Source organism: Peromyscus californicus, unplaced genomic scaffold, assembly GCF_007827085.1.
Source record: "Peromyscus californicus insignis strain IS unplaced genomic scaffold, ASM782708v3 Scaffold_8__1_contigs__length_139910024, whole genome shotgun sequence".
Lineage (NCBI taxonomy): Eukaryota > Metazoa > Chordata > Mammalia > Rodentia > Cricetidae > Peromyscus > Peromyscus californicus.
Genome location: NW_026294606.1, coordinates 23,007,987 through 23,080,075, shown reverse-complemented (window position 1 = coordinate 23,080,075; position 72,089 = coordinate 23,007,987).

The following is a 72,089-nucleotide window of genomic DNA, read 5'->3' as shown; positions in this document are numbered from 1 at the left end:
ACTCACCGATATCAACGGTATACACAGCTCTGGTTCGCATCTCCCGTATGGGTGATCTCAAGGGCTCTGCATTCTCGCTAGATTCCTGTGGAGTCCTCAGAATTTATAGACAGGCATGGATAGTGAACACACCTTCTGCTGGGTCATTTGTGTGAGCAGTAAGTGACTCCTATTGTGGGACAGCTCGTGACACTCCAGGGAAATATCTGATGGTCAGGTTCTAAATGCTACGAATTCATTCAGATAGTCGATGCAGCAAATGTTTATCATATAGCTAATAACTGCCATGTAATATAGAAATGTCAGTAGTGAGGGGAAGGGAAGGGCAGAGTCCACCAGCAGTCTGAGGAGTTCTCTTTCCCTCTAGGGACCTCCATTCAGGTAAGGCCAGATTCTTGATTATGCCACAGAAAAGAATTTCAAGGGGCTAAAGAGATGGTTGGGAAGGCTTGCCACTCTTGAAAACAAGAGTTCAATCCCCAGCACCTATATCAGGTGATTCACAGCAGCCTATAGCTCCAGCTCCAGGAGCTCTAAGACCCTCTTCTGGCCTTGTCAAGGACCTGCACTTGTGTACACATAGATACCCTCCCCGATGTGTAAACAAAAAGACACATTTTAGGACGAGGCAGAGTGATCAAAGTCGGTGAGTTCATCAAGCATTTAGACAGAGTCATGTAAAAAGAGGACAGTACACAGTCCTTAGATATGAGTATGACTTCTCCAGAGAACTGTGCTTGAATGTCTCTACAGTGGGTATGTATATGATCCTGTGGATTTCTACATTACATTCCTCATAGAATATAATTTACAACAAGGTTTAGAGATTAAGCAAAGCTTAAAATGAAGTAAAATCTTAAAATTAAACAAAAACATATGAATTGATTTACTTATTTTTCTTATCTAAGAATTCTCTTTTGAAAATAAAATTGAAAGGCAGTTTTATGAGGTGTCTTGTTTAGATTTAGGAATGAGACAAGAGTGTTGATATGGTAACAGTCAAGGTCGCGGACATCCTGGCCCTGCGTGACAACAGGTCATTTGTTGCTTGTGACATCTTTGTCTGAGGTGCCTCAAGGGAAACACACATCTCTGCGAGCAGTTTCAGCTCTTGGCTCCCAACATCAGGCTAGGAGAACTAGATTGGAGGGCAAGAGGCTTCTTTTTCTTGGCCCCTTGATTTCCCCTCTCTTTATTGTACCTCAGAGAGAAAAAAGCAAGTAGTTTTGCATAGTCAAAGTGCTGTAATTTCTTTAGGGCAAGAACTGCTTCTGCCTTTAAACAATGCACCTCATAAAACAACCTTACAATTTGTGAAGAAGGGAATAGACTCATATTGTGGCAGAAAAGATCTATAATGAGGCCAGCAAAATGGCTCAGTGGATAAAAGAGCTTGCTGCACATGCCCAGTGATCCGAGTTTGATCCCTGGAACCCAGGTAAGGGTGGAAAGAGAACAGATTCCACAAGGATGTCCTATGATTTCCACACATATGGCATGCACACCCATGTGTGCACATCATACATACAAAACAATACACACACACACACATACACACGAATCTATAATGAAGTGGGATTACCACTCATTCAGTAAAACCTGGCTGAGCATTTACAAAGTGTCATGCACTGTGTCAAATGGAACTGATGCAGCCCTTGCTCTTTATGATCTGCACAGGAAAATATTTGCATGTTCTGATGAGTGCTGAGATTTGATGAACTCTAGCAGAGTTCACAACAAGATGTGTTTGCCTGACTCTTGGGAAGAGCTAGTGCCTTGCTATTTCTTTATCTGTTCATCTCTTGGTGGCCACCTCGGCTGATTCTGAATCTTAGATATTGTGAATAGTGCTGCAATAAACATGAGCATGCATGCATCTCTTCAATATCTTGATTTCATTGCCTTTGAATATACACCCAGAGAAGCAGGATGGGAGGATTATATGTTGGGTCTACTTGAAATATTTTAAGGAAACTTCAGAGTACTCTCCAGCATGACTATGTAAATTCTCATTCCCATCAACATCCTCGCCTGCATTTGCTCTACTTTACACAATTGAATATACCAATTCTACTTGGGGTGAGATGTGGTTTTGATTTGCATTTTCTTGTGTCTTTTAGGGAAAATATCACTGGCTCCATTCTAGACATGTGTCTGAAATTGAGATCATGAGAGTGCTACGTGGGAATGTTCAAGATAGAGCAGAAACCTGTTGGATGACCTTACATAGCCCAACATTATTCCTCTGTAATTACAAGAAAGGTATGTGAATGTCCCAGTCTGACCAATCACAACATCTGACTCACAGGCTGCAATGGCTGCTTCGTGGCGAAGATGTGGAAACCTCACTGGACCAATCTAAGTCTTTCTCTTAACCTGAGTGGAGAGAAAAAGATGTTAATACTCTGTCTACAGAGCTATGAGCCCATAAATTCAGAGCTGCTGATGAGTACCACCCCTCTGTGGGGAATATATTTTGTTTGAAGAAAATATATAGAGAGAAGGAGTTGAAAGAAGAGTTGAGGACACCCGATTCCTTTCTTCTGTTCCTGTTTAGTTAAATTAACTTTGTCAGGATGTCTCTTTGTCTCTGTCTCTGTCTCTTCTGTGTCTTCTTTTGGGAAGCTAAAGCAGGAGGATTTTTGTTTTTAGTGAGATTTTAGCACACCAATGGCAGTGCTAACAATATAGGTAGACATTCAGATTTATAATCTAGACTCCATGGAGAAAGAGAGAGATGGAGAGAAAGGAGGAGGGAGAGAGGGAAGGAGAGAAAGTGTGAGTCCTCACCATATTGCTGATGTAGATAAAGAACTCAGGCAAGGAGTGGATCAGATCACCAAAGACAATAGAGAACCAGTGAAGGTCTAGGTCTAGGAAGCTATGTGAGAGGAAGATAATCTTCCTAGGAGATTGAGAAAAATGCCTCCAAGCCACCGGAGTGTGGGAATCCAGCTCCCACTTTTACCCAGGGTACTCTTTAGGAGAGAGGGATGAGAAACTTGTAGATAGAAAGATAGCAGAGGTTAAGACAGACAGAAACACAGGATAGCTTTGGGAAGAACTGGATCAATATCTACTGGCCACTTCTGGCTCTTCAAATGGGCTTTTTATAACAATGCCAAGGGGCAGGGCAAAAGACCACCCCCTTGTTACATCAAAGCACACCGTACAGCCAAGTGTAGAGCTTTCCAAACACCTGGTAAACACACACATGGTTAAGTCATCCCCTTATGTAGCCCGGCTGGGTAAAGCAAGCTCAGATCTCACTAGAAAACCTCTGTGGGCCCCCACACTAGAGAAAACACCATCTTGATTGGAGGATATCTTGTAGATGGCTGTTTCCAGACTTTCTCTCTCTCTCTTTCTCTCTCTCTCTCTCTCTTTCTGTGTGTGTGTGTGTGTGTGTTTGTACATGCTGTGAATCGAAACTTAGTGCCTTACATGTGTTAGGCAGGCACTCTACCACTGAGCTGTATTCCCAGCCCCATTTTGCTCTTTTTGACCCAGGGCTTTCCTATGTAGCCTAGGCTGTCTTGGAACTGAGCTTCAAATTCACAGCCATTCTGGTTAGCCTCACAAGAATGGAATCATATGAGTATGCCACCACACCCAGCTGCTAAGTGTATTTTAAAGAGGTGATAGTCAAGGCATAGGATGTTCAAGAGAGGAAAAGTACAATGGGAATTAGAAATCAACCAGTGGGTGGCCACCATGGAAGGCACAGCTACTATCGTCACAAAGAATTCAATGACTAGAAAGGACAAAAGCCAGTTGGAGTGAGCAGACAAGGAAACAGGCAAGGAAACAAAGCCAGAAAAAGAAAATGATTCTTCTTAGAATTGTACCCATAGAGGGAAAAACTAGAAAACACAAAGCTGCAGAGGTTGCATGTGATTGTCTGCTTTGCTGTTTTGCTTGGCCATACAGGGGCTCAAACAAAATAATATCAAAAAACCTACCACAGGAGAGAGAAAGGAAGAAGCAGCTAGCTGCCTGGAGGGATACAGTGTTCCTCAAGAAGATGTTCTTGATGGTTAACCAAGCCTTTTGCAGCAGAAGGTGTCCCACACCAAAGGAAGAATGTCAGCAGAGAAGCAATGGCGTGTTCAGTCGATAGATAGCACCACGGTTCTGTTCCAGAGAACGGAACCCCCATGCAAGACCTTGCTGCGGGTTGTCTGCACTGATCCATATGTAGTAGTTGGAGCAAATGACTTCTCTGGCTCATTGTGATATTAGGATCCATAGCTAATGGCGCTGAGGGTTTTGTTGGATAATACTTTCCTAAATGAACAGTCAGAGATGGTCCCTGAAATGTTGGTTTGTAATGTGTAATAATGTTTATTTTCATTTCTTATCAGAAGCTTCTGAGTCTTAGCCCAAGCTAGCCTGAATAGAAAAGGAGCAGCAGAGTCTTGGAAGTGTTCTGTTTTCAAAATCCATGGCATCCAGTGTATGTATTTAATAGGATTTTTATCATGTAAGTAGTAGTATTAGTAAAGTGTTGGTGCCCTTCCAAGGCCACTTCTCATATTTAATATTTCTTAGTAGCTGTCTGCAGACACTCTGAGCAAGGATGAAGTCCAAGCCAGGGCCAATCTCTGTGTCTCTTTATTTGCCCCTTCGCTGCCCTCTTCCCAGGTACAGCAAAACACCAGCATTCTGCAGAAGTGAGCCCTGGGGGGAGCTGAGAGAGGGGGGGAGGGGGGAGGGCAAGGGAGAGAGGAGGGGAGGAGAGGGGAAGGGAGAGAGGAGGGAAGGGGAGGGGAAGGGAGAGAGGAGGGAAGGGGAGGGGAAGAGAGAGGAGGACAGGGGAGAGGAGAGGAGAGGAGAGGAGAGGAGAGGAGAGGAGAGGAGAGGAGAGGAGAGGAGAGGAGAGGAGAGGAGAGGAGAGGAGAGGAGAGAGGAGAGGGACCAGGGTGGGGTGGGGTGGTGGTGACTTGCAGAACAGTTTAAATGAATTAATCGGTCTTTCTGAGCATCCCAAATCTCTGGGAATTAGTAGCGGCGTTGGTACCAAGGATCCCACAGTTATTTTTCAGACACACTTGGCTGTGTGGACTTTCTTTATAAAAAGTAAAAGATATCAAGACCCCATAAAACTTCCTGGAAGAAAAAAAAAGCCACACACATTAATTGAATTCTTGGCAAAAGACTGAAAAAATGTCCCAGAACTGATGAAACAAGTTATTTTTAGACAATTCAGCTCTGAAATATGTCGGTTCCTCTCTGAATGAGTTCACAGAGCATGCCACAAACTGCTTTGGCCTGGTCCATTTGGGGGAGGGGGGATTAAAAACTCTTCATTTTTCCTTTTTATTGTGCAATAAAATAAAATGAGCTTTCTCTCAGCGCCGTCTGGGGAGCGTTCCTCCACGGAAGGCTTTCTTTCGTCAGCTTCCCCTGCACTGGCAAGCCTTCATTGTCCTTTTACAACTTAAGACACCAGCAGACAGGAGTTCTCTCTACCGCTCATTTAGCTTTCAGTGGTCCCCACTTTAACCCATAAGCTCACCCTAATGATCCACCAGGTTTATTTCCTACACTACAGCTCTCCACCATTTGGGTCTTTCTTTCTTTTCTTTCTTTCAGTGCTTTATGTAGCATTAGTAGAAAGAAGAATCCTGTGGGTGGGTAGAGATCCGACCATGTGATAAGAGATCCGCCAGAGATTAGCAGGCCTCACCTTCCTAGTCTTAAAATGGCATTAGTGAAGGAAGTCCAGATGGTGCTGTCGGGAATTAGCTGACTGCATGGTCCCAGAGCAAACACAATACCTGCCTCTTGGATGCCCTTAATCTCAGGGGCAAATGAGGGAAATGGGGCTTTGGGAGGCCTTGCTTCACATTCCCCAGTGATTATAGGACCAAATGCTAGCGACTTAAAGTGATTTTTTTTTAAAATCAGATACGAGAAGTCTTCTAAATCACCAAGGGATTAGAAAGGTCTCTTTAAAAATCCCTTGTCATTAACATTAACAAGAGTCCAAAGTTTACATGTGTTTCTGTGTCTTTACCTGCTGAAATTTTAAGTGTACCCTGTAGTTATATACTTAGGCACATATATAATGTGCACCAATATATATATATATATATATATATATATATATATATATATATATATATATATATATATACAGTGTATTGTGCATATGGGGGGAAAAGCAAGTTTAGTTTTTCGGGAAAGAGGTGTCTCCTGTGACTTTGTTGACAGGACTTCTCCTGTGCACATCCTGGACAAGCTTTGGAATCTGCTGCAAACAGGAATCCCAAGTATTTACTTCTTCCATGTTTCCAGGAGCCTTGAATTTGGCACCAGAGTTAAAATAGTCTCGGTAAATATATATATATATATGACTTGCAATTGTTTTATTACATGTATCTGTTGTAGGGTGGGGGAAGTAAGTGTGCATGCCATGAGCATGTGCGGAGAGCAGCAGACAACTTTCAGGAGTCGTTTTTTTTTTTTTCCTCTACCATGTGGGTTACAGGGATCAAACTCAGGTCATCAGGCTTGCCAGCACGTGTCCCCACTTGCTGGGCCATCATGTGATCCCCAAACATCCTGTTTTTTTTTTTTTTTTCAGGTCAGGAAAATCTGGAGGCCTTCTGCACACATCCCTAACTCATTCTCTATAAAACTGTGACATAAATGATCAGTTGAGTCTGGTGTTGAGCTTTCAGCTCGAATCTGGTAAAAGGCACACACCTTACTGAAACATTTTTAGACTGTGATCATTTGCTAGACCCTAACATGAAGGAAGAGTGCAGACTTTTCTTCCATTTACTCAATGGGTATGTGTCTGTGTCTGTGTTCACCCATCCTAGCCCGCAGTGTAGAGGTCAGAGGATAACTTGCTTACAAGTGTCTCTACTTGGACCATGCGGGTTCCAGAGATGAAACAGAGCTCAGGAGGCTTGGTGGTAAACACCTTTAACTGCTGAGTCCTCTTGAGGCTCTGGCCCAGTTCTCAGAGGTTTTTGACATGGAGTGGCGAAGAGTTCAGGGTCCTGGGTTGGTGACAGATAATGAAGGAAGGTCTTATACAAGTGTAAATAAATAATCCTGACCCTGCTGAATCTGACAATGCACATATCTGGAAAAAAAGGGGGGAGAGATGCTTCTAAATCTTGGTGTACTGCTTCTCTGAGTGGGAATGGGGCTCTAAAACCATCTCCCACTTCTGGAGGCTTCTTGTGGCCATTCCCTGATCTGTGCAGATGTCGGGGTTCAAACTGCTGCAGCTAGGAGACCCTAGCGGTGTGTCCCTATCACATACTCCTTGTGACTTCCTTCTGTAGGTTTGGGCTATGACTCTTAGGATGGAGTGATGCAAACACTTGGTCTCACATCACATAGTTTGCAGTAGTTTTCTTTCCTTGTGATATTTTTGTCTGGTTTGATATCAGATAAATCTAGTCCCATGGAGCAAATCACCTTTATCTGTTATGTTCAAAAAGTTAATAAAGGACTGATGCCTTTTTTTCAGTGAGGCTACAATTGGCAGCAAAGTGGTTTGGATCTGGACTTCTCATTATGGAATTTTTTTCTCGTTACTGCCTGTGAATAGAGAAAAGAAGAGATATGTGATTGACTAGTGACCTCTAAGAAGTGACTGCTTGTCTTGTCTTTGCCAAGGGTCACACGGTTTCTTTGGGGGGAGGAGTTAATGTATCATGGCGATAATTATACAAAGACAAGAATCTGCTGCACACCACTGGCTTGTTCCCTCTAGGTAGCTGCCTGTGATGTCTGGCCCTCTTGGTCTGAACCTGCTTAGCTCAGTTTACCTAATTATTTTTTTGCCTGCCATTATTGATCTTAATTTGAATGAGAAAAGGCTAGGCAGCAGGAGTCTTACTTAAATCAAACTTGCAGATTGCTTTAGAATTTCTTTGAGATCAGTTGAATACAACCTGTTCTTTATTGGGAAAACAGAATAGGACACTCCAGGGCTTTTCTCTCACAGAAACATCACTCTGAGCAACTATCCAGGCGTGAAAGCATCTCCCCAAGCACTAAGATAAGATTCAGCATTGAAAATAACAAAGGACACATGAGAAAGGACAGGGAGGAGGTTTTGCATCATCTGCATCACTCCATCCTCTAGCCCTAGGGAGCACGTAGAGAGATACTCTTCATTTGGGGAAAGGAGCAGCTGAACATAGGACTTTGCTCCAAAGTCCAACATAGGGTTTGGCCCAGTCAAACTTAAGCTGGGAAGGCCACCACAGTATCAGATTCCAAGCTGGTACCTAAGGAATGAGCCTCCCTGCCTACCCCAGTGTCAAGTCAGGTCATAATCCAGTCCTGCCTAATAGACTCAAAAACTCTGGCTCAGTCCCAGCACCAGCCCCAATGCTGGTGGCCTCAGTGGCCTTGGGCTTTGAGCCTACACCAGATCTAGGGCAGCCTTTGTGGACTGTCCCCAGACTCTCCTAAAGGGCCATCTAGTCCAGCAGCCCCAAAGAAAAGCTTGGCCCCTATGTTCCCTGGCTTCATATGTGTCTCAGTATAAGGCGGGAATCCTCAGCCCTAATCATCAGATTGAAACCTGCATACTAAGTCTCCAGGTTGTACCTGTGGACATATGCTCCAGGCCTGTCCAGCACCAGGAGAGCCCCGGTTCCAGACTAACTTATAGACAAGTTGACCTGGAGAGCCCAGACTTCAGGCTACCCAGAAGCCAAATTGATATCTCTAGTACCAATTACCAGGCCAGTCTGAATGGACATGGTCCCGACAGATGTAGGATCACTGTGACTTGTTCTTGCATGAGACCAGAATTTGTGGATATAAGTCTGGTGGGCTTAGGCACTAAGTCTATTTCTGCACCCGAGTGGCCACACAACACTCAACATAAAGACCTACCCAATACCAATTCAGCCCCATGTGGCTACAGGCTGAAGGCTGACTGTTGCAGACATAGGTTCTAAGCCCACTCCTTTTCAAATTGACAGGATCTATTGTAGTAGATCCAGGGGTTCCACGCCCAACTCCATGTTCTAGGGCACTGGGTTCATGGTTCATAGTCAGACTTTGTGCTGGTCACACTGACTTGGTGCCAGTGGACGTCGGCATCTTTCTTCCTCACCTCCCTCTCACCCCACCCCTCAATGAGATAATGAGTGAATGCCTTTGTGCACAGCTGTTTTATGTGAGAGCTGGGGCTCAGACTCAGTTCTTCTTGCTTGTGTGGCAAGTATGTTAGCATCTATGACTTCCCCAACCCAGTTTTTCTTTTTGAATCAAGGAGAAATTGTAAGAAAGTGATATATGTACAAACTTATAATAAAATTAAAACCATCTGTATTAACAGTTCTAAGTAATCAAAGTTCTTATTTCTCTCAAGAGATATAAAATGAATTTGTATAAGATTTAATAAAATGATCATTATGTCAATTGTTACTTTAATTAATTATGGAGTTGAGCTTTATTTGTTAACAAAAGCAGTATAGAACCTGGGAAGTGTTACAAGGGAGTCAGTCCGAAGTATAAAATGTGATAGTGTTAAGATTTTTGTGTGAAATTAATTTCTGCATTAGTTAAGTTTTAATTTCCTCTAGACTAAAGACATTCAGTTTTATTAACTGTTCTAACAATGGCTCTCATACATTGTCTGAATTTCCAGGTATCTCAGAAAACTAGGTAGAACTGTTTAGATGAGAGGATTGCCCATCCTCCATCAAATGAAATATTAGCAAACCTTGCAACTTCTGGGGCACATAATCCTCTCAAAGGACACTGTTCTGTTATTAAATTACTTATTTTCCAAGGGGTGGACCACCCTCTCAGTTAGATCCCTAAATCAAGCTACTTACAGCAGCGCCTATTTACACAGCTTAGACAGATTGGTAGTCCATCAGCCTCCTGATGTTGTGGCCAATCTCTAGACATGCTAATTTGTCACATCTTTGGAAACTCATTTGCTCATTGGTAATGGGTTTTCCCAGTAATTCCCAGTCATGTCGTAGTAAATGAAATCAACACCAATAATCACTTTACTACATAGCTCTTTCCTCATGGGAATCTCCAAATGGCTTCCAGATTGGGAGGAATCAGTTTTCAAAACCCCTTTGTAAGGAAAGAAGGGGAAGGGGCCATTTCTAATCAAGGTGGGAGTAATTACGGCTCTCAGGGTCACGTCACCACCCCGAGCCATCCAGTCCATCTGTGTTGTAGCATTCCCACTTTGACAGCGTTTTCCCACGAGCTCCCAAACACCTCTCTGGCAGAGGAGTCTCTTCTGCTGCCTGTAGAAGCGCCACACTGTCATCACAGCTGCCGTGACAGTTTCCAGGGCTCTCGAGATTGCTCTTGACATGACGGGAAGCATTTTTATGTTCTGTCATCAGGAATGTATCATTTCCTTGTTTTATTTTTTCCTTTAGCACTTGCTATAATTTGGATGCTGGATGTTCCTCAAGGTGCACATGTTAAAAGCTCGGTTCCTCCTGTAACTATTTGGAAGGTAGAACCTAGGGGGAGAAGGTCTTTAGGTCATTGGTTGTTATGCACTTGAAGGGATTCTGACACTCTGGCCACTTCCTCTTTCACTTCCTGTCCATGGAGGGAGCTGTTTGATTTGCCTCATGCTCCCTTGTCATTGACACACTCACCAGGCATCTAAAAGTAACACACCTACTTGATCACCGACCAGAACTTCTGAAACCATGAGACGAAATGAAGTTTCTCTGTATAAGCTAATTAATTATTCTCAGGCACTTTGTTGCAATGACAGAAAGCAGACCACATAGCACATGATCTGTGAATTGTCTTTCTAGCAAGCAGTATTTAAAAGAGCCCTCACTTGTCTTATCCAGGGCTGAGCTTCCAGAACCAGGTGTGCAGTCGGAGCTCATTAAAGACCAATCTATGGAAAGAAAGAATTGACATATGGATCACCATGTTGTGGAATATTATTTTAACTAGAAAACGTTGTGTTACATTTGTTTCTGCTGTGGAAAATTACTTTAACTGTGTAAAGGTGTGTTACATTTGTTTCTGCTGCCTTTGTTAATGATGTACAGATGTGTTACTTTTGTTTATGCTGCATTTGTTTAATGATGTAAAGATGTATTGCATTTGTTTCACCTTGCCTGCCTAAGGCACCTGATTGGTCTAATAAAGAGCTGAACAGCCAATAGCTAGGCAGCAGAGGGATAGGCGGGGCTGGTGGGTGGAGAGGAGAGAGAGTAGGAGGAGAAAGCTAGGCTTGGGAGGAGAGAGGATTAAGAGAACGAGGGACAGGCCAGGCAGCCACCAGCCAGACATGAGAAGCAGTGAAAGTAAGGTCTACAGAAGGAAAGAAAGGTAAAAAGTCCTGAGGCAAAACATAGAAGAAGAGAAACAAATTAAAATAAGAGCTCGAATAAGGTCGAGCATTCATAACTAATAATAAGTCTCCATGTCATGATTTGGGAGCTGGTTGGCCTAAAGGAAAAGGCCTGGTACATCACTCCTTCCTTCCATAAGGAGGAGGAGGAGATGAAAATTACTGTAGTTTATGAGCTGCCACATCTCAAGCAAGCTGTCTAACTTCACTGACATATTGTATTGAAATACAATAACACATATCTTATAGGTGACCTGGGATTAGGTGATGTCCCATTGTCAGCTCATGATAGGTCCCAACTCATGTTAGAAGGGTTGCGGGGGGGGGGGGGGGGTGATTTTGACCATTCACTGTTTTAGTGGCTCCCCACACAGAAGTTTTGAACTCAGAACTCTTTTTTTTTTTTTTTTTTTTTTTTTTGCCACAGTGGTTGAAATCCCAAAGCTAAGTCACATTCCTTCAACAGTCAAGGACACAGACTTCAGCAAAGATGCCAGGGCTTCAGGGATAACGAGTATGTCTAGCAAGTATGAACACACTACTTGAGAATTCCTTGTTCCCCACACATGGGCCACAGGGCTGCATAACACAGAACCCCACTGGGGAAAGGTTCTGAGAAAGGTATGGCAGGTTCAGAGCATCCCACAGTGTTTGGCATTCACTAAAAGGAAGAAGAAGAAGAAAAAAGCATTGGCTGAGCCGCCTGAAGCTGGGGGTTGGCTTTGCTGAACGGTGCTTTTCCTTTATGTGGGCAGAGCAGGAAGCCAAAGGAACCACTTGCATTCCTAGACTCCTGATCAACAGTTCCTCCCCCACCCTTCCTGTTGAAATAGCAGGTCCAGGGTAGAGACAGCTAAGTAACCCAGCATACCCCAGGCTTTATAGAAAGATGCTTCGAAAAACAAGTGAGTGTTAAGTGCAGAATCTTCTCAGCTTCTCAGAGCACTGAGGGTATGTTTGAGTAGTTACTTTAAGTAAACAATACTTTTTAAATGCAATAATAAAGTTGCCACGATAGGCATTCTTAATACCTCAGGAAGTGGGAGCGTACAGAGTGTTTCAGAGACTGCATGCTACAGATACAGGGATACTTCTTTTAAGCTGTTTGCACTTTCCATGCGTGGGATACTTCTATCATTACTAATACTCAGACTATGCTTTTCAGATTGAGGAGAGAGTGTGAAAGGATTGCAGAGGCAGAATGTGCAAATAAAGATTGCTGTTCAAGCAGCTGTGTGTGCGTATATACACTGGCATGCATGCGCACATAATGCATGAACACATGCTACCTTTGCAGGACTCCTATGTCCTAAATTTCCTCTGCATTTCTGGACAGAGTGGCCTTGTAGGAGCCCTGACACCCTTTGCTATTACTTTACCCAGGAATACCCCATTCCCTCAACTCCAATCTTACCCATTCTTCTGGCTCTACCGTTGGATTTGGAGAATCCTTTGCAAAGCATTGCACAATGGTCTACATTCTGCTTTCTCTAAATGTCTATGATGTATGTATGCAACAGGAAGTTTGTCATGGTAACTGGAAGAGTAAGTCAACGCCCTTTACAAATACTTGGCCCACTGCCTCCGTCTCAAACAAAGTAAGGAATGTGTGTGTCTGTCTCACAAAAAGCTAATAAATCCTGACTTCTCCCTCTAAAGCAAGAAAAACCTCTGAAAAATGCTCCCTCAGGAATGTGATGTACCCAACACATAGAAAACAGCATTAGAGCAGTGGTTCTTTTTTTTTTTTTTTTTTTGGATTTTCAAGACAAGATTTCTCTGTGTAGTGTGTAGTTTTGGTGTCTATCCTGGAACTCACTCTGTAGACCAGGCTGGCCTCAAACTCACAGAGATTCGCCTGGCTCTGCCTCCCGAGTGCTGGGATTAAAGGCTGCACCACCACTGCCCAGTGAACAGTGATTCTTAACCTGCAGGTCGTGATCCCTTTGGGGTCAAGCGACCTTTTCACAGGGATCACCTAAGAGCATCAGAAAACACAGATATTTACATTACCATTCATACAGTAGCAAAATTACAGTTATGAAGTAACAATGAAATAATTTTATGGTTTGAGGTCACCACAACATGAGGAACTGTATTATAGGGTCACAGCATTAGGAAGGTTGAGAATCACTGCCACAGAGGCATCTGCAAGGCTTTACATGTTCCTCTCTGACTGACCCCAAAATTCTTTGATGGGAGTTTAGGGGTGGAGGATGGCCTAAATCCCACCTTGGGGGAGACTAGAGTTACTGGGTGGGACTGAAGGAGTTAATAGATGTAACGAGTAAATGTGATGGAAGACAATTATTGTATTAGCATAGCATAGGTTGAGCTGTATTAAGAAAGCATGCAGATTCCTTGACATTGAAATGGAGAACATGATTTTGAAAGGTGACACTTGGTTTTTGGAAGGTGGTGGTGGTGGTGGTGGTGGTGGTGTGTACACATGTCCATTCATTCCCACAGTTGCCTGTGAGACTCCGAGAAAGTCGATTGTCTGCTGCTCATGTGGCTAGCGAGACTCTTCAGGAAACTGAAGTCCAAAGTCCCTCTAGAATTCCATATAGGATATAGTTTGCTGAGTTCTTACTCTGTGTCCAGCAATGTTCTCCCATCCTCCAGGAGGTCCCGGCATGCCCCGAGTCAGAAGACTTGATAAAGGACCAGATCCAGGGATGCTCATCTGACGTGGTTCATACTGAGTCAGCCTGTCAGAACCTAAAGTCATGCAGAGACAGACCTCTGGGCATGTCTCTGAGGGAGTCTCTAGATGGAGAAGGCCCATCCTTGATAAGGCAGCTCCCTTCCGCGTGCTGGCCCCTTGGAACACAAAGGGAAAAGTAGGAGGAACACAAGCATTTGTCCCTTTCTGTTTCTTAACTGTGACTTAAATGTGACCAGCCACCTCAGGTTCCTGCTGCCATGATGAACTGTGTAGTCCCTGGAACTATGAGCCAAATTAACCCCTTCCTTCCTTAATACTCTTCTTGTCAGTTACATGGTTATAGCAATAAGGACAGCGAACTGATTAGACAGCTAATAACATAATAAGGGATGGGAAGCCAGCTGATCATTTCAATAAAGATAAATAATAATATTGCAACATGGATAAGGAAGCTGATTACAGAAAAGTTTTCTCTTCTGCCTGTCGTAGAAGCAATTTCCTGTAACGATCTTTCTGAGAAATGTAATCTCAGGAGTTTTGATTTTCTTTACTCTGTTTTTTCTAATTATTTTTCCCTGACTTTTTTTGGGTTTTTTTTTAGACATCTATTGGGTTATGGGGCTTTTCTGAGATCATTAGTTCTGCAGAGGTGGAAGGAGAAGACACAGTTCTACTCAGAGGAATGACACCATCCAGGCCCCGCTGCCTTTTTAACTATAGGGGCCAAAGAATTCTCTTTCTCCTGTGGAGGGTCAGTATTTGAGACCTAGAAGTTAGTTGACTGTGTGCATACGAATGGGAGAGAAACTTACTAAGCTGTTTTGTACATTGGGGCATCATGGGAAGATAAATACCCAAAACACAATGGAATCTAGAAGCTTCCATACCACTTCTTGGGGGAGGGAAAATGAGGACTGTAGCCAACTTAGAAGAAGAATAAATAATTTTTAGAAGGAACGGGCCTTAAAGACTGAGGAGAGCTGGGGACAAATGTCATCAGGGCTCTGGGTGGTGTTTGACTTCAGGGTCATCTCCCATCGGGTGAGTTCAGGTTCCTTTGTTGGGAATATTTCAGAAAGACACATTCATTTTTGTTGGGTCTGGGGTTCAGGTGATAAGGTAGTTTTAGAGAAAGCCCTCTGAAAGTTGCCTCCCTTAAGTCCAAGGGACAGATTTTAGGTGCCATTTCTGAGCATCAACACTTCCTCTCACTCTCAATACTTATTCCCCCCCGCCCTGCCCTAAAGTTTTTGGGTAAAGAGCAATCTCTTGGAGCTTATAAGATTTGTTCTTTCTGTTTCTAACTACATCAAAATTAGCTGTGAACATTATAATTCTATGACTCACTTGGAAAATTATAAAGGAAGGCAGGTGATTTCTCCCTGCCTCCCCCTCCCTCCCTCCCTCCTACCCCTTCCTTCCCTCCCTCTCTCCCTCCCTCCCTCTTTCTCTCTTCCTTCCTTCCTTCCTTCCTTCCTTCCTTCCTTCCTTCCTTCCTTCCTTCCTTCCTTCCTTCCTTTCTTTCTTTCGGATAAAGCTAATGCAGAGAGGAGTGCCCGAGATGAGACCACCCAGGGCTCTGTGCATTCATACCCGTCAACACCTCTCCAAGTATCCACGGTCCTCTCCCTCCTAGCCAGTTTGACCCCAATCCACCCTTCTCAGCCCTTCCTCCTACTTCTGAATCTCTTACACACCAGCCATTCTATCTCCTGAAAATGCTTGGGTCTCTCAGTTTCCAGGCTCAACTATGTCTCCTTACCCAAAGGAGCTCCCTCCTTCCCTTGCCCCTCACCGACTACATGGAGCCCTACCCCTTCCTGAAAGCATGGCTAAAATTCCATCTCCTTGACACAGTCATTCCTACTCACTTCTCACCTGGAACGTACTTGGTATCCTCATGAGACGCTGATCTCATTCATGTACTTGACAAATATTTGTAGAGCACCTAGAATTTACTAAATAAATACAGTGCTAGGTGTGGGGAATGTAGTGATGAGGAAACACCATGAATAACCTTTCTGTCCTGTGGCCTGGTTATAGGTTCATCTAACAGTTCTTTGTAACCCCAGCAAGACAGTAAGTATTCAACAGAGTTTACTGGTCTGGTGGACTGATGAATGCATGCTTTATTTTTTTTTTTCATGCTGAGTTTGGATCCAAACCATACATGACCACTCTAAATAACCAAGGCTGCGTGTGGAAAAACAGAGGAAAACATTTAGTTCTTATTATAAATAACAAGTGATTGTTTTCTCCATCAAATTTAGAATTCCACTTTTACCAAATATATCCCAGGGAAACACCCCGGGACCCAAAGGAGACAGTGGCTGTAAACAGCTTCACTTCCGGTTTGGAGACAGTGCTGAATTCCAGAGGAAGGTCGTGAAATCCTAGCTCTCCTTGCCCTCTAAGGGGATGTGAGCTAAGTCTTCAGTGCATTTGTGTGTTTAGCCCCTAGTACTGGCCCAGCAGTGAGCTCAACCCACAAACCACCAGGCAAGGAGTTGAAAACAAGATAGACAGACTTGGAGCATGAGGAATAGCATTGCTCAGGGGCCTGGAATCTCCATTCTCGAAGCCAACTTCTGGTTAACCACGTCACTTCATTAGCGACCTTGTTCTTTGGTACATAGATTCTTCTCCGTACACTGTGTCTTTTTCCTTCTTTAACCAGCCTCGTCCTTCCCAACAACATCGGTTTACGCTAAAAGATGGCAAATGGCACATGTAACTGGTATTTTCCTAAGGTCTAAGGGATGGCTACGGTTCTTGATGACTTAAATGAAAAAAACAAATGACATCAGCTGCTTCCTTCTCATAGGCATGCTGTTTTAAAAGAACTTTGAGGTTGTGTTTATAAAAATATACCAATGATTATGCAACGAGTGAGATCTAGGTTTCCACCGATTCTTGTTTCAGTTCATGGAGATTTCAAAAATTTCAGCCCTCGTTTGATTGGATTAAGACCCCTCCAGGAGATAGAACTGATCCCTGACACTGCTCAGATGCCAAGAACCTGAGACTCAATAGACCATGGACCTAGAGGATAATCAAATACTACTGTTCTGCTAAAGGACCATGGCAACAAAATGACTCCTAATGACATTCTGTATACTCATAAATCAGTGTCTTAGATTCATGGATTTTTTTTTTGTATACCCTGGATGCTGCTGGAGGCTGGCCCTCCAGACAGTGATAGTGTCTAGCTCAGCTACCATCAGAGAAGTTTTTTCCTGCAGTAGATGGGAACTAATACAGAAACCCAGAACTATACAATATGCAAAAAGAAAGGCTTTGAAATACTCAGTCTTAAACAGGACACCTTCATCAAACCCTCTCCTCAGGGCTCAGGGAACTCTGTGGAAGAGAAGGCAGAAAGATTGGGAAAGTCAAAGGGGATGGAGTATCCTCCCTCTGAGGATGCAGTGTCTTTCAGACACAACAGGGCTGACATGTGAACTCACAGAGACTGTGGCAGCATGCACAGTTGCCACATAGGTCCAAACCAGATGGGGTCCAGCACTGAGAGGCAGAAACAGATACAAGTTCCCACCCATAACCAAGAAGCTATCTCCAGCTGACAAGAGCTCATACAGGAAAAATAGTTTTCTTCAGCAGAGTCTCACTGGTGTATAAACCATACTTACACACTTAAGGGCAGGGCCCATGCCCAGCAGTAGAAGGCCAACACAGAACTAACTCAATGGTATTTGGGGAGAATTTTTTTAACCTTACTGACCTTTTGCTTGTATATTATGGTTTCTGATTTTGTGAGTTTTGTTTTATTTGGTGTGTGTGTGTGTGTGTGTGTGTGTGTGTGTGTGTGTGTGTGTGTATGTGTTTTGATTCTGGACTGCTCGTTATTTTATTTGCCTGATTGTTTTCTAAAGAGAGAGAGAAAAAGGTGTGGAGTTGGATGGGTGAAAGGTGGAGAGAATCTGTGAAGAGGAGAGGAAATGGTGATCAGAATATACTGTAAGCAAAAAAATTAATTTCCAATAAAAAAAACAACAAATGTCAGCTCACCCCCTTCAAAAAATTTTATCCCTCAAACTTTTATACTTACTTGAGTAGCAAGGGACTGTAATCTACAGATTATAAAAGACTGAAATCTACAGATTATAAGGAACTGAAATCTATGGATTATAAGAGACTGAAATCTATGGATTACAAGAGACTGAAATCTATAGATTACAAGGGACTGAAATCTACAGATTACAAGGGACTGAAATCTATGGATTACAAGGGACTGAAATCTATGGATTACAAGAGACTGAAATCTACAGATTACAAGGGACTGAAATCTATGGATTACAAGGGACTGAAATCTATGGATTACAAGGGACTGAAATCTATGGATTACAAGAGACTGAAATCTACAGATTACAAGGGACTGAAATCTATGGATTACAAGGGACTGAAATCTATGGGTTGCAAGGGACTGAAATCTACAGATTACAAGGGACTGAAATCTACAGATTACAAGGGACTGAAATCTACAGATTACAAGGGACTGAAATCTATGGATTACAAGGGACTGAAATCTATGGATTACAAGGGACTGAAATCTATAGATTACAAGGGACTGAAATCTATGGATTACAAGGGACTGAAATCTATAGATTACAAGGGACTGAAATCTGTGGATTACAAGGGACTGAAATCTATGGATTACAAGGGACTGAAATCTATAGATTACAAGGGACTGAAATCTACAGATTACAAGGGACTGAAATCTATGGATTACAAGACACTGAAATCTACAGATTACAAGGGACTGAAATCTACGGATTACAAGGGACTGAAATCTATGGATTACAAGGGACTGAAATCTATAGATTACAAGGGACTGAAATCTACAGATTACAAGGGACTGAAATCTACAGATTACAAGGGACTGAAATCTACAGATTACAAGGGACTGAAATCTACGGATTACAAGGGACTGAAATCTATGGATTACAAGGGACTGAAATCTACAGATTACAAGGGACTGAAATCTACAGATTACAAGGGACTGAAATCTACAGATTACAAGGGACTGAAATCTACAGATTACAAGGGACTGAAATCTATGGATTACAAGGGACTGAAATCTACAGAAAAAAGAAAACGTAGGGAGGATACATTTGCTGCCTTAAGTTAGCACTGACCATAGCATTTGGGGGTCCCCTGTGATCTCAAACCAGGAGTCACATGACAGTAGGAAAGAAACTGAATGATCTTCCCAAGGCTCACTGTGACCTTCAGCACCTAAGCTGCTAAAGTACCGTGCCCCAACTCCTGCTCACTCTAGGCTGGGCACACCAGTGGGTTTCTGGAGAAGCATTTGCATGACTAATAATAAAAGACTTAGCCTCTCTGAGGAGCCATCATTGGAGTTCTGTTAACTGGCTGTGGATTTGAGTAAGAACAGTTTTGTGGGCTATAGTGATCCCGCCCATAGGCATCTGGGGAGGAGTGTGCTCAATAGGTCCATTTCTCGTCTTACAACAGTGAGTACTGGTGGTGGCTGTGCTGTGACTGGATGTTTGTGCCCCCCCCCCCATTCCTCCTGTCCTACCCTGTTCATATACAGAAACCCTGATCACCAAGGTCATATTTGGAGGTTAAGCCTTTGGGAGTATTAGGTTTAGATGACACCATGACAGTGATCCCCCCATCGCCCCAACATTTGCCCACACATACACACACAGACACACAGACACACACACAGACACACACACACACACACACACACACACACACACACACACACACACACACACCATGCACCATTGCAGGACTAGCGACCTTTTAAGAAGAGAGAGAGATTAGAGTTCTTGCCCTCTCTGCCATGGGGGAACATGGAAGATGGCCACCTACAAACCAGGAAGCTTGCCTGTACCAGGAACAAAATCTGCTGGTGCCCTGTTCTTAGACTTCTCAGGATCCAAAAGTGTGAGAAACAAATGTCTGTCATGTAAGTTGTCCAGCCTGGGGCATTTGGTCACAGTAGTCTAACGTGACTTCCCTGGTGAAAAGAAAAACACTCAAGCTCAGTTCTTGGAAACACAGACCCATCCCTTTTCTTCTTCACTTAAATTTCTAACAATCGGTATTTTTATGCCCCCTCTCTTTACCAGCCTGGTATCATCTCCTGTTCTCTGGCCGCCTCCACATTGATGTCATTGTCTAGATAGATCCAGCTACAGGTACATGAAGACTTACTCAGGCATCCTCTGTGGCCTCTGTCTCCTCTCCAAGCATTCTCCCTCTCAGCTCCAGCCTAGATTTGGGATCTCCCGGACCCCAAACACTCACTAGACATTTGTGTAGGTCTAAAAATTAAAGCATCATAGCAAATGTTCCTCAGACCTTAAGTTGGAAGATAATGACTGTAGCAGGTACAAAAAGAAGAGGCTGAAAACTGAAAACCCATGGCAGGCATTTTCCATCCCACTTCCTGCCTTCAAGCCATTTGGGCCACCTTTTCTTTGGGGTAGGAAGACCACAGCAAATCTCCAAGATGGAAGAAGGCCATTTGTGAGTGAAGCCATGTGTTGACGGGCTGGCTGAGGACACCACGTCCTCACCCTGGGTCACACCACTCTCCACCCCAGGATTTAGCTACCCCATAATTTCATAGCACACTCCTATTTTGGATTATCTAAAGGTTACATGAAATTCATTTCTAATGAAAATGTAAGAACTCTGGAAAGCCGAGCAGGGGAGACTGCTTTACCTTAGGGTTAGAGCTGCCAACTTGGAAAATCTGCCAAGTTGAAAACTAGAATGATGGGTTTCTGTGGCTCCCTGACCAGTACGAATCCTTGTAATAAGAATAAGAGGAAAAGAGTCCAGTCTCAGAAGAATTTTCCCTCTACTCAGCTGAAAATTAAACCAGACAGGCAATTACCAGGGTTTTGCCATAATATATACTACATGGACACCACACTGATGGCACGTTCCATATTGCATGGTTATTATTCTGAAGTTTGCATCTAATCATCTTGTTAGGGCTGATGTTTTCATGTGGTGAATGGCTATAAGCTGAAAGTCAAGTGAGAAAGGCATGGGTGGGCAAAGAAAGTACAGATCCAATAAAGTAAGACCTGTTAAAATATGACCACCTTGGCAGAGGACTGCAGATGAGAGTGCTGATGGGGAGCTCTCAGGGGCTGGAGAAGTGCTAGAGCAGTGCAGCCGAGAAGCACTGACTTTAATGCCCTAGTTACTGCCCTGACTCATTTTGAAACTCACTCAACTATCATGCCACAATTATACCTCTTGGCTCTTTTATACTGCTCTCTACATTTAATGAGGGGGGGGGAGAGGAGAGAGAGAGAGGAGAGAAGGAGAGAGAGGAGAGTGTAGCTGAAAGTTTCTCCGGTCCTGCCTGGGCCCTGCAGTCCTGTGGCCTGCTTATAAAATAATCACACAGAGGCTTAATATTATTTAAAACTGCTCAGCTATTAATTAGCTCAGATCTACCACTGACTACCTCTTACACTTAAACTCAGCCCATTTCTGTTCATCTATATGTGCCACGTGTTCCATGGCTTTACCTGTGTACATGCTGCTCCCTGGACAGCAGGCTGGCGTCTCCTTACTCAGCTTTTTTCTTCCCAGAATTCTCTTTGTCTCTTACCCCGCCTATACTTCCTTGCCTGGCTACTGGCCAATCAGTGTTTTTATTAAACCAGTGTACAAAAGCATTATCCCGCCACAGCATTATATCGACTGGACATGCAGGACCCATAGGAAGGTGACAACTGAACTTTGCAAGGCAAAATGGTCCTTCAGTTTCTGTTTCACACAGGAAGAAGCGACTCCAGGCCTGTGGGCTGAAGAATGGATACCCCCACATTGCAGAAGAACTTTGGATAACTGTCCAGGTAGCCAGCTGTCTTTGTCATTCTAGATTTTTTTGGAAGGTGCTTACAATGCTCTTCCTGTTTACTTGGATATTATATCCTTCTGAAGTCTTTGATGTAGTTGAAGACTAGATAGTTATGATTTTTCCTTAGTTATTATAAAAGATAAGTTAGATATGAAACCTTAGACTCACAAATATAAGATAAATAGAATATTTTCTTTGAATTTGTCAAATATAAATAGACTAGATATTGTAATTGTAATTCTTGCTTGATAACTGTTTTGTTATATATAGTTTTACTATGTTAAAGTTAAAACTTTCCTTTTTAATTAAACAGAAAAGGAGAAATGCTGTGGGATAATGCTTTTATACACTGGTTTAATAAAACGCTTATTGGCCAGTAGCCAGGCAAGGAAGTGTAGGCGGGATAAGAGACAAAGAGAATTCTGGGAAGAAAAAAGCTGAGTAAGGAGATGCCAGCCTGCTGTCCAGGGACCAGTATGTAATGGCACACAGGTAAAGCCATGGAACACGTGGCAACATATAGATGAACAGAAATGGGCTGAGTTTAAGTGTAAGAGGTAGTAGGTGGTAGACCTGAGCTAATAGCTGAGCAGTTTTAATTAATATGTGCCTCTATGTGTTTACTTGGGTCTGAGTAGCTGTGGACTGGGTGGGACACAGGAAAACATTTTGCTACAGGAGAGAGAGAGAGAGAGAGAGAGAGAGAGAGAGAGAGAGAGAGAGAGAGAGAGAACATGTTAAAATATAATTTATATATATATATATAACGTTCTAATGTTCTAGGACATTCTGACCTTTCATTAGCAAGAAAGGAAACAGTTCTAGGAATGCTGAATATAAACTCAGATCCATTTCGATGGTCTATTCAAGTGACTTTCTGCTGTGAGCCACTGGGTGCTCTGTGGGGAAGAGTGTCATTTGCTGGGAACTAAATTGAGTCCTGCCTTAGTCATGCTGAACAGGATCGATGATGTAAACCAGGCTGCTGTTCAGTTTGCTGTTTCTGTTTTGCTTTCTAGCAGTTCGTCCATTTTTGCGCTTCTCTCCTTCCCCCTTTCTCCACACCCTCCAGTTCTCTCTTCTTTGAGAACTGATGTTATGTTTCCCTAAGTTCATTTCCTAATTTTTCTAATGTCCTCATTTCTCCATTGGAATGAATGTAAACTTTCACCACTGGGATGTCTGGAATCTTCCATCCTAACATTTGAGTCTGCTGCTCCACTCAGCGAGTCTGAGAATACAATTTGACTTCTTACATCATATTCTAGACAGTAGAATTTCTAGAGAGAAGATTTGTATTTTTTTTCTCCATTGTGGTGGATGGTCATGTGAAGTACATTCAGACTGAAGAGCCAAAGTGCCATTTACTGGTAAAGTACCTTACATGTAAACTGTCTATCATAATTATATATCTGACTATGTGTTCTGACTTTGAACTAAAAGTCAGCATGTATATGTCATGGAGAGTTGTGTTCTGCCCTCTCCAAAAGTTGAAATGCCAGAGATCTTTTGAAAGCTGTACCTTAGTATAACCACTAGGTACTATCAGTCAGTTAAACTTGGGGTATAGGACCAATTATTTCTCCCCTATAGCTATATGTCTAGCTCATAATGAAGCTTGAAGGTTCATACTGCATCAAGCAATAAGAATAAATCCATAATTGAAATTAAAAATGCAACTGCCTATTGGAATAGTCATCTCCTGGCTGTGTTCTTTACTGGTATTTTGGGAACAACCTGTGTAACTGGACACAATACACTCGGGTTTTGATGAGTTCAGTGCCAAAACAAGAATGTTGAAGACACAAGAGTAGAGAAAGATTTACTGCCTTCAGCAGATAAGGAAAGCATCACAGTCATCTCCAAAGCAACGCCTTCAACAAAGAAAGTGGGGAATTGTATTCAGGAGTCTATGTACACTCAGACAGGGAAGTTCTTTAAGGCAGGGTACATTACTGATAAATGTTAAGGCTAACATTTAAGAAACAAACTCTGAAGCACATTTTAGCTCAAGGTCATGGAGCACACCTTTAAAAGATAAGAAAGATACACAGAAATATCCCTGGGGATGCTCAGTTTGTATCATAAAATTTAAGCTGAAAATAAAGAAAAGGACACTTTGAAGGTGATGGTGGATTACCCCTAAAGGTGCCTAACTTACCTAGCAGCTAATACTCAGGGACCAGCAAATACTGTAAAGGTAGTGATCCCATTTTCTGCTTCCTGCTGTTCTCTGTGTAGCCACATGGAGTGCTCTACAATAGTGGATCAAGAAATAGTTGATGAAGCAGAAAATTAAAGCAAAAACAATTGAAAGATGTTTCTGGAGAGCAATTCTTTGCTTTGCAGATCTGGAATGTGTTAATCAGTTATAGAACCCTGGATGTGTTCTTAGGAACCTAAACTTGATTTTAAGAGAGCATAGTCCCAAAACTATACAATGACTCAGAGAACGCCTTACAACCCGAGAGTAAATTGATAGAGAACCTAGATACTTGATTCTGGTCCTTCATTTCTTTATACCTTCTGTAATCATTATGTTGCCTTAGCAAACAGAACTTTTATATGCACACTTTGTCATATAAGGTTAAGAAAACCAGCTCAACTCACAGGGGCTGCTATGAGCAGTACCACTAGAGAGGTTGACCAGATGGCTGTGAGGGCGCCAATTTTCTTGAACCCAAAAATAAATGCATTCTTGAGTATGAAGCAACTTATAGCTGGGAGCCATCTGCTGCATTACTCTACCACCTTCTATACAGTACAATGTAATGGTTTTGAATTCCATAGACTGAATTGTTGAACCAGGCACTGGCCTCCAGGCTAGTTGGGAGATCCTGGCTGTGCTCAGACATCTGGATAAGAGAGTGTTGGGGTCAAATTCAAAGAGGTGGTATAACAGAGAGTTGAATTCTGTATAGTGTTGCAATCAAAGTGATCCTTAGGTTACAAGTAAGCCTGTTTGAACACTGCTCCACGTGGGCTATTTGGATATTTTTTCAGCAATCACCTTTTTTAAAGAGGGAGAACATGGAATTTAGAGAGAGCTACACTTATTAAAACAAAACAAAAACTAGTGCTAGCTGACATTATGAAGTTACTTAAATTCTTTTGTTTTTGTTTTTTGTTTTTGAGACAGGGTCTTACTTTGTAGCTCTGGCTGTCCTGAAACTCACTCTGTAGAACAAGCTGGCCTCTAACTCACAGAGATCTGTCTCTCTCTGCCTTCAGAATGCTGGGATTAAATGTGTGTTGCCACCACAGATGGCTTCTACTTAAATTCTTTGAACATCATTTCACAAATCTGTAAATTAGAAGTTACACTTACCTTGTGAACTATTACTGTTTCAGATTTATAAGATCGTGAAAAAACAAAAACAAAACCAAAAACTCAAAAACGGTTTACTAGTTCAGATCACTTAGCAAACACCAAGCAACACCTCTTTCTCTTTGTCATGTTTTTTTTTAATTTTTGTTATTGCTGTCTTTCTTATTCTTCTGTCTTATATCTGTCTCTATAACTGGGGCAATTACTCCAGCATAAAATGATCCTGCTTAGAGTAAGGAGTTTTTTTCTTTTTCTTTTAACAAGGCCATACTCTGTAGCTCAGGCTGGCCTCAGACTACTGCATTTCTCCTTCTGAGTGCTGGTATTACAGTTGTTCACCACCAGGGCCTGAGTGAGATATGATTAGAGTAGGCTGCCCCCTCCTCCCCCTCCCTCCTCCCCCTCCCCCTCCCTGCCTGCCATGGGGTGTGTGTGTGTAAACGCAGGAAAAGGGTTTCAAAAGAAGGAGTTCATTAGTTACTATTCTTGTTACTGTGACAAAGCACTTGACAAGCAAATGAAACTTAAAGAAAAAAAGGGTCATTGGGGCTCAGGGCTTGAGGATACACTCCACCATGGTAGCAAGTCATGGAGACCGGTGCTTGAGGCTGCTGGTCACATGATAGTTCTCATCAAGAATCAGAAACATGCCAGGTGGTGGTGGTGGCAGCACACGCGTTTAATCCCAGCACTCGGGAGGCAGAGGCAGGCAGATCTCTGTGAGTTCCAGGCCAGCCTGGGCTACAGAGTGAGTTCCAGGACAGGCTCCAAAGCTACACAGAGAAACCCTGTCTCGGAAAAAAAAAAATCAGAAACACAAATTCTGGTGCTTGGATCTTTCTCCCCTTTTTTCTTTTTTATTCAGTCTAGAACCGCAGCTCATGGGATGGTCCTGTTCACATTGAGGGTGACTCTTCCCTCCTTGTTTAAACCTTTTTGAACTACCTCAACAGACATACAGAGGTGTGTCTCCTAGACAATTCCAAATTCAATCAAGTTGACAAGGTCAGCCATTATAAGGGGACAATGAGCCAAACTTTAATGAATTTAGAGTGTGGGGGGTGTACTAGGGTGGATGGGTGGACACTCCATGGTGTAAATGTATAGATAACAGGACAACTTTCAGTAGTTGATTCTGGTCTTCCACTTTGTTGAGACAGGGTCTCTCCTCTTCTTTCTACTGCTACACTGAGTACTCCAGGCTAGCTGGCCCATGAGCTTCTGGATGATTCTTCTATTGCCATCTCCTATCTCTCCATGGAAGTTCTGAGTGAACACCCATTGACCTAATAGGATTTTGCTTTCTTGTGCTGTATAACAAATTATCCCCAAACCTACAAGCTTCAAGGAACCATTTGATTATGCTCATGGCTGTGCACCTTAGGAAGTTGGACAAGGCACAGAGTTTATGGTGTTTGGGTCTCAACAGGGACGTTAATGGCTGTGGTGGTTCAGTGTCTAGAGCTGGGCTACCTGGAGCTGTCTTATTTGCTTGACTAAGTTCTTTCGGCCTCCCTAGCCATGTGTCTGTGCTGTTGCTGAAAACACTGACACCAATGTCCTCTCCAACATGACAGCTAAGAGATACACAAGAATCTAGCTTCCCTGGGAGCCATCATTTCAAAAAAATAGACCAAAGATGCATGTCTTTTCCTGACCTGGTCTTGGAAATCAGGACCATTGTTTCTTTGCAATTCTACTGGTTACTAAATGCAGAGGAGAAGAATTGAGTCTCCCAACCTCTGTTACCAACTCTAGTTTCTTGAGGGACAAACTAAATAGGACTGTTGTGGAATATTATTTTAGCTATGTAAAGATGTCTTCCATTTGGTTTATGCTGTGGGATATTACTTTGACTGTGTAAAAGTGTGTTACATTTGTTTATGCTGCATTTGTTTAATGATATAAGAATATGTGTTTAATTATGAAAAGATGTCTTTGCATCTGTTTCACTTTGCCTGCCTAAGGTACCTGATTGGTCTAATAAAGAGCTGAAAGGTCAATAGCTAGGCAGAGAAAGGCTAGGTGGGACTGGTGGGCAGAGAGAAAAAGTAGGAGGAGAAATCTAGGCTCTAGAGGAAGAACAAGAAAAGGAGGAGAGAATGAGGAACATGCCTAGGGCAAGAAGCCAGGCAGCCACCAGCTCTAAACACAAGAAGCAGTGAAAGTAAGATCTACAGAAGGAAAGAAAGGTAAGAAGTCTCAAGGCAAAAGGTAGATAAAGAGAAACAAGTTAATTTCAGTTAAAAGAGCTAGCCAGGAATGAGCCTAAGCTAGGCCAAGCATTCAAAACTAATAATAAATCTCCATGTCATGATTTGGGAGCTGGTTGATGGTCCTGAAGAAAAAGCCTGGTACATAAGACCATGTGGGGTGTGAGGTACAGTTATGGGCATCTTTAGAAATATGATCTGCCAAAATGACAGTAGAATTGTGAGTGAAGTAAGGTAATGTATAGGGCGATTTGATCCCCATTTTTACTGTCCATCAGGAAGTTTTCAAAGCAAATGCTCACTAAGCTGAAGCTCCATGGAAGTTACCCAAACACAGACTGTGTGTGAAATGGTATTTAAAACAAATGGAACATGGCAAAGCCCCAGAGTCTGCTAGGAGCCAGGCCATATATAGTACTGAAATGATTTCCATATGGCTGCCTTACAGGGTGTAAGTGTGGAACCTAGGGAGGAAGTGTGTCATGAAGTTGGTGGAAGGGATGGTAGCATGGTGGTGAATTCCTGTAATTTTATATTGCTTTACTACCCTTTATAAACACAAGTTGGACTCCCTGTTAGGCACAGGACTTGGTGGGCACTAATAGATTTCAGTTTCCTCTTCTTCTGGGTTCCTTGGGTTGGTCAGTCAAATATGTCTCTGCTTTGAACAGGTGGACATCTCTCTATGGGACAATGACTGGCCACGGCCCCTGACCATGGCTTAGATGTGGTACAGTTACCTCCGCTTAGTCACTGTGTGACCACCCCACACTTTTGACTATTTGTTGGAAGCCCACCAATCAGAAATCATCGCAGAGAATCGAGGTTGTCCTGTTAAGTGAGACTAGCCAGACAGAGGGATAAAAGTATTGCATGTTTGTTCTTATGTGTGGATACTGATTTTTTAATGATGACTTGAAAGGATCAACTTTAGGGAGAGCAAAGAAAACAAAGTAGTTAAGGAAGAAGAGCAGGCAGGAGAGGGAGGTAGCATGTATGCATATGCTCAAAGCAAGAGATGCACCTGCATGCAAATGTCTCAGTAAAACTCATTAATTTATGCAACTAATGATTGGGTAATTCTAACAAAAGCAGAACAGCCCTTAAGAAATGCTTTTGGGTAACACTGCACCCCAGGAAAGGCTTTTGCCCACAGCTTCCTCTCCTCTTGCCTTTCTCTGTGTTCTTCCCCATCTGCTGGTTGAGTATCACCACACCAGCCATGCCCTCTTCCTGACTGTCCCTGGGAGGAGATGACCCATGCTGCCCTCTGCTCTCTGGGATCTGTGAGAAACAAGCTGCTGCTGGATTTCATGTTTTCTTGTGCAGTTTCCACTGTGATTTTGTAGACCAAATCAAGTTCACCTCACTTCTTTTCCAGTCAATGCTTGCCTAGAGAATGTTGTCTCCATAGAAATCGGGGCAGGGGGAGGGGCATGGGCAAACAAGAGCCAGAAAGGAATCTATAAATATGTTTTCTGTTAATCTCACTGTTGTGCCAAAATACCTTTGAGGGTTTGGTCTTCCATCACACTTGAGAAAGTGTGAGTTCTGAGAATAGGTCTAGCTGAGGCCACAAGAGGGTGGCCTCACTAGGCAGCTAGTCATGGGTGTCAGCTGTTGGGAAACAGAGAGATGAAGGCTGGCACTCGATTGGCTTCTGCCTTTTCCCTTTTTCTATCCAGTGTAGTATCCCATTTCATGAGATGGTGCCACCCACATTCAAGAGGGGTCTACCCCCATCAGTTAAACCTCTCATACCCAGAAGTGTGTCTCCTAGGTGATTCCAAATCTAGTCAAGTTGACACTGAAGATTCTCCATCACAACCAGTATAAACAAGTTTCTATGACTGCGACACTTTGATATGGTTAGGTACTGATAGAACAGGTCCATCAGGAGAGAGAAGTAGCTGAGGAAGTCACATTGTAAGTACTTGTGGCCAGATTTCCGGGTGAATTACACTAGAGAATGTAAACAGCCACTGACATGAGGCAGAAATAAAGTGTCACCTTCTTTCAGGGACAGTGTGACAGTCAGCACAAAAAATGAATATGAGATTTAAAAGCAGTCAGACCTGAAGATTTCAAAGTAAGCATCTGGAAGAGACAGGACACCAACTTTGGCAGTGAAGAAGAAAGCCCATGGCACCTGTTCATCTCCTTTATCATTATTTTAAAATGTTTAAAGGAAGCTGGGCATGATGGCATATGCCCTTACCAACACTCAAGAAGCAAAAGTAGATAGGTCTCTGTGAGTCTGAGACCAGCCTGGTCTACATAGCAAGTCCAAGACCATCCAATGCTACATAGTAAGACCCCGCCTCAAGTTTTCTCTTTCTTTCTCCTTTTTTTTTTTTTTTTGGTATTTTGGTTTTTTTTGTTTTTTTGAGATAGGGTTTCTCTGAGTGGCCTTGGCTGTCCTGGAACTTGCTTTATAGGCTACATGACTGAAAAATATATTTTTTCTAAAGTAAAATCTTCATTATCCCAAGTAAGTATACTTAAGGCTATAGACTCAGACGTCAGTAAATTTCCTTCCATCTCTTAACATGTAAGAGTTACCCAGGAATTTTCTGACCTCCATCAAAGGCAGTAGCATGCCTAAACACCAACCTACTGTCTTATGTTAAATATCACTTACTGCTACTATCATTTTTTTCATAAGCACAAAGAAAATCTTTAGAAGAGGAAATGTGAACTCTAGTCAACAATTTCTTCTCTAGAAAATCAACCTTTCCTCAGCAAGGGAAGATGCTGAGTTGGGGATGCCATCGTCATAACACACTGTGTGACACTGTGGTCTATGTGGCATCTAAGCAAAACCATCCATTTCCCTCAGTGCAGTTCCCAAGTGTTTGCCTTCTTGGAACAATGGTGGGAAATTTCCTAACATGAGAAGGCCTGGATGAGAGCTCCAGTTCCCTGTTGTTCCCCCTGGTCTCGGGAAATGTCCCATTGTGCTTCAAGAACTAGCTGGATCTAAGATAAACAAGAAGCCTAGACAGAGGAAGACATAAATAAGCCCTTTGGTCCTCCACCCTATGGTAATAGAGTGCAAACCAGGCAGTGATCTCCCCTCTGCTCAAAGGAGAATTGGGGGAATACACAAGGGTGTAAAATACATAAAAAAGAGAATAAATCTCTGGCAGGAGAATAAAAATAACATGTCAGTTGATAAATAAAAAGTATTTATCAAGCATGGATGCAGTTTATTTCTAACATAACCCAAACACTCAAGTTCACTACCTAACTGACTTCAATCATACCTAACAAATATTTAGTGGGTGGTCTCAACCAAGTGGATATTTGCTGATCTAGATCATGCATACCAGTCTATCTTGTTTTCCTAAATCCCAACACAATTAACAGTCTACATGCTTTCATGTGAACATATTTGGAGATAAATTTACTATCAAGGCATTCTTCTCTTCCTTACCCTCCTGGGAAGCACAAGGCTTTCTCAGAATCAACTTTGCTCTTGTTTCCCATATTGGCTTTATATCTTCTGGGTCGTTTGAATTCCCAGGTGAACGTTTAAATCATCTTTATTTCTTTAAAAAGGACGGTAGTATTTTGATTTGGCTTGCATTGATATACCTGGAGAAAGCAAGCACCCTAAACACTGGAACTCTCTGAACCATGGGCAAAGCATCTGTTATTATTAGCCTCCACTTTCTCATTTCTCTCAGCAGAGCTTACTAGCTGTCTTAATTAGTTTTCTATTCCTGTGAGAAGACAGCATAACTAGGGTAACTCATAGAGGAGTTTATTTGGGGCTTTCAGGGTTAGAGACCATGACCATCATGGTATGGAAGCATGCTAGCAAATAGGCAGACATGGTGCTGGACCAGTTGCTGAGAGCTTACATCTTGAGATACAACCAAGAGGCAGAGAGACACACATGCACACCAGAAATGATGGGAATCTTTTGAAACCTCCAAGCTTGCCCCTAGTGACACACCTCCTCCAGCAAGGCCACACTTCCTAATCCTTCCCAAACAGTTCCACCCACTGTGGACCAAGTACTCAAACATATGAACTTACGATGGCCACTCTTGTTTAAACCACTATACACCCTATGTCAAATTTGCCCCCAAGTGTTTTGTAATTTTTACTAGCTTTTATAAATGGTTTTATTGATTTCTTAGTTTCAAATTTCTAATTATTTATTGTCACTTTAAAGAAATAGCATTGATTTTGTGTATTAACTGACCTCGTTTGCTGTAAATTTGCTAAACAAACATACTGGTCTAGAAGCTTCCTTGTACATCACATGGAATTTCTTATAGAGCTGACCAGGCTGTGCTGGGTCTCCTTTCTGACCCACACTTAGGTCCACAACACATAAAACTAGAGAATTCTAGTGCACACAGTGTTTCCAAACATCAGGGCCACCTGCTTCTCTGTCTTTCATCTAGCCATAGAAAGTCTTTCAATGTGCTTCCACATGAGGCCTCTCTGCACTCCAGGCAGATCAGATTTTACAGCAGAACATACTAACACTAATTTTTGTGCCAAAAAGAAAATCATACTTAAAATGCTTTCCTAATTTCCAAAGCAACTCCTAGGGGCTCATGGACAGGAGTCTGTAGGGAGTAAGAATATATGTATGTGTCAGGGGTGTGCTGCGTGCTCATAACACATGTTCAAGTGAACAAGTGTGTGGAAAACTGAATTGGATGACAATGTAATCTTTAGAAAAATGATTGTTAGATGGCTAGAGTTCTAAGCACACATGAGAGAAGTCAGGGCTCACAGTAGTAAAGCCACGGTTTCAGTGTCACGGCTTCAGCCAGGGCTTTGATCTGGCTTTAAAGACCCTGCAAAGATTTTAAAAGCAATTTGACTCATTTAATAGATTGTCTAGACCCACGCTGGCCAGCAAAGATGGCCTGGGGACCCTTAAAATGTCTCATAAGTGTAAAATTCACACTTGATTGTGAAGACTTAGTATGGAAAAGAGATTGCTAAATATTAATAACAATTGCATTTTATAGACAATGAGCTAAACACCATACTATTGAAATGAAACTGCCCATTTCCTTTTGCTTTTTAAATTAATTTTGTTCTTTGAATTTTCACACACACACACACACACACACACACACACACACACACACACACACACCTTTATGCTTTTCTGATGGGTCCACCAAAACACTGGAAATCATACATCTGCGTTGTTTCTATAGATTACATCAAGCTCCTATTAGGCAGCGCTGGTTAAGAGAACCCATGGACTTGTCACATCTGATTTGCACTCAAGATCTGGGGCATTCATCACTTCTCTCCTTGTGTTAATAAGTGAGTCTCATTCCTAGCCTAACCCTCAGCCTTCTGACCTCAATCCACACCTGACTCAGGGCAAGGAAAATCAGTATGCTTCTTTGAGAATTCTCTTCTACCAAGCCGGTGTTCCTAACAATTTTTTAAAAAACTAAAATTCATAATAAACAGTGGGTGCTCAAATGTGGCAAGCTTTGCTTTATAGTACCAATGAGTTTAGCAATTGTGCTGCACATAAATAAAAGACATAAAACCTCTTCTGTCCTTTGAGACTTTGACCAGAGCTGAAGATCTTCATGAAGGGAGAGAAAAGACCCTAAGAAAAGCAAGACTCCCTCTAGACTTTTATTCATAACTAGGTAGCTCATTTGCAATGTGATAAAATGCACAGAAAACACAATGTTCAATGGGCTCAGGAAAGACTTAATGGAGAAAATAGAACTGATTTTGCTGCTGTGAAAGCAGAGAGATGGAAGACCGAAGAGTTAATGGGGGGACAGGCAGGATTAAGAATGTATTCTGTGGGATTCTGTCAGTTACACATGTCAACTATATACAATATGCATTAACTTTTCATTTTCTAAATGAAGGGTTTTCAATGTGGGTAGTTGGTTGACAAATGAACAAGTGGAATTTTACAATATTTTGAACATTTCAGCCCACTTGGTGCATTGAACAAAACAGATCATAGCTAATCTATTTTATCTTTATGTTTACTGAATTTCCATTATTAGACTTATACTGTGAACTCCTAAGCTAATATATCTTTTAAAGCTTTGATTTATTTTTAATTGTGTACATGTGGGAAGGGGGTATGTGCACATTTGTACATGTAGTTAGAGGACAGAAGAGGCAGTTGTGAGTTACCTCATGTGGAAGCTGGGGACCAAATCTGAGTTCTCTGTAAAAGCAGCAAGTGTCCTTCCCTGCTGAGCTAGGTTAGCAGCTCTTAAACTGATCAACCTAATCACATCTAAAACTCCACTGTTTCTCAGAAGTACTATCCATCAGCTTGGTTTCCTAGCCAACTGAGAAGCTTTAGATACACTTAGAATGTTTTTAAAACAAACATTTTTCCTTGCTCAGTATGGAATACTCTGATAGTCTTGTTAAAAAATCGTAAGACGTACAGCCTATTTTTCTTGTGTAGTGTTTTATTGTGTCTGGAGCAGCCACTGATCTTTCTGGATGTTGTTCAAACATCTCTACCAGTGTTTGACATTATAATAGGAGTCAAGTTTTTTTTTTTACACTATAATTTCAGCGTTTGAATACACTCCAAAATAAATGCAGCCACAGTGTGTCATTGCTGTGAAGAACATAGGTCATCCAATTCTCCACCACGCCTGACGATTGATCTTAGGAATTATAAGAAGCAAATGAAACACAGGAGGTTATTTCCTGACGTCACTTGTGGTTTGCTTGACAGAGCTTGAAATAAGTACTGGGTGAAAAATAATGCTGTATTTATTTTAATGTTTGTTAAAAATGAATGTGGTAATGTTCTTTCTCTAGAAGGTAGCTTGACTGGTTTATTTGGAAATTTAGAATAAGAGCCTAGAATAAGAGAAGATGACTAATTTGTTTAATGTGTTTTTACTATTGACTTGGTGCTATAGTAATGGTTCTTATAATCATTGCAATTTGACCTCAGCCTTAACAGCACATTTATGTCGAGCGGTGCAGTAGCTGGACGTACAGTAGCTGTGCATGCCAAGAGCTACTTTCTGCTAATATCTTTGACATTGTTGTTGGGGGATTTCTTCTGCCCGTACAAGGGCCAAAGTAAAGTCAAACCATCAGAAATGGCACACAAACAATGCCAAATGGGGATATGGTGTTTTCTTGTCCCATTTGACTTATTTGAGAACATAATCTACCCTAGTCACTTAACAGCAATTCACTATTTGAGGATACTGTTTAAATGTTTCATTCTGATTCAGTGGATATGGGATGGAGCTTGAGATGCTGCTGCTGCTGGTGGTAATGATGAGGGTAGTGATGGTGGTGGTGGTGATGATGGTGGTGATGGTGGCAGTGATGGTGGTGGTGGTGTCGGTGATTGTAGTGATGGTGGTGATCACGATGATGAAATATTTTGAATTAAATTCTACATTGTCTTCTAGAATGTCCGGTGGAATAGAGCTACACTTGCCTCTGATGGTAACTTACTGGACAATTCCCCTTTGACAGATTAGCTTCACTTCCCTGTTTCTCATTTCTTTATTCCTCTACCAGTGTTTTCTACTTGGGTGTGAATTCTTCCCACAAGGTGATTCTGGGGAAACTCACACTAAGAATACTTACTGACCTAGTTAGCGAGCTACCAGCTACCTGGAATGTAGCAACATGGTGTGGTCTCTTTTAAAATTGTATTGTACATTTTTAAAGTTTTCTTTTTTATTGTTTGAGAATTTCACATATGCATATAATCCACCTCCCCTTCCCTCCTTTCCAGTTCCTCCCCGATCCCCCCTGCCATTATTCATTCCTAATTCCATGGGCTAATTTTTTTAAACCCATCGAGTCCACTTAGTGCTACCTGTATATACATGGGTATAAAATAATCTGCTCAAACACAGGAAGCTCGCAGAAGCCAAATCCCTGAAGAAAACTGACTCTTCTTCCCCTAGCAGCGGTCAGTGGCCAACAGCTCCTCTACCAGGGGCGGGACTCCATGAGCTCCTTCCTGTCCATGTGGGACTTGGTCAGTTTACTCTTGTGTGGGTCTTCTGCATGTGGTCACAGCCACCATGACTATGCAGTAGCATGTCTGACACAGTGCATCCTCTTAAAGAACATACTGAATCAAAAGTCTGGAAGGAGAAGGATGGACACATCCAGGAGAGGGTGGGAAGGAACACTGATGACCATCAGCTTCATGGATTTTTTTCTTTCTCAATATGTAATTATGGAATGGGAGTGATGTTGGGGGCTCTGTTACAGAGAAGACTGGGCAGTTAGTCACGGCTGTGTAAGCAGTACAACCTCAGAAGTACGTAGAGGGATGGGCGTTTCACTAGGGAAGATGACCAAGATGACTATGACCTATTCTGTTATTCACTTCCCATTGTTGGGTAGGTGACCAATAGAGCCATAGAAGGCAAAAGGGTCAAATGTTAATCTTGGAAAGGACTGAAATCCACATAAGAAAAGGAGCGTTGAATGAAGGGGACTACAGTTCCTGGGCTTGTGTGTCAACTATAGAGGAGAGTCTAGTGAACAGGCTTTGCAGATAGTCACCTAGGATTTCTTGGAGATTCCACATAGTGTGTGCAATTTATGCTATTTGTCTTATGGGATCATAAGTGAAAGCAGAACCCTGGAATTCTTGAGCTCAAACCTACCTCTGCCACTTCCTACTTATGCTACTTCAGCAAGTTATTCCACTTGCTGGTGGAGGACTCTGGTTTTGCAAATAAGGAAAGAGTAGGCAGTCCAATCACAAGACACCGGCATTGCCAACACACAAACTTACTATGGCATGTGGAGGAAGCTCCTGGAGTAGAGTCAGTTCTAGTGGGGCACAACTTTAACTCCAGCACTCAGAGGCTGAGTCAGGAGGATCACAAGTTTGAGGCTAGCCTGGGTTACATAAAGAGATTCTGTCATGGAAGAGGGGGCTATCACTGCTTTTAGCTATGCATGAAATCAGCCCTGTGAAGTCTTTTTTTGAGCAGAACAAACACCTGTGCTTGGTGGAATTTAAAAGGAAAACTTAATTTGAAGGTCCTGCTCCCCCTTCCCACAAGAAGTCTGAAAGCCTTATAAATACCCAGTAAATACAGACCCGAGTCCCAGGGCATCTGACTGGAAGGTTCCAAGGGGACCTGTCAAAGTATGCAAGTTCTTGTATCCCACCATAAAGAACTGGACCAGGGACACATGGTTAGAAATAGAAGTAAAGATAGTTCGTTGACAAATGAAAGCAGTCCCAACAATGAGAGTGGGCCAGAGAGCTAAGGGAAAAGCTTTGTTCCATAGCTCTGGGAGGGCTTCAAAAGCACCGGGCCAGGAAGCACGTGGGATGCTTACACACACCTGCCATACTCACATTGTATATGACAGGCTTTTCTTAAGTATGCTGTTGGTTACACGAAGCCCAGGTGAAGAATTTCTCCATCAATTGGCTTCTTTTATGTGCTAAGCTTAATGCAGCTTTCTCATCTCTGTTCTCCTGTTACAAAAAGCTCCAAACGAGGGCATTTCCAGTTTCTCCGGTTCAGTCAGAAAGCTCTCAGAGAAGGCTCATTCTTGTCAGGGTCTTGATGTAACTGCCCGTCTAGGCCCTAAAATGGTTTGTTTTTTGTCACATCTGGTGGTCTCACCTGCTGTGGCTCCTCTTCAGTATCTTGACAGGTTGGAAGTAACACTTTAAAAGGCCAAGAGCAGGTCATTTCTTAGTACCATATTAAAGAGAATCTACCACGACACTGAGCCTTTTGATTCCCAAGGCCCTTTCATCTCCAAGTCCTTTGAACACCACTTCCTCACTTTAGCCAAGAGCTGGCCCTACCCCGTCGTGGAAGACAGTGGGTGCTGATGGGAATCGCAGCTGTGACCAAAACTCCCCAGTGGCAGGCTGGTCAGAGGTCACTTGGCCCCATTCCACTAATAGGTAGTACTTGCTCTCCAGAATGACATTGGCTTTTTATGAGACATTCGACGTGAGAGCTGTCACTTTGCAGTTTGATTTCTGTGGAGCCGACCATGAGCTATTTGAGAGCTGTGTTGGGAGCGAAACTGTGCTATAGAAGCACCATACTCACCAGAGACAAAATCTTTCCTCTCTCATTGCTGCTCACATTGCTGTTATTTCCAGTTTCATTTCACTATAACATGTAATATATGCACCAAAGTGCACATGCACTTCATTCACACACTTCAACATGTATATCTGTGCAAAGTATGGAGGAAGTCATAGAAGGAAGAAAAGGGAATCTAGGTTAATGTCTAGGTAAAGTAAAACAAGTGCTGCCTTACTATTTTAAGAGCTAATCACTTGTTGGGTAATGGATATGCTCGACTTGAAGGCAGCTCTCATTTGTTTTGAAGCATATAATGTTTGTCTTCTCTCCTCCAATTCAAGGCAAACAAAGGATATTCAATCCATACACTTGTGAAATTCAAACACCCTTTTTAAGGGAATTAATAGGCAGTAATTTTAACCTGAAGGGTTGAAACCAGAAATCTCAGTAAGCCCTATTAATGAAGAGACTCAACCATTTCCTGCTGAAGAAATGGCCCAAATAATAAGTTGCAGATGTGACAGGCACATGCCAGGAAAAGACACGGAGAAGCCTTGGGATATCACCTAGGGCTCTGCTGAGGTCCCCAGGGGCAAAAGCATCACTTCTGACAACCGTGAGATTTCACACAACTGTCAAACAAGAAGCACAGTGGCACTGCTGTCCCATCTCCCATATGGAATGGTTCCCCAGGGTCACCAGGAGTGTCCTGTACACACAGCCCTTAATTAAAGGTTCATATTTGAAAGTCTTCTGAGAAAGAATCAAAGTCTAAAGGTAGGAGGCCCACCTCTGGTTTAGACTGAGGAGCACAGAGCACAGCTGTGGCACACCACTGAGCTTAGACACTGGCAGGAAAAGCATTGATAATTCAACTGGAGGCCACCCTGGTAGCCATCGTTGATTTGGTTGACATATTTATTTATTTATTTATTTATAATAAAAACACATGTAGCATAAGCTTTTACATCTTAGCCATGTTTAATGTATAACTCAGTAACAGTTAATACTGTTGCATTGCTATGTAACTGACCCCCACAACATTTTATCCTGAAAAACTGAAACTCTACATCTATTAAATAGTGGCCCATCTTCCCTCTCCCCTGCCCTTGTAAGTCGCCATTCTGTGAATTTGCCAAGCTGTGCTTATCTTATGTGTGAGGAATCATCTGGTGTTTGTGCTCACATGGCTGGCTTGTTTCACTTAACATATGAAGTTTCACACGTGTTGGGATTCCCCTCCTTTTAAAGCTAAATATTACTCCAATTATGTATACCACAGCTCCTTTATCAACTCCTCTCTTGATGAACAGGGCAGTTACTTTTATCTTTTTCCTATGATGAATAATGTTGCTATAGTAATTATCATTTTTCAATCACAACAGGCAAAGAGTCACTTTTCATGTTATGAATGAATTCTGCCCTGCTTTTGGATGAGTTGGATATGTTGTAGGGCACTGACTTGCTCTATGTCAGGGAGCCCTGCTGGCCCACGATACTTGTCACCATGGCTGAGTAGATGAAGGTATCTGTGAGCGTGAAGCAGAATCTCGTCCTCCTTAATACAAAGTTTTCACTGCCTGAACTGCTCCAGTCAAGGCACATGCACAAGCGATATTACTCACGTATTTGATCCTCCTTGACCTAAGCCAGGCTTAATATTTACATGTTTAAAATGGTCCAGACACTTTTTTTAAACTCTAGACAGTTCAGTAAAATTTATGCTAATGTCAAATGACAAGATTATAACTTAAAGACCCTTCTTGGCTTCCCTTTGGATTCCAGACTCAGGCAATACTTATTTCATATATCAGAGTGAGTTTCCTCCAGATGCCATTTGTAAGCTTCCTACACTGCATGTGGATATTTTATAGAAGGGAAACTGAGTCTGAGCGGCTGTGTACCTTGCTAGTAGTACAAAGGGCTGGTATGGAAATTTGAACAGTGGAACTCAGTAGAAAGTGTTATAAAGAGGCCAAGATTAATACTAAGGGACGGAGTCTCATCCCAATATTTGTGCTCTATACATTATGCTATGGACTTAAAGAGACAGACGTGTGTGTGGAGGTAGATGGTTTACTTTTTTGACAATCAGCCATGAGGGAAGACACATTAGAATGACAAGCTGATAGACGGGGGATGTAGTTCAGATGATAGTGTGTTTATCTAATACAAAAAAAAAGTCTTGGGTTTGATCCCAGTTTCACAAAGGCCTGTCATAGTGGTGCCTGCCTATAATCCCAGTACTGAGGAGGTGGAGGCAGAAAGGTAAGAAGTTCAAAGTTAACCTCAGCTATAACAATCTAGCCTTTTGAGACCTTTTCCAAAAAAAAAAAAACAAAAACCATTCCAAAGTGATATGGTTAGCAAACAGCCACACCACACAATAGAACGTTCCTTGGTTTTGCATTGAACATTGATTTGAACCCCTGGTAGTGGCTGTCTGGTAATATTACTCTTTTTCTTTTTCATTTTATCTTCTTATTTTTAGTTTCTTCACCTGAAAATAGGGACAGCAATAATTTCTGCATGCCTTGGTTGTAAAGGTGGAAGAAATGATGTCTGTAAAATGCTTAGCTAGTGGTAGGAACTCAGTAAACAGCAATCCTTTTGACTCTCTTACTAGTAAGAGGGTGTGATCTCAGAGAGGAGGAATGTGTTTGCACAAAGTTATTTAGTTCATAAACACATTCATTTCTTCAGTTTCCTTGTGTACAAAGGTTCTTAGGAACTGAAATGTCTCCTTTGTCTTCTGCATCTGCCAAGGCCTATTCCTAAGTACAAGAGACACATACGTTACATGGGAAACCAAATGACACACTTTGGTAAAAGCAACCCCATGTTTACTTCAGATGGAAATGGAGCTCAATTTAATAGAAAATGTTATACATCCAATGTTTTACAAATAAAACAATAGTAATATGGAATCCTAGGTAACGTGTTTTAACTGAGCCAGTTTGAGATTTCTATGAATTCAGTTGACGCCAGAGTGATCACTGTTGTCCAAGGAAAGGTGCATCCCCATTGCTCCAGGGTTCCGCTTTGAAAATGTGCATGGAGCATCACTAAGTACTCATGAGGTTGTCACAAAATACCAGGAAAGAAGAGTTCATTTCAGTTTATGGTTTGAGGGTTCAACCCCTCCAGGCAAGAAGGCCTGGGAGGAGGGATGGGGGAGATGGCTCAGCAGTTAAGAGCACTTGCTGTTCTTGCACAGAACCGGAGTTCAATTCCCAGCACCCACATGGTTATTCACAAGCCACCTGTAACTCCGGTTTCAGGGGATCTGATGTCCTCTTCTGGCCTCCGATTGGTACCAGGCACTTACATGGTGTACTTACATACACACAGGCAAAACATTTATATACATAGAATAAAATTAAGTAAATTTTCTTTTTTAAAAAAAGGATGGCTTTAAGATTGGCTGTAGATGAGGTTGCAGAAGTTGGAGGCAGCTGGTCACATTGTATCTGTAGTCAGAAAACAGAGGTGAACTCTGATGTTCGTGCTTTGTTCATGCTTTCTCCTTCATCCATTAAAAACATTTTTTATTTATTTTTAATCAGGTGGATACGTGGGTATCTGTGTGTGTGAGTGTGTATATATGTGAGTCAGGTGACAGTGGCGTCCAGAAGAACCTGTTCCATGCCCTGGAGTTGGAATGCACCCAGAAGAGCCTGTTCCATGCCCTGGAGTTGGAATGACACACAGACAGTTGTGAACTGCCCGATAGGGGAGCTGAACTAGGATCCTCTCCAAGAGCAGCACATGTGCACCTAACCTCTGAGCCATCTAGCTCTCCAGCCTGCCCCTTTTTATTCTGCCCAGCATGCCATGGGATGGCGCAGCCCACATTCAGTGTGGGTCTTCCTCAGTTAGGGTTCCCTGGAAACACTTTCACAGACACACCCAGAGGTGTTGCCTAAAGGGTTTATTCTAAATCCCATCAAGCAGACAAGTAAGATTAACCATGACAATGGTTAGTGGGATTGTAACCATTGAGATCACCAAGGAGACTGAGGAGAGATGCATCTAAATTTACGTCAGCCACCCCCAGAGAGAAGATGAGGAGGGGTTTCTGCAGAGAGACTGAAGGATTGCACATAGAATCGACTTGCATTTGTGCATATATACAGAAAGTCCACATTTTTTTCATGAGATTTTTTTTACTTGTCAGTTGCTTTCTTTCTAATGTTTTTCTTTAAGCAAAAAGTGTAAAGTCTCAATTTGTTTTCTGGGTGGGATGTGTAGGGAATGGATGCTGTTGAGTCAAGTTCAAACAAACCTAGGAAAGTCTGGGACTGATGGCAAGATGGGTTCTTTTTCCACATCTGTGAACCAAATATCAAATATCTTGTCGTCCACATTAGTAAGTACCACATTCTGCAAATAAATAGCAACAGTAGAGTTCAGAGCAGAGATGGAACTGTGTGCTGCTTTTCTCGTTTATGACCTGAGATGATAAAGTAAATGTCCAACCCTAGCTAAAATACATGCAGGGTCAGGTGTTTCTGAATGTGAGTATTAACTGGGGCGGAGGCGGGGGGGGGGACATCTTGCCTCTGAAGACCCACTGGCCAGGTCTCTATCTACACGTTGAATTTGAACTGATGTCTTCTCTTGAACAAGCAGGTGCCTCCTTGGGAGCAGGGAGAAGTCTCCTTCCAGCGTTTGCATCAGGTTATATTGGTCTGATGTATAACTGTTCTGACGTCTAACTGAACCTTGTATTCTTGCTTGACTGCTATAGGAAAGCAGCCAGAAGGCATTTGCATTTTCAGTTCTGGGGAGCATTCTTCTTAGTTTCTGCCCATCAAATAATATTAGGGTATGTTCCGATTTTAGACATGAAACCAAGCATGAGCCGGGCCACTAACTGTTTGTGAGGTGAACAGTGGACTGTGGTTTGCAGTGAGAATTCACCTGCCTTGCTCCACTGAGCCACGTTTCCTAGACCCACAAGCAGCTGTTGCAAGTTGCAACTCTGAGAAATACTCTCTGCAAACCTAAACTGCCCTTTTTCTCTCTTCTCTTGGTCAGGAACCTGCCTCATTCTTTCCATGCACCGCCTCTCAAGCAGCTTAGCAGATCCACACAGCTGTACCCCAGAAAAGGAATTCTTTCAGCCAAGGGGTGCATTGGCTACTTCTCTCATGCCTGGACCTACTACCTGACAAGAAGCAGCTTCGTGGAGGAAGGGCTTACAGTTGAAGAGCACAAATGGTCTACTCTGGTTGGAAAGACATGGTGGCAGGAGAGGGAGGCGGCTGGTCACACTGTGTGGGGTGAGTACAGGAAGTTAGGGCTGAGCTATCAAACTTCTAGGCACACCCTGTTACCAAAGCTCCACCTCCTAAAGGATGCACAAGCTTCCAAACCAACCCCGCCATCTGGAGACCGAGTGTTCAAACACCTGAGCCCACAGGAGACATTTGATATTGAGGCCAGGACAGGAGGAACCGTCCCTCAGAGTTCCTCTCCTGGTCCTTGACACTCAGCCAGCATTTGGAGGCAAGGATTTTGAGAGAGAATTTTGAAAGAGGAAATATTCCATTTCCTAGCAGCTACATCGTTTAAATTAAAGGTCATGAGCCTTACTCCTGTAATTTATAAACTGACTTAGGTCTTTGTTTCTCAAAGTATCATCTTCTAGCCCTTTTCCCTCTGTACCTGATGTCTCCTCTCTGGACAGCCAACCCTCAGTATCCATGAATGTGTGACCCTAGGACCCTTTGAGGATTTCCCACAGCTCAAGGGCTCAGATACCCTATTAAAATGACACAGTATTTGGATCTTTCCTCTGTAATCCTCCATCTGTAGATGACTTGTAGTACCTAATACAGTGTAAATGCCGTGAAAATCGGCATCATACAGGGAACGGTGACAGAAAAAGATCTGTGCATGTTCAATACAAGGCGAGTGAAAGGATTTTCCATTAGCACATGGCTGAATTTGTGGATACTGAACCTGCAGGCACGGGGGACTGCCTCTAACCTTTAAAAGTTTTTTCTCTGTATCACGTTTATATTTCCTTCTGTTCTCTTTCTTTCTCTCTGTCCCTCTCTCTCCTTTCTTTTGCCACTATATATATTTGCCTCACTTTGAGCAAATATTTGTTTATTAAACATCTACTTGAGGCTAAGGAATAGGCTAGGTACAAAGAAAATGTAACGAAAGTCTCCATCATTTAAGAAAACAAGTTCTTCTGTAGAGTGTAGTATCTGTCCTTTGACTATAAAAGAAATTTTTCTAGCTTTTAACAATGTTTCTCATATGTAACTGAAAACGAAAAAAATTAGTATGTCTAGTTCCTTATCATAAAGAGCAACAATAGCATCAAAACCACCTGCACAGGTTGATTTGCGTGCCTTTATGTGACACACCACTGATTTTATGACTTTTGGATCAAGAGACCGATTTATTTGTCTTCGCATTCTTCTGTTTTCTTCGGCATGATAAGAATGCTAGGAATATAGTTCAGGTGCTGTAGAGACCCCCTGGCTTCTCCGGCTCATTAGTAAGTATGGATGTGGTTGACACATATTCAGATACCAGGTGGCCTTTTGCACAGTGAATTGGACAAACTCAAATACACTTCAAACTTGACCCTGCGCGTCGCTTCTTGGCCTTTTGGCTAATATCAAGTGTAAACTTGACCCTGCAGCTAGAATCACCTCTACACCAAGCAACTGTTCCCCCATAATCCCCAGCTTCGAATTCAGTGAGTCTGGGATTTGGCATGAGGTTGAACCTTTGTGACAAACTTCCTGTGTGCTGATACAGGCAGCCCAGGGACTGAAGAAGCAGGAGAAGCAGGAGTTCCAGATCATTTAAGCTATATAGCTAGTTTGAGAAACTGTTTCCAAAAAAAGGTGGGGGAGAAGAAAGGAGGGAAGGGAGGAGGAAAAAAAAGAAAAAGTTTACTACGTTCATTGACCTTTACTCAGACATTTTCTGTGGGTGAAGAAACTATGGAAGGTGTATTTTATCTTACAACAACCTTAACATGGGTCGAAAGGGCAGAAGGGCCTTAAATGCTACCTGGAGCTTATACCCCTCTTTCTAACTGGGCCATGCACTGCTGGGGGGTTGAGGGTAACCCAGATGATGCTTGTTTTTCTAAGCAAAGGAGCAAATCATGAACAGGTCTCAGATGATTAAGTGTTGATTTTAGTGGCCTCCTGTTTCCACTGCTATTGAAATGTAAAGACAGCTCATGTGTGCCTGTCCCACTGTGCCTCTGGCTGATGTCATGTCTGTTTGAGCTTGGGATTTACTTAGATCAAGATTTTAAAAAGAAAGCAGGCTCTTAAAAGCCACAGTTGGTTTCAAGCTGGGCAGTGGACAGGCCAGCTGTGTGGGCGAGGTGGTGGATGTGTGCATACCTGCACACAGTGTGGGGGAGGGGGAAACACTAAGAGCTCTGCTGCTGCTCAACTTACCCCACAAACACAGTTGAAAGATCCCAGGGATCAGGTGCACAGGTGGACTGCGGCACATGGAAAATAAAATCAAAAGCTCCAGTTTATTTAGATCTCCAAGATCACAGTCTCATTAGCTCTGTGATTTCTAGTCCATTTTTGTGAGAGCAAACCTTCATTCCAGTATTTCCCAAATGAGGGGCCCTTTGATGTCCCAAGACAAAACAAACTGTTGCAGTGTTTTCCCTTTGTATTTCCTTTGAACCTCAAAAAGCCAGTGTCCATAAGTTCTTCCTTTTTGAATGTCATGCTATCCTTGCTTATTCAGCAGACTTAACCTGGGGATTCTGGGGCAGCGGCCCGAAAAGCACTTCATTCCAGTTCAAGCCTTGACTGAGTGTTGGTTTTAGGTTGACATTTGGACTTGGGAGAAATGGGAAGTCCCTGACTAGACTGAAAAGGATGAAAATGTTGATGTCACATCTCCACAGTTAGGCAGGATTCCCAGCTTGGGTCTCATGTACCTGTGTGGTTTCCCCAAAGTGGGGATAGAGCAGATCACTTTTTCAATTATCTTCTTTGGTTTTCCAAAGACCCTCAGCTTTTCTGGGACATGAACAGAGACCTCAGAGACAGCAGAGTGAATCCAGAAGGCAATTCCTTGTTCTAGAACTGAGCTAACCCAGACAAAGCAGGTCATAGCCACACATGGGCTGTTTTCAGCCCATTGAAACCAGTGGGATTGAATCCACACCACAGCACACAGTGATTGTAACAAGAACTAACAAAGGGGGAACAGATGACGTTTACTCAAGATGAAGCCAGCACCATCCAGCACAATGTATCCTGATGCTCTATGTGTTAAGGAAACCAGGTCTGCCTTTCTGTGACTGTGTATGATGACAGATCCTGGTTGTCAATTTAGCTGGGTAGAGAGCTGCCTACAAGGTTGGTCAAGTTCAACTCTGGATGTGTCTGTGAGGATGTTTCCAGAGAAGACTGGTGTGTGAGTCAGTGAACTGAAGGCAAAATCCTGCCTTGAATATGGGCACCATGTGATAAGCTAGAGGCTGGGGTAGAATGAAAGTGGAAAGGGAAACTTCCGTGCACAGACCCGACTCTCAAGTAGGTGCAATTTCATTGTTGCTGCTGCCTGTTGACAGTAGACACAAGGTTAGTTTAAAAAACTAGTAGTAGCTTCCTCGTGCATTTTTCATATAATGCACTCATTTGGGTTAGACCAGCTCAGCTTCCTAATGTCCCTGTCTCCATCTCTATTTCAGTTTCCAGCTTTGTGATGCGGCCTCACAGCAGCAGCTCTCCAGGGCTTCCAGGATTTTAGCTTTGGTGTGAGTCGGGCTTACATCTTTGCTTCCTCTCGCTTGGGCTTCCAGCTTCTTGGACCGAATAGCTACTTATTCCCTGACTCTTCAGCTTGTAGACAGAATTATAAAAACACTCAGCTCTGAACATGTAAGTCAGTCTAATAAATCCTCTCACAACCATGAACACACACACACACTCACATACATACATACATACATACACACATATTCACACACACATGGCAATTGCCATGTAATTTCGATAAAGACATGTTCTGCCTTCCTGGTCAACATACCAAATGACAGCAACAAATATTTTTGCTTTGTTTTGTTCCTCTTCCTACATAGCTGATGTTCCAGGCTTTGTAACTCCATGCACTCCGTTTCACTATGGGATAAATGCTATGGAGTGGAGTGGGGATGGTAGAACTCACGGCATAGTGGCAGCGCGAGGCTAGGAGATGGCAGACCCAGAACTCAGGCTTGGGTGAAGAACTGAGGAGAAGGGTAGCGGCCCAGAGAGAGATGAGGAAAGATGGTGGTAAAGGAACATGAGAGACCGGAGAGCCATCCACAGAACAGGCAGCCCAGAGGGAGGCAGAATGCTAACGTGGAGCCACAGAAAGTCAGTCAGGTCCACAGAGTACCTCCAGAGAGGCAGGTGTTCAGGAGGCTGAGTACAAAGTGTCTCTGTGATGGTCATTCCTGCGTGTCCATGAGAATTGCCCAGAGTTTTGGAAAGATGTCAGAGTGCTCAGAAAGTTCAAAATCTTTTAAAAGTGGTCTGTGGTAAGTTTATATTTATATACATTTTCCTGTGTGTAGACAGATGAAATAAAAACTACTTCTCTGAGGCAGGGACTCACTAACCAGGGTGGCTCGTGATCCTCCTCCCAAGGCCTCATTGTCTTCCATAGGCTCCTATCTGTGGACACGTGGTCTTTGGCACTGTTTGGGGAGGTTGTGGAACTTTGAGAAGGTAGAGCCTTGCTGGTTTGAGCTTGTCACTGAAGGTAGGTTTTGAGGTTTCATAGCTTCACCCTTCTTCCTGTTTTCTCTGCTTCCAGGTGTGGATGAAATGTGGTCAACCAGCTTCCTGCTCCTGCCACCATGCCATGTCTTCCCCACGTGATAGATTTTTATCTCCCTGTAGCTGTAAGCCAAAATGAGCAAGTCATTTCTTCCCCAAGTTGCTTCTCATTTGGATATTTTATCAAAGCAACAGAAAAATAACAAATACAATAGGCACACATCACCCTCCATGGCTTACAATAGAAGCAAAGAGCAAAACCACCCATAAACAAAAACCTTTAAAATGTAGTTACATCCACTGTACACAAGGGGTGCAATATTTAACCTCACTACAATATTCTGACTTTTAAATGGGTGGCAGGATCCTGGACACTTGTTAGATCATTAAAATTCTATTAAGAGGCAAGACAGATTTTTCAGTGGTTGAATGTTTGCTGCTTCCCCAGAGGACCAGGGGTTGGTTTCCAGCATCCACAATGGGCAGCTCCAGAGGATCTGACACTCTCTATTGACCTCTGTGGGAATCCTCACACATATATGTATGCACATATATACAGACATACAAATGACATGTTTCAAGTCTTAATATTTGATTAGAAGGGAGTATGTATGTACACTTAAACTTTATGATGAATCATGATTTAAGCTTTTCAATTTCTAAGTACTTAAAACCAGATTCTGTTAGTTAATATTAATTGTGCAAATGATTCCTTGTACATTTCACGTGTTCATTTAATATATTTTGACTCAGATCTGACCTTTAAAATTACTGAATCCTTGTACCAACTGGGACTATTACTATTAAAAAAGAAACATTAATTAAAAAGTATTAATGGAAACAGAGGAACTAGAATTCCTGTGCTTGGTACTCTAACATGGCACATCCATGGTAGAAAATGTTATGGTGGGTCCTTTAAAAAAATTAAATACAGAATGACTGTGTAATCCAGGAATCACTTGTGGATCTACTACACCTAGAAGAAGTGAAAACAAACCCATCCCTGTTTTGAGTATCATACATCATGATCACATTTACATGTACCACATAAAGTTGTACAAAGAGTTTGTATCCCTGTGAAGCAAGCTATTGAGATTGAGGTATCTGTACACTCATGTTTGCAGCAACAGTATTCATAAGCCCTAACATGGAGAAGCAGTGTGTGTGTGTGTGTGTGTGTGTGTGTGTGTGTGTGTGTGTGTGTGTGTGTGTTGGTGCATGGACGAATAAACAGTGGCATATAAACACAGAGGAATATGATTCAGCCTTCTAAAAGAAGGAATTTGGGGTACACGTTTCAGCATTCCTGAATCTTGAGGATACTATGCTGCATGACATAAACCAGTCTCCTAAAGACAAAGGCTGCATGATTCCACCTGTGTGAGGAACATCAGGCAGATTCAGAGAAAAGAGGGAGAGTGCCAGCTAACAGGGCTGAGGGGAAAGGAACGGGATTCATGGGGATAGTCTAATTTCACTCTAGATAAAGAATTCTAGAGAAGGATGCCATGTTATGTGTGTATTCAAGCTGCTGCACTGTGCACTTAAAATGGTGTAGACAGGAAATGTTATGCTTTTTGCATTTTAACACAACACATTAGAATGTATTTTCAAATGGGTTGATGTAAGGGATATGAGGGACAGCCTGGGCATCAGTATCTTCTCAGAACTTCTTGGCATATCCTACCAGGTTTAGGGTGTCTGTTGTAGTCTGAGAATACAGAGGAGAGTGGTTGACTTCTTAAGAGGGGGCGAGTGAGGTCTGGGAAACTTTGCAGAGGTGGTGGCACAGCCTTTGGTGGCTCACATCTTTAATCCCAGCACTCGGGAGGCAGAGGCAGGCGGATCTCTGTGAGTTCAAGACCAGTCTGGTCTACAAAGCGAGTTCCAGGACAGCCAGAGCTGTTACACAGAGAAACCCTGTCTTGGGGGCAGGGGGGGGGGTCATACTAAGATGGGCCTGGAGCATGGACAGGATTTCAAGAAATGTATGAGAAATCAGAAGCACGGGGGTCCTGGGAGCATAAGAATTGATGGCATGCTCAGAGCAGTCAAACAGCCTTCCGGAATTGTATGTGGGCACCTCTGTGGGTGTGTGGGGATAGTGTTGGAGAGAAACGAGGAGGGAAAGATAGACTGGGGGCCGATTCCAAGCGGCCAAATGGTATGTAGGAAATGGGGGCTTTGGTGCCGTCAGTGGAAAACTATGAACAATTTTTAAACAAGGAAGTGATGTTTCCAACAATATAGTTTATGAAAGAGCATGGGGGTATCATAAAAAGAAATGGAAAGCAATACTCTCATCAGCAAGCTGCCTAAGGGACCAGACAAATGAGGTGGATGTAACAGCCCATACCTGCAACCTCAGCACCAGGAGGTTGAGGCAGGATTGTGAGGTGGAGGCCAGCCTAAGCTACACAGGAAGACCCTACCTCTAAAAGGAGGAGGAGGAAGAGGAGGAGGAGGAAAAGAAAGGGAGAGGGCCAGAGCAAGAGCTGGAGTGAGAGAGATGTCAAGGGCTGACTATGTAGAGCGGTGGTGAAGGCGAGTGGGGGGTTTGGAGTTAATTTTGCTGAAAGAAGTCGTGCGCCAAAGAGGAAGGAACTAAAGCCCGTATTCATTTTTCCAGTGTGATCAAAGCTAAGGCTGAGGAGAAGCGTACAGTTTGTGGACGCTGAGTTGGAGGAGGACAGGGTATCGACGAGCCCGGGGCACAGGCAAACAGTCAGGCAGCAAATCAGCAAAGGCGTAGGAAGGACCTCAGATGTTTGCAGTGAGTGAAGAGGAGAAGGAGACCCTGCAGGAGCAGACGAGGCGGAGGAGACGCTTGTTTGAGAAAGAGGGCAACGAAGAAAGAATTGCTGGATTCTTTTCTGAGAGCAAAAGGGAGAAGTTTGGAAATGGTGGAATGGACAGGGGCTGCCTCAGAGCTGTAAACACACTCTGAGAGAGAAAGCTCCCATACAGGAGACAGGGGCATTTTATCACTTCAGTTGAGTGTTGGCTGCATCCTAGTAACTGACAGAGGCCTGGCCCTGTAAAGGAAGGAAGCCAAATGGAGGTTTTCAGAGAGATTTGATAGACACCAGGCAAGCCTCCCAAGATGCCCTACACCCAAAGCTGGTGACCGAAGAGTCTTGGAGTCCGGGTACCTTGAGCCCCACCTCAGCCTAGGAGACATTTTTTTAGTGTCCAAGAATGTGACACATGTGCTGTGTCTGCTTCCCAGTCACCTGGCACAGGAACAATCAAAAGTCCCCTCTGCTGGGAAAAGGCCACGGTCCAAGATTTCAGGTAAGGCAGAGGTCAGAGGCACTATCCCGAGGACGCCAGCTGGCTCCCGGGTATCAAGTGATGTCTCACGTTCCCTGGGCCAAGTCTCCTGTTTTGTAACAGTTCAGTCAAGGCTTTTACTGGAGGAGACAGGCATGAAATGAATTTTCCAGAGAACTTTCCGAACTGGGGGGAAGGTCACAGCTCGGAGGCCTCCGTGGGTAATGAGACAGGACTGGAAGCTTCTGTTTTTCTTTAAAAACAGTTTCCCAGTTTCCAAACCCGAATGGAACACTTGAGCTGGACTTCGCAATGCTGGTGCACCTTTGCTATCTAGCCCCAGTGTGGCAGGTGCTTCCAAATTCCCCGGAGGGGATTCCTCTGGCTCCTCTCTGCACCAGAATGTTCTTCCAGGCCCTCGGCTGCCTACCTCTGCTCCTTCCACCTGGTCCTGGAGCCTCTCACTGAACTAGGATTGCTCTTACAATACCCTCATGCCATTTGTGGCTGAACATGTCCAAAGAATGAAAATCCAGATAAATGGTTCATCAATACCATTGTTTTCTCTGTTATGCAGCTCAAGAAATTGGAGCACTAGACACGGACAAGGCACTTAGCAAATTGTCTTTCTCCTGTCCTTTTCTCCTTTACTTCTTTTCTCCAATAAAACAGTATTTATCCTGTGTTATTTATTTTGATTAGTGATGTTTACATTTAGCTTTGTGTGTGTTTGTGCATATGTAGGCACACACAGGTATGCAGGTACATGTGTGTATTTGTGTGTGTGTGGGGGGGGGTCTTACTGTATGGCCCATGCTAGGCTGGAACTTACTGTGTAGACTAGGCTGTCTTGAATTTATGGCAATCCTCCTGCCTCAGCTTCCTCAGTGCTGGGATTATACATGTGGGTCCCCAGCACCCAGCATTCACTTATCATCTCCTAAGATGTTTTCAGAGCAGTTCTTTTCCTTTTTATAGACTGTAACTGTGCTCTCCCTGACGGCCTCTGCAGACATGATCTCAAGTTAGTGTTTCTGACTGCTGAGTGTTATATTTGAAGCCACACACCTGCTAGTTGCAACTTTTGTTTTATTTTCCCTTTGAATGATACCAAAACCATTTGAATCACATGGTGTGCCACAGGATGATTTAGCGTCCATTTAGGTTATGAGCTCAGGGCATTGCCTCAGTGTTTTATAGATACAATTTCATCCCTTGGGGCTTTGTAGCAGTGAATTTTATATCAACATCTTTGCTTTGTAATTCTTGAGGATAAGGTTAGCATGACATAGTCTTGGAATAGATGTGTTTGAAATAAAAAGAGATGTTAATTTTGCAGCATTTCTAGAATTTCAACAACTGAAAATTACATCTAAGCAGTAACACCCGTGGTTATGACTAAATTCTAAGTTCGGATCAGATAAAACTCAAAACCAGAAAAACAGAAAAGGTGGAGATGTGAGCTGGGGAAAGTCTGATTGCTGTCTTAACTGTATCTTCCATTTTTTGCCACCATAAGGGGCCGCATTCCTAAAAGCCAAAAATTAAAAATGAACATCTCTGTCCATTCTCTCAGATTCTGCCTTCTTTGAATTGTTAAAACTGAAACCTGGTCCTCCCTGTAATAGACACTTCACCCAGAAGTAGAGTGTCTGGAAATCAAGGAAAACAGTTGGCTAGATGCTAGATGGTCCTTAGAAGTGACTGATCCATTCATCAAGCGTTTATTGAATATCCATCATGGGCAGGATCTGTTGTGGGGAGATGACAGTGATCTGGGTGTTAAGACAGCCAGCAAGCCCCTGCTCTTCTGGAGCTCGTGTGTGTTAGAGGGATTGAATCTCCACAAATGAGAAAGCAAAAAAATGCCTACAGCTGTAACCTGGGGGCTTGGATGGCATTAACTGGGAACAGGAGGTTAAGAGGGAGGCTTCTCTGAAGTGTTATCTGGAAAGTCTGTTCTAAGGGACCAGCAGTAACACAGAGTCTGAAAAGGGAGGCAAAGGCCCAAGGGAAAATGCATGAAAGGACCCAGAGGTGCAGAACGGCATGACACATTAGAGGAGCAGGAAGACCAGGATATAGGACTGGAGGGAGAGAAGAGACAAGGAAAGATAGGATCACTAAGGACCAACTCAACTAGTGTCTGCCGAATTCCTGCAAAGTTTATCCGAAACACCTGAATGGTTGTAAGTGTGAGTATGCCATGGTGGGATTTGTACCTCTGGGTATCTCTCTATGGCTGCTGTGTGGGAATGGTCTGATGAGAGACCAGAAGCAGGCAGATATGTGGAGGCCATTGCTGTCATTCAAGGAAGGGATGGTGGTGGTTCCAGATTAGTGAGCACCTTCACTGTGGAAATGAGCCGTATTTTCAAGACAGATCCACCAGACTCATGGTAGATAAGAAAACAGAGTTCCATGTTGTTATCTCAGTTTGGGACAATGAGGGGAGGAACACACTGTTAAAAAGGAGACAATTGATTTATCTAAGGCATTGTTTAGACAGCCAAATGGAGATGTTGAAAGAATAGTATACCTTTGTCAACCCAAGACAAATGCTCAGGAAAGTGGTCAGTGTCGAAAAGGAGTCACGTGAACTAATGACCTCTGTCATCTAGGACGTGACTCTTTCCCTATGAACACTGGAGGTAGAGAAGATGACCTAGAACCTGCCCTGGGGGAACCCTAACAAGCTAAAGGTTAAGCTGAAAGGGGAACTCCAGCAAAAAAGACATAAAGAATGGCCAAAGAGTAAGTAAAAAGCAGGGAAGTAGGGTTTCAGTGGAGGAAGTGGTCGGCAGCCTGAAAGGGACTCAGCTGGGGCTGAGAGGACACAGTCATGTCTGCTGTATGCAATACACAGTTTGATCAGCGGGCAGTACAGACAGTGGCGGCTCCATGGATTATAAGGGGGCTGAGAGATGTCAGTCATCTAGTGATGTCACCGCTGTGATGGCGTCGTGCACAATGCACTCCTTGTGTGACTGTGGTGACACTGATGTAAACAAGGTCACTGAGCTGCAAATTGTATAAAAGCATAGCTCACGTACTCACACACTACTCAGCACTTAACGGTAATAAAAGACTATGTTGCTGATTTATGATTTTACTATGTACTATATGTGTGTGCATGTGGTATATGTATGGGTTCCTGTGGGTGTGTGCATGTGTTCATTCGAGTGTGTGCATGCACATGTATGAGCATGGAGGCCACAGGTCAACTTTAGGTGTTTTCCTGGATTGCCCTCTACCTTATTCTTTGACACAGGTTCTCTCACTGAATCTGGAGCTTATAGATTTGGCTGGGCAGCTCCTGGGGTCCACCTGTCCCTGCCCTCCCCCAGCACTAGGGTTGCATGCCCACACCACCAGGCCTAGCTTTTACACAGATTCCTTCAACTCTGGTCCTCATGCTTGCCCGGCAGGCACTTTACATAGTGGACCATCTCCCCAGCCCTGGCGCTATAAGGTCTAATCCTTATTTAGACCATGTTTCTGCTTATAAAATCTGTTTGCTACCTGACGCTGTGGCGGCCTCAAATACCTTGTACTCATTGCGACTCTTGACTGCACCTTTGGGCCATGCCAAGTGATTTGACCCCAGTGAATTGTGTGAGCATGCTCAACAACAGTTTTCCATAAAACAAAACTCCCTAACGACACATTTCCCAGACAATATGCCGGACTCTGACACCTGACTCTAACTGTATGTGACGACATGGAAGTTCTCAGACGTGGATGGGAACATCTTAGAAGGATTGCTGGGGAGGGAAGCCGCCCTCTCACGGCAGGTGGGGAACTGAACAGAGACCACAAACAACTCTGACTGGAACTGTGCTGAAAAGGAAAGAGAACTGAGGCAGTGGCTAGAACAGACTGTGGGGGCTGAGGAGGATTTTGGTTTGTCTGTACATTTTGTTGTCTCTGAAGATGAGAGCCCTCAGGAGGCCTGCCAGGCTGCCCAGGCATGAAGGTATGTAGTTATGGAAGTGGGGCCAGCCCTTGGTTACAGAGTGATTATACTACCTAAGCAAAAACAGGGACTCAAGAACATAGGTAAAGTTCAAGCTTGACACATCAAGAGCAAGCTTGTGTATCCAGGAATATAAAAAAGGTGTAAGGTTGAATAAAATTGCTACAATTTGTTTTCTATAATTTCTGAATCAGTCACAACATAAAGACCTTTATCACTCATGTTTCTGCTTCTCCTGCTGCTTTTCTGTAGCTGCTCTTAAACAGACCACAATCAGCATGAGCAAAACTTGTCAAAGCTAAATCCAGCTCAAAGAAAGAAGCACATTCCCTTTGTCCCAGAATTCCATCTGCCTTGGGAAATGCTTGAGTGTAATGGATCTCGAATCAAATGACTCTAAGGTTAGGGAATGATTAACTAATATCTAATTTAGACGAGTGTTGTAGGTGCACTGTGTCAGAAGTAGACCTGAAGAGGTCTGTGTGTGGCTTTCTACAATGTCAGAAGTCAATGAATGACGATAAATCCACATGGGGCAGGGGTTCAGCTCCATCAGCAGCAGTCTGCCAGACACTCGCCCTTTCTTTGACTGCCCTGGCCCAGGCAAACACAGGTTCTTTTATTTCAATCTTCTCACTAATAATAGCTCTCAGATCAGACATCACACAGAAAGCCCTTCTCTCTAGATCTCTGTGGAGGTTACAGGCTGGCTAGGAAGGCTTCGAGAGGCAGGGAGTTTCCAAGTGACTTGAGAGGACAAGCTGATAAAAGGGCAAAGAAGAGTCTCTGTTGGGTGTGAGATAAGAAACGTATTGAGACTGGAGAATTTGATGGGGTTCGGGCTCCTCCAGGGCTAGAGGAGTGAGTGGAGCTGCAGAACTGAGTCCAGCTGCAGAAACAAAAGGGGAAGGCTTGACCTGGACAAAAGGAGGATGTGTCAGTGGCAGGGACTGGGCTCGCTAGAGCCCCTGGAATGGTCAAGTTCTCTATCTACCTGCTGGTCCCTCGATGCACACACTGAGTGGTAAGATGACAGGTCACTGGAGCCATCGTCACCACAACGCTGGGTGTCCACCTCTTTGTGGCGCCCAAGCTTTATCTTTTCTAAGGCTGGTGTGCCCCATAGGTTTTCAGATACAGTTTTCCTGGTGTGATTTTCCACATATCCATGTGCCCCTACATGTAGTGCCGATCCACCCTAATAAATTTATAGAGTGGCGCCCTTTCTGCTCTCAGGAATGAGTCATCATGTGGGTGGTACTGGGGAGATGGGGCCTTTCATGTGTCCACCCAGGGACAGAGTCATTTTCCATCCTCAAGGTGGAGTCAAAATCTGCTAGCAAAATGGAGTTTCTTGGGGAAGGCATGGTCTGTAAACCACTGTTTGACACAATATGGAGTACCAGGGCAGGTCTCAGCCTGACCTCATCATTGAGGAAACCACGCACACACACACACACACACACACATACACACACACACACACACACACACACACACACACACACACACACGGTCAGTAAAATGCAGATTGGCGGAATACATTTTCAGAACGATTCCTGAATATTTGACAAATTAATATGTTTTTTAAAATCATGACTCTTCTACACAAATAAGAATGAAGTGGGCCTAGGAAGACCCCAAGACTATCAGGGCAGTATATTAAAGGAAGTGTATGAGAACCCACACAAAGGTGGAAGGAGAGATTGAACTCCACAAAATTGCCTTTTGACCTTTACATCTTCGCCATGGCTTGTGCACCTGCATGAATACAAGCTCGCACACAATCATAAATAAATATATTTTTTCATATAGAAAGAAAATCAGCCAGGGTCATTGAAGTGTTTTATCTAATTATTATTTATCAATAAAAATTCAGGAGTCAGATGTAGGAGTAAGAACCTGATTGATCAGAGAAGTGACGGAGAAGTGACCAGTGACCTCCTCTCTCTCTCCTTCCTCAATCCAAAAGGGCTGAGCATCTCTCTACGCCCCCTCCCATATCCCTCTATATGTCCTGGGTCCTCCAAAACTTCTATGGCTAATTTGGGTCAGCTAGTAGCTAGCTCAGCCCTCTGATTCAAGGTAAACTTTATTAGTAGTCTTGGGAGTATCAGACTGTGATCAAATTATGTCATAACAGATCATGAGAACCTGACATGAGAGACACATTTCTATTAAATGCTTCAACACTGGCATCCTGGAACTTCTTAGGGTTTTTGTTTGTTTGATTAGTTTGTTTTTGGTGTTTTGTTTTGTTTTTGTTTTTTTTTTGAGACAGCGTTTGTTTGTGTAACAGTCCTGGCTGTTCTGGAACTCACTCCGTAGATCAGGCTGACCTGGAACTCACAGAGATCTACTTGCCTCTGCCTCCCCAGTGCTGGGATTAAAGGCATGTGCCTCCATTGCCTGGCAGCTTCTTAGGTTTTATGAGCCTATAAGTGTTATTTCTTCTTGGCTTCTGAAAGGTTATCTTTTTCAGAGGCCAGGAAAGTTCTAGCAACATGAACAAATAGTACACCTATGGGACTAGCTTCACATCCTGTTATTGCTTGGCATACATGGTGTTCCACTTACATTAGCTATGTGGCGAATTTTTATCCAAAGCATAAAACAGCCATGCACTAAGCCTACAGGTTGGACAGCAGTGCATAGCAGGGGTAGGATGTCTCTGCTCTGTGAAGCTGTAGTGTTAATTTGTCTCCAGGTTGGTGCTTGTTGTTGGCAAGAATCTAGCTGGGCTGTTGGCTCGAATACCCACGAATGAGCTGTACTTGTAGCTGGGATTCTAAAGGTGATTCTGTTGGGAAAGAGATGGCAAAGGCAGGGGGAGGAGAGAATGAATCAGAATCTGCATCCTTTTGTATGATCGTCTCAGAAATCACTCAGCTATGCTTTCTGGGGCATTCTGTTCAGCAGCAGCAAGTCATAAAACCCTGCCTATTTTGAGGAAGGGGTGATGCCTCCGCCAAAGGGGGTTATGCCTCCACCTCTCAATAGGCTACTGTCAACATGACGTTGTAAGCAAAGCGAGTGGGTGGAAACACTTTTCTCTTACCTATTTGCAAAGTACAGTTTGCCAAACAGCCATGTTTAGCTGTTACCTAGGATATTTCCACGTGAGGAGTCAGATCTGCTATTATAGAAGATGTTTTGAACCTGAAGTTACATTGCTTCAGGATGACCTAGAAGCAGGTATAAAGGGGTCTGCTTTTGCTGAATGTAAAAATACATAGATATGTACATATATAGCATGCACATACATGTCAGTGTGTGCATTTTATTATCTCTGGTCTTTGCTATGGTTTGCACATGTGTCCCCTGAGGGCCTAGCTACTAAAAGCTTGGTTCCAAGCCTGAGGCACTATTGAGAGGTGGTAGACCCCACAAAAGGCCTAACAGGAGGAAGCTAGGCCACTAGAGTTGTACTCTTGCAGAAAATGTTGGGATGAAAGCCCCTTCTTCTTCCCTCTTTATTTCATCGCTGCCATGAGACAAGCAGTTTCCTTGTCACATATTCCCACCATGATATTCTACCTCCCTACAGGTCTAAAAACAATGGTACCAAACAATGATGAGACCAAACCTCTGTAACATTGAGTCAAACACATCTTTCCCTTATTAAACTTAACAATGACGGGTATTTTGTTATAGTAACAAAAAACCAATAAACTTTACTCAAAAGTCTCAAGACTATTATGTAGAGATGTTTACTTGTTGCTATAAATATGTAACATTTTAAACTTATTTTCCTTGCATAGTTCTCAATATCTCCATAATATGAGGAACAGATTATGGCTCCTGCAAGATTAGAAAGTCACCGAGACATCAAGAAATAATACAAAGTCTTGGTTTACTGAACAATGTTATAAGCTACATTGGGAACTTCAAAGGGGTTCAAATCCTAAACTTCAGTTCTACAGAGCAGGATCTTTCTCAGAAATGGGGACATTGCAGTGGCAATCAGCTAGGGTAAGACCACATTGAATGAAGACAGACCCATAATGTAGTATAGCTGGTGTCTATAAGATGACCCAGACCTGGAAGAGTCATGTCCTGTGAAGATGCAGACACAACATAGGAACAGCATGTGGAGATGAGGCAAAGGTTCAGGTGATACATCAATAAGGAGGAATTCTTGGCCCTTTCAGAAACTAAGAGGTAGAGAATTACCCCTCCCTCTTGAATTGTGGGATAGCACGGCTCTGCCAAAAACCTCCATCTTCGACTTCCAGCCTCCAGGACCTTGAGATGGTACATTTGTGGTTCTAATTCCACTTCATCTATAGTTCTTTATTACATTGGCTCCATAAAAATTAATAATGACAGTAAATCTCTGTGTTTCTTCTGATAAGACAGATGAATATATTCCCATGTCCAGTGACGTCTGAACTCTGACGTGAAAAGGTTCTTAAATCTTTTTAAATATTTACTTATTTACTCACTTATCTATTTATTTATGGAGGCAGGGCCTCGGTGTGTAGGTCTGGTCAGCCTGGAACTCCCCGAGATCCACCTGCTTCTGCCCTTTGGGTGCTGGGATTAAAGGTGTGCACCACCACACCCAGCAATTTCACGTATCTTGTGAGATTTGTGATTCTATTGTCTAATGTTGAGCTTCGCACTTCTGAACAGGCATAGGCATCTTCTTCCTGGAGCCATAAAAGCTGTGTTTCTCCAGTCCCATTTACATTTGAAGCAGTGCTATCATTGCCTTTATATTTAATTTTCCACTGCTTTGTGGATTTTCCCATCCTCCCCCCTCTTCTCTAACCTTCCACAATAACATGGCGATGACTCATGTCACCACGTTTTTTTTCTTGTCCTCCCATATCTGCTACTGCTGTATCAGTGACATTTTCCTGACTCCATAGAGCAGCATTAAATGGAAAGGTCAAGGCTTTCTAGATGCCCATGATTGCCACTATATCTAAGAGAACATCTTGTATTTTGTAAGTGTTGAATTAATATTTAAACACCAGCTGGAAAGTTTGACGATAGTTTGTGAGATGAAGGTCTCCTGAAGCAACACAGACAGGCATGTTTGGTTTGTAAAATGCAGGAGTGTTCTTAACAACACTGGAACTTACTGTGTCTTCTGGAATCTCCATGAGAGGTGGTCCCCTAGAGCTGCACCACGAAGCAACCCCCTTCATCACCCAGACCTTCCATGGTGACAGACCTGCATCTCTCACGGCACACCCCTGAAGAGAAAGGCTCCAAAGAGAAGCAAGACAGAATGGTTGAGTGTGGTTTAGGGATGGATATGTTGGGTTCGATGGCATCCCATTCAGATCACCTTCCAAGGAGCCTACTTCATGGGCCAGAACCCCCAAAACGTTGTTTGAGATGCTTCCTATCAATCATTGCAGGTCTGTGTTCTAGAAGGCTCCATGTCCAAGTGCGTTTCTCCCATTCAGCTGCCTCCTCATTCACTGGCCTGGACTTCCTCAGACATGTGCCCTCATCCAAGGCTTTTCCTCCCCAAGTTCTCCCTCCCTCCCTTCCTCCCTCCCTCCCTCCCTCCCTTCCTCCCTCCCTCCCTCCACAGGTTTCATACCTGCCTGCCAGTCTGAAGCCTTTCCCTCTCCAACCTGCTGATGCTGCCTTATCCCCCTTAAGTGTTGAGCCCAACAATCCTAGCCTGGTGCTCACCTCTAGGAGGATACCATTCCAGATCTCAACTCACTTACCCAAAACTTTAAAATATGACCTTGAAAAAATAATTCAAGCTCTGCCAATTTCTTCTCTTAAAAAAAAAAAAAAAAAAAAAAAAAAAAGCAGTAAAAGAATGGCATCAAGTCCCATCATAGGAAATAAACTCGTTTGTGAAGACATCATGTGCTGGGTCCACTGTGTTGATCATCATGAAGATGTTGGTGCTTGGTATGACCAAGGAAAGTTGGGTGTTAGGTTCCTATTAGAAATAAACATTCCTGCCCTTAAATTCTCAATGAAAAGTATTCCTGGCTATCATGTGAGCAGCATTGATCTACACTCTCAATGACTCACACTGCTGATTAACCTAGACTATACCAGGACAAGTGTCTGAGTCCCTAACCACTGCATTACTATTATTTCTGAGGTACTAGGAATTAAACCTGGAGCCTCATACATGCTAGATAGGTTCTCTACCACTGAGTTAAATCCTCAGCTCTACATTATTTTTTAAATAATTTTTACTCTTGAGAATTTCATATATGTACACAATAAAATATGATTAGATCCATCATGATTAACCATCACATTTTCCCATATTTTCCTCAATAAGTCCCCCTCCCAACTTCATGTCTTTCTCCCCCCGCCCCCTTTTTTGGATGACCCTGCTGTGGAATGTCGTTTTGTATGCTGTGAATATGTGTTGCTCTGATTGGTTGATAAATGAAATGCTGATTGTCCAGTAGCCAGGCAGGAAGTATAGGGGATAAGCAGACAAGGAGAATTCTAGGAAGAGGAAAAGCTGAGTCAGGAGTTGCCAGCCAGACACATAGGAAGCAAGATGACAAGGCAGAACTGAGAAAAGGTACCAAGCCATGTGGCTAAACATAAATAAAAATTATGGGTTAATTTAAGTATAAGAGCTAGTCAGTAACAAGCCTGAGCTAATGACCAAGCAGTTATAATTAATATAAGCCTCTGTGTGCTTACTTGGGGGATGCAAGTGGGAGAGATTTGTCTCAACTGCCAGCCAGGACACAGGAAAACTTCCAGCTAATAACCCACCAGGTCCAGCTAGCAATGTCCATGTGTCCATATGTATATGGATATACATGGATGAGCACTGGAAACCTACCAGTGGCCAATACCCAATCAAGAAGATTGATTCTCTTTCCCAGCAGCCATCAGTTGCTCCTCAGAGACAGGTAGAACCTGGGAATCATCTCCCCTGTCTATACAAAGCTTTGGGCTGGCTTGATCTTGTTCATGTTTCTGTGTGAAGAGCAATAGCCATGTGGTATCCAGAAGACAGTGGTCCACAGCCCTCCTCCCCATCCTCCAGCTCTTGCATTCTTCCTACCTCCTTTTCTGCAACGTTCCCTGAGCCTTGGCCCAGGATGAGAAGTTGATAACGATTTCCCATTTAGAGCCAAGCTCCCAGTCTCAGAATGTTGACCAATTATGTATCTCTGACGGTTGCCCACTGGGAAAAGAAGTTTCTCTGACCAAGGTTGAGAGCATCCCAGGTCTTGGGTCTGATCTGATCCCCACCCTGGGTCTGCAGCTTCTGCTGTTAGCCACTGTGAGGAGGAGGAGGAGGAGGAGGAGGAGGAGGGAAGGGAGGAGGGAAGGGAGGAGGAGGACATAGAGGTACAGGAGGTCAGGAGGAGGAAGAATTAAATGTATGGAAGTCAAACCTCTCCCCTGCTTGTATTCATTTGTTCTGGCTCTCTTACCCTGCGGTAAAAAGAATTGTTCTCGCCCTGTTTATGACAGTTAGGAAAGTATGTCCCTCCTCATTCCCCCTTTCTCTAGACTAAACATTTCCATTTCCCCTAATGCTTTCTTTTTGATCCTAACTTCCAAATTATTTATCATTTCTGTGCTCTTTTCCCAAACGCTTTCCAGAATCCCAAAAGCTGAGCCACACATTCAGGAGAAAATTCTCCCAAAGAGGGCTAGAAATAGAAAGTAGAAGCAGCAAGAACTTGTCCTGTCTTCCTTTCAAGGCCTATGATTCATAAAATCCAAGGAGGAAGAGTCTTCCTTTAATTTACGCTGATCAGGAGTCAGGTGGGGGACTGTTTTTTATGTCTCAGTGTCCTGAGTATAAAAGAAAATCAGTGGGAAGAGTCTGCTCCTAGTTCTAAAAGAAGCATTTGTTTAAAAACTAATTACGTCAGGGACTAATTTACAAAGAATACTATTATTTAACTTATGTATCACCTATTGGTTACTGTCTAACTGAAATTTTTCTAGGGAATAAAATGTAAATTGAAATGTGCTTTAGAAGTTTATTTAAGGGGTTGGGAGATGGTTTTTTGTTCTCATTCCAATTCTTAAGACCCGGGGTAAAGCTCACTTGCCTGGTCACCAGAGTTCTAGTTTGTGGTATTCACAAGCAGAACAAGTATGGGTAAGATGTGCAGACTGGACCAGTGGTCCCCATGTTGCATGTTGGTTATATTTGTGACAGTAAATTCCAAATCACAGCTACCAGGTTCATGGTCCAATGTGTCAATGACAGGAATCTGTAGAGGTCAGTAGAAGAAACTTGATGCCACCTATAGAATTGAAAAATGTCATACTTTCCAACAGGGCTGAAACACTGTTCAGGGATCTTAGCATCGTTCTGGGATACCACAGATATCCAAGATGCCTCCCTACAAACACAGCTCAGTTAACCATGTTTCACCAAGAGGCAAAATCCTGGTCTTATCTCTAAATAAAACAAATGAAGACAGCCACTCAGAGAAGAAACTGGAGATTTAGGACACCCTTGGATGTGACCACAGCAACAGTATACCAGGGAACAGGAAGGCTGCAAGCCTGAGTCCTGAGGCTTCCTAACACTAACAGAGCCATTCTTTTAAAAGCTTGACATCTGAAACTAGCAGGGGGTTGAGAGAGCAAATTAGCTTGGCATCCTGAGGGTCTAGTGCCAACAAAAGCTAAAAGATACACATGCTCGGCAACAATAACAGACCCTAGATCTAAAACAAAATGAAATGGCGATTACTCAAACACATCGCCTTCTTCTCGCTAATTCCCCAGCTATCCTGCGGATTTCCCCCCTGCCAGAAGGCTTTGGGAGAGAATCAGCAGGTCAGAGATGTAAGTACTAAAGGGAAGAGGAGATCTGGTGAGATTTGGGCCCATTAGTCTGCGCTGGTTTTAGCATATTTAAATATCATGCTGAAATCACTTTGGAATGTCTGCACCCAGTCATTTGCCCCAGTTAGGAACAAAACAGGAGTGAGAGAGTGAGTATCTACAAGAGCCTGAAAGCCAGGACGAATAAGGTATACAGGAGTCCGAGGGTTCTACAAGAGGCTGTTGAGTCAGAGAACAACTAAACTTGCCATTCCTTCCACATGGTGGGTTAGATTCCAGGGCCATGCCTCTCCACCATTCTTCCCTGTCCCTCTGGAATCCCACTTGAGCCAAATGCAGAGCCGCAGCAGGTAGCAGAAACTTTGAGCTGGGAACAAGGACCCCCTGAACTTAGGACTTAGCGCCGACACAAGCCATTAGACGTGACTTGAAACTCAAATTCTTCAGAAGTGAAACTAAAAGCAGTTTATATCCATGGCCTTCACTCTCTCATCTTCATTGACAGCCGTCAAAGTCCCAGAGTCCAGGGGCTCTGACGTCTGAGCCTACCTTTCTCTTCTTGACTCCAGCTGAAACGAAGTCCTCACTGACACGTTCACTGATCTTTCATTCCCCAGGCTTTTTACTGTGTTAAAAACTGTTGGCTGAGGCCAGCGAGCTCACTTGGGTGGTAAGAGTGCTTGCCACCAAGACTGAAGAATTGTGCCTGGTCCTCAGAACCACATGGTGGAAGGAGAGAACTGACATCTAAAAGCTGTCCCCTGACCTCCAAGTGCCATGGCATGTGTAGGACCCCTCCTCCCAAGAAACAAGTGGAAAAAATCAAAACCACTGAGCACCCCTGCCTTGTTAGGTTCCCTAGCTCGGTCTCTGTGGAAGCATCCCCAAGGGGATGCGGGGAGGTGGGAGGCTAACTGTACAGAAGTCTGGCATGACTGGGCCTGGGCATGCATCTTGACTTGCCAATGCTCTGTGGAACACTGTGCCTGCAGTATGTCTTAGGTTTGTGCACCCATTCCACTTTGGGATAATTGTGCAACTGGGAAGAATGTCAGTAAGACCAGAGTATGAGATGGCATGAATAAGTGAAGTGAAAGGTCAACTATACTTCTTACAGGTAGATAGAGACAAACAGCCTGGATCGCACATCTATGCCTTTCCCTGGTTTGTCTTTCTTCCTCCCTCCTTTGGCCATGGCCAGGCTGTCCTGTTGCACCATACTGACACCTGCTCCTACATAGGCCCTTATACCATGGTCCAATCTCCTTGTTCTGACAAACAGAACATAGGACTTCCATATTAACAACATCCAAGGGTACATATAGCCCTTGTAAACACATAGATAGAAGCTAAAATTGCTTTGTTGTCCATCTCTACAAGGTACACGTTTAGACAACGTGAATGAGGCCTGTCAGATGGCTCAGTTGTCCATCTTTACAAGGTGCACGTTTAGACAACGTGAATGAAGCCTGTTAGATGGCTCAGTTGTCCATCTTGACAAGGTGCACGTTTAGACAACGTGAATGAGGCCTGTCAGATGGCTCAGTTGTCCATCTCTACAAGGTGCACGTTTAGACAACATGAGTGAGGCCTGTCAGATGGCTCAGTTGTCCATCTCTACAAGGTGCACGTTTAGACAACGTGAATGAGGCCTGTCAGATGGCTCAGCAGGTAAAGGTACTTGCTGCGCAAGTCTGACTGTCCGACTTTGGGGCCTGGAACCCACAGAAAGGTAGAAGAAGAGAACCCACCTCACAAAGTTATCCTTTGACCTACACATACACACACACACGTTGTGGCATGCAGGTGCCCATACGTATGTACACAGACACCACATACACAGAATGATAACAAGTTAATTAAGAAACAGGAAAAATGGACTTTGAGCCCCAGTCTTCATCGTGATTTTTTTGATAGGAACCTCTTCCAGGGCAACTGATAGCCTATGGCTGGATCTTCACTTCATAAGGCATGACTACTATTCTTTTAGAAAAGCAAGGAGAGCTCAGTGAATAAGCAGTCCTAAACTTGCCCCGGATGGTAGGCCACACTTAGAGGTAAGAATGACTGATGGCTGAGGCTTGAGAAAGCAGTGTGAAGTGGTCCCTTCTTTATTCAGGGGCATCTTCCAGTGCTAAAAGAGATGATGATGGGGCCAATCTTAAGCAGTCAAGGGTCTCAAGATGGATGTTAAGATTTCAGTAAAAACATCCACTGAACACTGTGTAGACAGCCAGGCAACATGAACTTGGCTTTTAGGGCCGAACAACCAAGCTAATCCCATTTCCAAAAAGGAGACTGATGGGTGAGAGGTGGGACCTGATGCCTAATGGGCTAGAAGATCCAAAAAGATGACAAGTCTGAAGCCCAGACTGTGGTTCCTCTGTGTTGGCTCATGGGTGGTAAAGTGTGATTATAGAATGTTCACCACTGAGGAAGTTATGCAACCACCTCCACTGGGTTCCCATGCCTTCACCTTTAGGATGGAGATAGTCTGTGATTTGGGTTCTCATGCCTTCATCTTTAAGATGGAGATAGTTTGTGATACGGTGGTACATGGCTATACTGGGCATTTAGGAGACTGAAACAGAAAGAATGAAAGCTTAAGGCTAGCTTCCACAACATGATGAGTTCAAGGCCAGCCTAGACTGCACAGTGAGAATCTGTCTCAAAAAAATGAAGATGAGCTGGGTGGTGGTGGTGCATGCCTTTAATCCCAGCACTCGGGAGGCAGACACAGGCAGATCTTTGTGAGTTTGAGGCCAGCCTGGGCTACAGAGTGAGTTCCAGGACAGGCGCAAAGCTACACAGAGAAACCCTGTCTTAAAAAAACCAAAAAAAAAAAAAAAACAAAAAACAAAACAATGAAGATGATAGAAAAGATGGTAGGAAAGGACCATGGTAGGATGGACTGCAAGGATGCTCAAAAGATGGCAATTATTGCCACAGGCAGTTCTGGGCTAGCCCACCCAGGTGAAATTATAACAAAACATTTCAAAATAGAGCACAGACACCAGTTTGTTGGGATCATTTCTCACTCATCATAGCCTGGGCTGCAGACTAGATTTGCAGGTTTGAGGCTTTTAAGTTGCTTAAGCAACCCAAGGTTGGTACAGTAACTACCATGACCTGAGCCCTACTAACGTGAGCCTCAGACTAGGCAGAGAAAGGCAGGGTAGGAGGAAAGTGTGTTCTGTGAAACTGAGTTATCATAGATATTACTGAAAACAATTACAGTGTGAAGCTGGCACTGGAGCAGAAAGTGTACCAGGAGTGAGAATGGGTACTCCAGAACTCTCTGTGGGACGTCAGTTGCTTTGTACCCTCACCGAAGAATCCTGCCTGGAATTCCAACTGCTGATTAGGCCTCCAAGAGAGAAACCCTCTCTCCAGGTGGCGATGATCACACCACAGCCACTGTCACAAGGTAGGAGACCAGGGGTGCTGGTATGAGTATCACTCTTTATTCAATTCCTTTTGTTGGTATATCACTCCATAAAGAGGAGGGATGGTCCTTTCTGGGCCTGCACATGCAACAGGCAACTTTCCTCCTTTTAAAAACAGTTACTTGCATTCTTTGAGTCTGATATCACGTCTTTAGTACTTGGTCAGCATGCACATGTGGTCTAGCTAACTTCCCCAGAAACTCCTCCTAATTGCAACCAGAGAACAGATTCTTCTAGTAAACGCCGCCATGTTTCCCCTTTCCTCTCCTCCTGCTGCCAGAGCTTGTGGCGTTCCAAGCAGCAAGGGAGAAGTGCCGAGAGTGCACTCCTCTGCCACAGCCAGTCCTCTCACACCATCACACTCCGAAAGGGTCGTGTGGGTAGGCTTGATGAAGTGATACAGGCATGTCCTGATTTATCAAGTCGCAGCGAAGCACAGTCTGGCTGGAGAACTTAAAGTGAAGAGGGAAAGAGGTGAAAAATGGGGTCAGGCTAGGAAAACATGACAATAGCTTCCTTGGTAAACTGCCTGCCTCCAGGTGGTCAGTGTTCGAATCAGTTCATGAACCCCCTCCATTACGACGAAAATGGAATAATTTTGCAAGGCCATTGCAAAAATCATAGGAAACAGGCATTGCTCATGTTGCTGAATGGAAGTCTGAGTGGAAAAGACCAAGTTGCCTTGTCTCTGAGGACACTCTAATGCTGGCAGGTGCGGAGAAAGGGACACGAGACATGCCACTTGGTTGTAGGAAGGTACAGAGGTGTGTGTGCAGAGGCATGGTGTGTGTGTGTGTGTGTGTGTGTGTGTGTGTGTGTGTGTGTGTGTGTGTGTGAATGAGGCTCGTGTGTGCAGAGGCACGTATGTGTGTGTACGTGTGTGTGTGTGTGTGTGTGTGTGTATTATGTGTGCATATGCCCAGAGATCAGCATCAGTCGTCTTCCTCTGTTGCTCTCCACCTTATTTTGTGACATAGAGCTTCTCAGTGATTGACCTCTATCTTACCAACTGCCTAGGCAAGCTGACCATCAAGCCCTGAGAATCCTCCTGTTCCGCTGCTTGCACGCACCGCTTGCAGACAGTGTAAGCCATGCTCACATTTCCACCTTTTACATGGTGCTGGGGATCTGAACTCGTGCTTTTTCAGCAAGCACTTTCCTTACTGAGTCATCTCTTCAGCGCCTGAGAAGTACAGAGTCTTGGGTGTTGCTTCTGCTCTGTCTACTCTCCCTGACCTCCATGGGCTGCCTCCTCCCATGGGCTGCCAACCTGGACAACCCCTTCTAGTGACTCCAGTCCTTACAAACACGACCCATTTGAAAGTTCAAATACAGACTTAATTCCTTTTATATTAACTTATTGCGAAAGAGGGTAATCACTGAGCCTTTCCCCTATGAAACCTGGGCACCTAGCTCCTGTGTGCACATGAGAAAGTTGCATAAGTAGGGGAAGGGAGAAACCTACATGTTGGCTCACTGTGGGGTATTAGCTGCCTGGGGAGCAAATGGAAATATTCCCAGGCACAAATGCAGATTCAGGCCACACAACATGATCTTTCTCCATTTTTGAAGAATCCAACCTGATTGGTATCTCACAGACTTGAGAACCACCTTAAACATGAGTCCATAGAAGCCAGCCTAGGAATAGGGGGTCCAGGGATGCTTCCCTACCTCAGTGTTCTGACAAGCTGCAAGGAGCAGCAGACAGGAGAGCAGTCACGTGTGTCAAGTGCTATGGCACATCTGAGTGACCTGAAAATCCCAATGTCTTAGTCAGTGCTTTGGAGACCCAACCAACAAGTCCCTAAATAGCACTTTACATCCGCAAGTCGGTTCATGGAGTAAGACATCCCAGGGGCATATAGTGACACTCAGGCATTTTAAGACATAGCTGGGAGGACTTAGAGTCATTCTGAGGCTCTCACAGTCCAAAGTTTGTGGTGAAGCCTCAGCAGACAGTTTTTGGTATTGCCAGTGTGTCACAGAGAAGGATGCTGTGTATTCAAGCCCTGAGTGTGAATCGATAAGGCAATGCCATGTGAAACTTGGAAATCCACACTGTCACTCAAACACACATTAGGGAGGAACCCGAGTCCACAGACTCACCTTAACTCTGTGTTTGCATTTGGTTTTTGTTAATGCAGTCCAGGATAGCTAGACTTTGAGATGATCCGCATTTCGTCTAAACGCCTAGTAGTTCATGAGCGAGACAGTAGGTGCTCTAAGGCAGGGGTTGAGCCCAAAGTTGTTAGATTCCTGGAAAAAGGGGAGGCAGGGAGGGAGGAAGGAGACAAAAGCCAGTTTTTCAGAGCTCAATCTGCCCCCAAACTCTGTCTCCCTTTGATTTATACCCTACTGGATTGTGAAGTCCTAATCTTGTCTTCTGACACACTAATCAGAGATGCTGGCTACAAGACCATCTTTCTTCTCAAGATCACTTGCCTGTTGACACTCAGCTCGCCTTGATCAATCTTAGAGCCACCCCAGCCCTCTTCCCAGAGCCACACAGAAGCCGTCATTTTAACTACAGGTTGCCAACTCTCAGGTTACCGTGCACAATTACGGTAAAATCTGCTTTATATCTGTCAGGAAAACAGGAGATTTACAAATGTGTTTGGTTCCTGCAATTAATTCATTGCAAGCAATTTGGGCCCCAGATTTCCTGCAGTCAGATTACAGCCCATTTTCACAGTCACTGGACCGTTAAATCCCTGTGTATACAAAACAAAGAACTAGAAAAAAAAATGTAGATTAAGAGTTAGTTAAAATGGTGATACAAATGTTATCCTTTCACGATATATACCACACAAATATAACACATAAAAACATAGGATAATATATGAATAGTATAATATCATTTATATATATATTAGCATAAATATTCAGAAATACCATCTCGTGTCAGAAACCAGAGGCAACACAGAATGTGTTTGTCATAGACACATTAGTTGTAGTGTTGTCTGGAAATTACAGGCTTGTAGATCCCTTCTCCTTTTCCAGGAAACAATGTCTGCTCTGCTGCACTCAAAATGGGGGGAAAGGTAGAATTTCTCTGTCTTCTGTCTGTAAACCCGGACTGAGGATGCTATTTGTCATAATAAGGCTTCTTGTGTTTTAGAATGCCTTTGGAGAGAATTTACCCCACATCACCTTTGTTTTAGAATGCCTTCAGAGAGCATTCTCTCCAAGTCGTCTTTGTGTGTGTTAATGTCTTGAATTTGAAGGCTTTTTTTTCCCCCCTGTTGTCAAGTTCACCTTTTTAAAAAGGACAAAGATAAATTAGGGACTGGTTCCCCCTAGTGTTTGATTTTGAAAACTATACTTCCAAGGCCCGTGAACGGGTGTCTGTCTGTGGCTGGACAGTTTGCCCTCTGGTGGTGACCACAAACATAGCAAAGATGCTAATTAAGTATTTGTTTACTGAGTTTAAAGTATCAATTTAACACACAAACTTTTAAATACTGAAATAACAAAGGACTAACTATGCCCCACAAAAAGAGATTAAGCAGTTACTGTACTTGCTAAGCATGGTACCAAGGACACCTGTGTTCAATGTTTATTACTGTGGAACAATCATCCTAAAACGCAGGAGCTTAACCGGCAGTAATCACCTACTCTCTGGCATCTTGGGTCCTGGAGTAGGCCAGTGCCTTGGTTCTATCTAGATGTTTGACTTTCATACGGTGTAGCCAGCTGGTGCTTAGGGTCATATTAAGGCTTATATGCTTACTTGTCTGGGGACTGCCTTGTTGACTCATGGCATCCAAGGAAGTGTGCCAAGAAAGAAAGCCAAGAAGATACTAAGCTGCCTTTCATGACCCACCTCAGAAGTCACCAGGTTCACTTCCACTGTGCGTTATTGATAGAAGCAGTTATTCCCAGGCTCATGGACAGGGACCATCACTCATCCTTCAGCCTAGAAATGTCATGTCACAAAGGAAGAAGAGGGTGTGGTATGGCACATGTATTTGACTGGCTGTCTTCATAAGAATGTGATCAGCTACAGGGATCTGATTTCATTCTTTCCCAAACTCTGAGGTCACTATGATCATGATCCCAACTTTGCACTTCAACGAATAGGGCCCAAAATACTAAAAACGTTCTTCGTATGGCCTTGCAATATCAGAACAGAATGGGCCCACTAAACCTGGATTTGTGCAGGGGATATTTGAGGAGGGAAGCAAATCTATCCCCAGACAAGACTGTAAAGTTTCTGTTTATTAGTGTACCAAAGACTGATACACTTTACTTCTATCCAGTAAAAATATGAACCCACAGGGCACTGACTGTTTCCAATCTAGTTTGCAGTCTGGGCCCAGCATTCATTTTGTTCATTAGCTATATGCAGATCTTCAAAATATCATTGTCATCATGTTGGGTTTCTTTTTTTCTTAATTTTTGAGAGAGAGAGAGAGAGAGAGAGAGAGAGAGAGAGAGAGAGAGAGAGAGAGAGAGCATGTGGAAGACAGAGGATAGAAATTGTTTCTCTCCTTCCACCGTGTGGGTTCTGGGGATCAAGCTCAGGTCGGGGATAGAACTCAGGTCATCAGTCTTGTTGACAAACACCCTTACCCCTGAGCCATCTTACTTGCTCTGTTGGTTCTGTTTGTAATGGACTGACTAAGTCTTTCTGTCACTTGTGTGGACATGTGTGCAAACACATACACACACACACACACACACACACACACACACACACACACATACACACACAAACATGCTTCTTGGCAGAGTGAGAATTGTTTCTGTGGGGTGAATATGGCAGCTATTAAGGGATCCCTTCAAGAAATAACTTGGACATCCATTATGAGAGTGAGTTTGGTGACAGCCGTGAAGGGATCTAACAGACCCAAACATGGCAAACGTGGCACCAGCAGGTCTTGTCCCCTCCCCTTCCCTCTCCCTTGCTAAACCAGTAGATCACATTCCTAAAGCCAGCCACCAAAGTCCATCCCCTTACTCGACCACTACCTTATGCCTAACTCATTTCTGAGGCAGGTCACCAAGGTCCAGCTATCGAAACACCAAGGTCCAGAAAACAAAATTCATCATTTGGCTACAACAGCTAACATGTCCAATCAGGACTTACCAACTCACCTTAGCGCAGACTCCCCTTTTTCTCCTTAAAAACCCATTCCTGCAGAGACACCTGATTCTGTCTTTGCCTGGTCCAGAGGTAGTCCCTGCTTGTCCCCTCCAGGGTAAATACATCTCCTTTGTGCTGAGAATTTGGTTTTGGGTGTGTTCTGTGCTGACTCTGAGGTCCCTTCAAGCCCTAATTACAGTTCCCTTTGGTGATTCAACTAGTGCAGCTGAACTGAAGCCACACTTTTCCTAAGTGATCCCACAGCAGCAAATGAGAACTGTAGTGTGGAGAACC